Genomic DNA, 70774 nt, shown 5'->3' with positions numbered 1-70774 from the left:
GAATTGTCCACATGAAGTAAACTCGATCGGAGACAACAATCAGCTTTGGCCGCAATGTGAAATACGAGCATTTTAATGCGCTGATTTCATCCCTCTAAAAGACGGTTGTTGATGGCTCAGTGCGGCTTTACGATTGTCATAACCTGACAGCCGAAGAGACGATAAATCACGGCATGTTAACGGCGTGGCGCGGCGCGGTAGTGGCGCGGTAGCAGGAGGAAGCACATAACGCGCTGAGCGGCGCGGTGGGGTGGGGCGAGCGCAGAGGTTGTAGGGTCAAGCGCCTTAAAGGCCAGTCAAAGGTCGACGACGTCCGCTGACCAAAATGTCATGTCGCATCACCCTCTAGTATGGTTCAGATTTCCGGCCCTTCAAAAGTGAAAAGCATTTCTTATTAAAGATCTTAAAATCTCCATTTTTCACAACTATGGAAATTTAAAGTTTTTTTGTACTACCAACATTAGAGCATAATTCTAACCATGTCTTATTCTTTTTCTACTGATAGCCTTTGGTGTTAGCTTAAACAAATAATGACAAGGGGACGAGGAGAGATTGACAGAACTGATAAAGGGTAGAATGGATGGATTTTAAGGCGTTGGTAACCAAAATACTGATCGTTTTTCGATAAAACACTCGTTAAAGAAAGAATGAATCACACAGGACCTGTTGTTGGTTAATCATTTCTTCCTCTATAGCAAATACTATCTACTCGTACACCTGTGATTCTCGAAACGTAAGGCCAACGCTTTGGAGGACCTCCGCATACGAGAAGAATCGTAGGCTGCACACGAAGGGACGCAAAGTGACGAGTAAATGATGACGTGTACTAATAAACGATATGATGTATTTTCGAGAAAAAGCCAACTGAAAAGGATCTAAATAATATTCGAGAGCACCAAGTATGGAAAGCACAACAATAATTATTTCACAATGTATTATAGCCTTTCAAGAAGCGAAGCAAAGAGTAAATTATTAGACTACAGTGATAGTAAGTTTACTAACAGTCATACAGGAAATTAAGGACAATCCAATAAGTTGTATAAATACTAAAACTATTATCAGTTGAATATGATGATTCGGTAGTGCTATTAATATCACAGAATGCATACTTAAAATAATAAAATGTCATATTTCCACACTGCTGATTCTAACGGTTCTTTCTTACTCACGTGTAACAAGAAGATATTTTAGTATATGGTCAAAGTTTTTAAGTGTGTCACTCGTTTTATTTAAATATACTAAGAAGACATAATTCGTTACGTTATTCATATGTGTGATTTTGACCAAAAGTTATATGGATTACATTGTAATATTGTTATCTGGACACATATTTCTTTATGACTGGTGCCAATTTTACTGGTCTGATGAAGTGAGTACAGGCAATGGTCGATAGTAGGCTGATAATCAGATTATTCAAGAAAATCGACAAGTACAGAGTACTTTTTGGGTTTGAGCAATAAATCCTCCGATCTTAGAGAGATTGTCACCTGAACTTCAAAAAGTGTTTTACATTGGACACTCGAGGTGGACATCGTGTACAGGGTGTCCCACAATCACAGATAATGAGGCTCTAAATATACAAGGTTAGCCGTGAGCTCGTGAGGTGAGACAGAAGGGGGAGCTGCCGTTTATAGATGACAGTCAGATGACAAAACGGCCATTGTTGGCATATCGCCGTCTGGATCGGGCGGCCTCCCACCTGGGAGTCGAGAACGTGTTTCCCCCGCCTGGTTCTGGGTCGTGGCTGTTTCGGAAAAATTACTACGTCATTATAAATACCACTTGAGTGTTACACAATAAGCGTAATATCGATATATTCCAAAAGTGTTATATTGGAAATCACTGTAGGTATATTACGTTTACAAATATTTTACTAATTCAATTTAAATTTATCAGTAGGTAATGTACTAATAATTTAACTAGAGAACGTTATCTATTTATTCTCTGTTAAAACAACAAACCCGTAACACAAACCAGAAGAAGCAAAATCAGAAATCCAATTTTAACATGGAGGGGTCCTCCAAATAGAACAAATAACTCAAATTAAAAATGTCAATTTACGTTTTGTGGTTTTTTAAATTCGAGCAGTTAACATAAACATTGGATCTATATTTTATAATGTATTCAAGTTCATTTCAAATCATCTTTATTCAGGAAAAACACACAATATATTTGTCTATAGTTCCCATGCAACTCGTAGGTTGCGCGTGGAATTAATATAATTATTCTAGAGTTATTATATGAATTTATATACGACAGCAATTACGCTGTATACAACAGTTATAACATGGTATACAAATAATTACTATATGATATAAAATATATAACATGGTACCAACAGTTATAAACCAATAACAAATAACAAAGTAAAAGGTTTAACAACAAATATATAACATTGAATATCTTTATCAATAGTGCAACAAATAACAACAACAACAAACTTCCTCAAGTAGCCTACACAAAAATAAATATTATATAATCCATAATTATATCAATAATAAATAACAGTATAAAATATCAAACAACATTATTCTACCTCTTAGAAACGTATTACAACATTATTGTTTTGTATAGTTACAAATTGTCAAGTCTACGATACAATTGTTTTATATACTAAACAATGGTAGTTAATAAAACTACCTGTGACATTTAATTCTCTTCTTATTTTTTTAGTAAAGGTGATAATATTACTATTCATCTGAAGTACTGTTGTTGCTTTAATATTTCTTGCCAGCGCAGGTATCGGTGGATAAACACGTAAAGCGAACACAACTAGATGCACTAGACTCTGGTTAACCCTGCAATGAAATAAAGTGAAGTTACGGTAACAAGCTGGAGAGAAGGGGTCTAATAGATTGAGCGTGGACAGCGACAGACGTGGCGGGGAAACAAGCGGAGAATGTACTGAGCTCTGCGCCAATGATTAATCTATTAGAGCGGAGCTTGAGGGTGATAAATCACGTATGTAGCGGCGCAGTTCTCCGGGGAGCAATTAATAACTGGTGGTGAATGTCCGCTAATCGAAGTGAGGCCCATTAATCTGGGGTGTGCTCTGAATGTCCCCACAATGTCCTTTACACATGCACTGGAGTGGGTGTGTGTATCGTGCGTGTGTGACGCGCCACGTACACACACGTGAATATCCAGTGGTGATGGCAGTGTTGGTACTTAGTTACTAGGGCGTCTTGCCAAGTAGGATATAACTCAACATCTGGGAGCGTAAACAATTTTGAGGTCTCGTATTGTACGATTTATGTGTTTTGTTACTTCCTGTAAAATATGATTACTACAATTGAATTAGTTACTAAGGCGTCTTGCCAAGTAGGATTTAACTCAACATCTGAGAGCGTAAACAATTTTGAGGTCCCGTATTGTACGATTTGTTGTTTTGTTACTTCCAGTAAAATATGATTACTACAATTGAATTAGTTACTAGGGGCTCGTCTTGCAAGTAGGACATAACTCACATCTGGGAGCGTAAACAATTTGAGGCCTCGTATTGTACGATTTGTGTGTTTTGTTACTTCCTGTAAAATATGATTACCGTACTATAATTGAATTAGTTACTAAGGCGTCCAGCCAAGTAGGGACATAACTCTACATCTGGGAGCGTAAACAAATTTTGAGGCCTCGTATTGTTACGATTTGTGTGTTTTTGTTACTTCCTGTAAAATATGATTACCGTACTATAATTGAATTAGTTACTAAGGCGTCCAGCCAAGTAGGACATAACTCTACATCTGGGAGCGTAAACAATTTTGAGGCCTCGTATTGTACGATTTGTGTGTTTTGTTACTTCCTGTAAAATATGATTACCGTACTATAATTGAGATTAGTTACTAAGGGCGTCCAGCCAAGTAGGACATAACTCTACATCTGGGAGCGTAAAAAATTTTGAGGCCTCGTATTGTACTATTTGTGTGTTTTGTTACTTCCTGTAAAATATGATTACCGTACTATAATTGAATTAGTTACTAAGGCGTCCAGCCAAGTAGGACATAACTCTACATCTGGGAGCGTAAAACAATTTTGAGGCCTCGTATTGTACGATTTGTGTGTTTTGTTACTTCCTGTAAAATATGATTACCGTACTATAATTGAATTAGTTACTAAGGCGTCCAGCCAAGTAGGACATAACTCTACATCTGGGAGCGTAAACAATTTTGAGGCCTCGTATTGTACGATTTGTGTGTTTTGTTACTTCCTGTAAAATATGATTACCGTACTATAATTGAATTAGTTACTAAGGCGTCCAGCCAAGTAGGACATAACTCTACATCTGGGAGCGTAAACAATTTTGAGGCCTCGTATTGTACGATTTGTGTGTTTTGTTACTTCCTGTAAAATATGATTACCGTACTATAATTGAATTAGTTACTAAGGCGTCCAGCCAAGTAGGACATAACTCTACATCTGGGAGCGTAAACAATTTTGAGGCCTCGTATTGTACGATTTATGTGTTTTGTTACTTCCTTCAAAATATGATTAACTATGATTGAATTAGTTGCAAAGGCGTCCTTCCAAGTAGTCCTCAACATCTGAGAGCGTAAACAATTTTGAGGCCTCGTATTGTACGATTTATGTGTTTTGATTACTTCCTTCAAAATATGATTACTATGATTGAATTAGTTGCAAAGGCGTCCTTCCAAGTAGTCCTCAACATCTGAGAGCGTAAACAATTTTGAGGCCTCGTATTGTACGATTTATGTGTTTTGATACTTCCTTCAATAATATGATTACTATGATTGAATTAGTTACTAAGGCGTCCAGCCAAGTAGGACATAACTCTACATCTGGGAGCGTAAACAATTTTGAGGCCTCGTATTGTACGATTTGTGTGTTTTGTTACTTCCTGTAAAATATGATTACCGTACTATAATTGAATTAGTTACTAAGGCGTCCAGCCAAGTAGGGACATAACTCTACATCTGGAGCGTAAACAATTTTGAGGCCTGTATTGTACGATTTGTGTGTTTTGTTACTTCCTGTAAAATATGATTACCGTACTATAATTGAAATTAGTTTACTAAGGCGTCCAGCCAAGTAGGACATAACTCTACATCTGGGAGCGTAAACAATTTTGAGGCCTCGTATTGTACGATTTGTGTGTTTTGTTACTTCCTGTAAAATATGATTACCGTACTATAATTGAATTAGTTACTAAGGCGTCCAGCCAAGTAGGACATAACTCTACATCTGGGAGCGTAAACAATTTTGAGGCCTCGTATTGTACGATTTATGTGTTTTGTTACTTCCTTCAAAAATATGATTACTATGATTGAATTAGTTTGCAAAGGCGTCCTTCCAAGTAGTCCTCAACATCTGGGAGCGTAAACAATTTGAGGCCTCGTATTGTACGATTTATGTGTTTTGTTACTTCCTTCAAAATATGATTACTATGATTGAATTAGTTGCAAAGGCGTCCTGCCAAGTAGTCCTCAACATCTGGGAGCGTAAACAATTTTTGAGGCCTCGTATTGTACGATTTATGTGTTTTGTTACTTCCAGTAAAATATGATTACTACAATTGAATTAGTTACTAAGGCGTCTTGCCGAGTAGGATTTAACTCAACATCTGAGAGCATAAACAATTTTGAGGTCTCGTATTGTACGATTTATGTGTTTTGTTACTTCCTGTAAAATATGATTACTACAATTGAATTAGTTACTAAGGCGTCTTGCCAAGTAGGATTTAACTCAACATCTGAGAGCGTAAACAATTTTGAGGTCCTCGTATTGTACGATTTATGTGTTTTGTTACTTCCTGTAAAATATGATTACTACAATTGAATTAGTTACTAAGGCGTCCTGCCAAGTAGGATTTAACTCAACATCTGAGAGCATAAACAATTTTGAGGCCTCGTATTGTACGATTTATGTGTTTTGTTACTTCCTGTAAAATATGATTACCGTACTATAATTGAATTAGTTACTAAGGCGTCCAGCCAAGTAACATCTGGGAGCGTAAACAATTTTGAGGCCTCGTATTGTACGATTTATGTGTTTTGTTACTTCCTTCAAAATATGATTACTATGATTGAATTAGTTGCAAAGGCGTAAGTAGTCCTCAACATCTGAGAGCGTAAACAATTTTGAGGCCTCGTATTGTACGATTTATGTGTTTTGTTACTTCCTTAAAATATGATTACTATGATTGAATTAGTTGCAAAGGCGTCCTTCCAAGTAGTCCTCAACATCTGGGAGCGTAAACAATTTTGAGGCCTCGTATTGTACGATTTATGTGTTTTGTTACTTCCAGTAAAATATGATTACTATGATTGAATTAGTTACTAAGGCGTCTTGCCAAGTAGGATTTAACTCAACATCTGAGAGCGTAAACAATTTTGAGGTCTCGTATTGTACGATTTATGTGTTTTGTTACTTCCTGTAAAATATGATTACTATGATTGAATTAGTTACTAAGGCGTCCTTGCTCAAGTAGGATTTAACTCAACATCTGAGAGCATAAACAATTTTGAGGTCTCGTATTGTACGATTTATGTGTTTTGTTACTTCCTGTAAAATATGATTACTATGATTGAATTAGTTACTAAGGCGTCCTCTCAAGTAGGACATAACTCAACATCTGAGAGCGTAAACAATTTTGAGGTCTCGTATTGTACGATTTATGTGTTTTGTTACTTCCTGTAAAATATGATTACTACAATTGAATTAGTTACTAAGGCGTCTTGCCGAGTAGGATTTAACTCAACATCTGAGAGCATAAACAATTTTGAGGTCTCGTATTGTACGATTTATGTGTTTTGTTACTTCCAGTAAAATATGATTACTACAATTGAATTAGTTACTAAGGCGTCTTGCCAAGTAGGATTTAACTCAACATCTGAGAGCATAAACAATTTTGAGGTCCCGTATTGTACGATTTATGTGTTTTGTTACTTCCTGTAAAATATGATTACCGTACTATAATTGAATTAGTTACTAAGGCGTCTTGCCCAGTAGGATTTAACTCAACATCTGAGAGCATAAACAATTTTGAGGTCTTGTATTGTACGATTTATGTGTTTTGTTACTTCCAGTAAAATATGATTACTACAATTGAATTAGTTAACTAAGGCGTCTTGCCAAGTAGGATTTAACTCAACATCTGAGAGCATAAACAATTTTGAGGTCTCGTATTGTACGATTTATGTGTTTTGTTACTTCCTGTAAAATATGATTACTACTATAATTGAATTAGTTACTAAGGCGTCTTGCCCAGTAGCACATAACTCAAAATCTGAGAGCATAAACAATTTTGAGGTCTCATATTGTACGATTTATGTGTTTTGTTACTCTCTGTAAAATATGATTACTATAATTGAATAATAAATAAACATTGGTATAGGAGATTATTGACGGTAAATACATTCTTGTCAATCTCAATGTATCCATCTGTATTGGTCTTATTGCATTCAAAGCCTTGTATTATTTGCAATAATTAAATTATTAATAATTACTAAAATCATGGAGATCATTAATAACAAGTAGCATTTAAGTAACAAGAGACAAAGAAATGTAGGAGAGTAAGACTAACATAAATCTCTGCCTTCAGCTGTCAAGGAGGGTTAGAGGAGCTCTGTGTGGGCGGTCCGTATATCTTCAGGTTTTATTAACAACCAAATTAGTTTTATAAAATACAAATTCATCACATCAAATTTAATAATATTTCTAGACACTAGGTTTTTATTTTCCCATAAGTTTACAGGCATATCAGTAAAATATGTAAACTATGTATTAATATTGAAAATTTGGATGATTTTCAAAAAAACTACACAAGAGGCTTGTTTGTGATTGTCAAGAATCAAGAATAAATAACTCTGAAGTATTTGCGAGTCACTGTATTCGTATTATGATCCAGAAGTACTCTCCTTGACATTGACAAGGTATTACAATTAACATTGGACCTTATTTAATTAAGAGAGTCTCGAAATCAGTGTTAAATATATTCGGATTTTCAGTCTACCTGAAAATAGTGTTTACAATATTATTTATTCATCCAATGAGATATTATTTACTTTACAATAATGAATGGTCAATTAAGACCCATTTTTAATTATTCTATTTCCGTACACGTGTTTCATTATTAAACCATCATCAGTGTGTACACTGACCTCTACATTTTTTTGGCGAAATGACTTGCGATTGTGACGCGTACAGTTCAATTTTGACTTACACCGCGAGATAGTTTCTTTTGCGATCCTTTTCTAGAGAAACGAAAAAGAGAATCTAATTCAGTTAGTGTGGTAACTTTTCATTGAACTTTGGACGTTGTTTTATAATGGTACATGTAACGGGTTGCCTTCATATACTTGAAGGCAACCCTTTTTTAATCCGTAAACGTATATAATATTAAACTAAAATATTAAGGCTTTTTGGAAAATTACAAAAATAGAATTTAATGTTACAAAGTAGACTACTACTATTATAGTTTCCATTTATACAGTGAATGGTGCGTTTTGGAGAATTGAAGGAACTAATATTTTTCAAAATAAAAAAAATAATCCCTCCGATTTATACTTCACAAACTAACTGTACAAATTTGAAATCCTTATCATCAGACGTTTCCCATTGGGCCTGATTACTTCAAAAGACCCATAATGACTACTTCAAATGTCTGCAACTTCCGATGATGTGATCCAAAAGAGTTTTTCTTTCTTTTTTCTTTTTCTTCAGAAAGGGTATCTTAAAGGATTGTGGCTATTATATTCAACAATTTTTACCTAACCCAAAGTCGACTGAACCACCTTAAAAATCTCTGTTCCATGAATTTAATTATAGGAACGTAGGTTAAACTTAAATTGAAAGCAAAAATAAAAAACGAATAAGTCAATCGATGGTTTTAGCTCTTTGTGGAAGAGAAAATGATCCCATACTTTGCGTTTCTGGATACAAATATTGATGTTCTTTGGCAACTTCCAAGTATTCATGCAATGTAGGCTAAAACTAATTACAATTACATGCTGAAGTAGGCAATTTAGCAAAATAAATGTATTATACTAATTAGAACCGATATTCACGAAAGGGATAATTCGATCTCATTGTACGCGGCGTATAATTCACTAAGCGGTCCTTCCCAAAGGATTACGTCCGATTTACAGGGTCTGAGCGGATTACAAGTATATTTAGAGGTTCGTTCCAGAGATGGGCCGATAGGAGACTTGCCGTGGTGGCAGAACGGCCGCCGACACCGACACGACACGTCCATGAGGAATGTTTTAATCTGTTTGGGAACCTGTCCGGTGTTTTGACGATATCGGACAGCATCTGGGCCACTGTTGGCGATAGGCGGCAGGCGGCCGGTCGCGGCGGCCTCATTGATTGCGCCGCAGCACCGTCGACACGGGTTTACAGTCTGATCGATGGTCGACGATCGCCTACATCTTTACCAGAACTAGAGTGTTTGATTACGGTTAGCACCTTTTGGGACTCGAGTAGTGCTGCAGTGAACTGTACATTATTTCAACCGATCCACAATTCGGATTTAGGACTATTTCTGTACATTGATGGTTTTAAAATTTACCGATCGTAAGTTCGAAACAATTATTTAATTAAATTTAGAGTGTTGGTATGAGCTCATACAACAGTTATGGGAAGCTTATTTACGTACCAAATAGTAAAGGTAATTTCGTTATAACCCAAGGTTCGGTGCTAGGAATATTTTTATTTATTAGTAAATATTTAGACTGAAAGTTAATTGAAACAAATTAACACTGTAGGCCACTGTGTGTTATAGTAAGTAAACGTGCAGTATTATTAAACAGCTCTAAAATCTGACCAATGTAACCAGATATTCGGCACCGTAACAAATCCGGTTTGATTACAAGTTTGCAAAAATATTCATTATAAATGTTAACTTGTAATTAAGCGTACATATTTCTTTAGTTTTAACACTGTGCAGTGTTGCTTGTGAAACTTTAATACTAATACATCACTTATAATTCCAATTATAAATCTGAATTAAATGTATAATAAACTTGGAAAAGGTCAAGTGAACTATGTTTATCAGCAATTTTATGAACAATACAATCATTTGGTTTATGAATTAAATCGTATATAATGCAATTGTTAATCATAACTCAATCACAACCTGACATGCAGGTTTGTTTAAGTAGAGAAATTTAATTTTTGCTGTTACGTTTGTAAAACCGTAATCTATGTAATAATATCTTTGTACACCGGAGAAGATTCTACAAGTAAATTTGTAAAAAAGTAAAATGTAAAGTGCTTACATAATTCTATAGGATAACATTCATCCATTCTAGAACAACCATCCGATCACTTACCAACAAATGGGCAATTCCAAGTCTCGGTTCTTGTCCATAACAGCCTTACGTAAAGTAACTCGTGGATATTGGTGAACATATCTGTAAAACATAGCAAGTGAATTAAATCACACTTCGGCAAATCCTGAAAATTATTAAACTGTACGATTAGGACATGGATATTTTTACAGTGAGCCTATAGCTCTATTGAATTTGTTGTTTGACCTGTCGAATTTAATGTTACATATTTATAAACTACTACTTTGAATGTTTCTCTTTTTTTTAACAAATACCGATCCTATTTTAAGCCTTATTCTGCCCGACCTTGTGGGCTACTGGACTGTGCGAGGATATTATCAAACAGATAATGGGGAAAGTCGAGACAGTACAGGATCGACGGTACTGATAAAGATTGAACCGCCATAAACAGGATTTTAACAAGAGCTCTAACACAGATTCCAAGTCTGACGTCATAGAGCGCTCGCCATCGGCACTCCCACATTGGAACTACTGTATTAATAAACAAGTGGTGTGAATTATAAACATAAACACGAATTGAGTACATAGCCATAGTAAACAATTCTAGAGTCAAAAATGTACTTGAAATAGCAACTGCAGCGAAGAGAAACGGCCGAAATGGGTTTACAAAACCAAAACCATGTTTGATACGAAACAGCAGCCGTATAAGTAGTCCGGTATATTTGATATAATGCAGTAGACTCGGCCGGTCCCCAAACAATTTAAATAAAGTGTAAAGTAGCGGAACACTAAGTCAGGGGTAATCCTAGCGGCTGTCCGGCAACTGAATTTATAATCCAAACATTAGCATTTTAAATGGCGCTGAGTCCAGAGACCGGCGGCCTAGCCTAGTAGGCTGTCGAGATTGTACTGGGGACATTTACAACAGAAAAGTGTTTACTCACTCTACACTATAACACAATAATTTCGATCCAAACATAGCAATAAATGGAAGTACCTCAACACTCATATTTTCTATTGTTACATTACAGTAAAACTCGCCCATTACTGCAACAATTCCTTCTTTACCGCTTATAACTTCCATTTCCGAACCTATTTCCTCCCATCACTGCTCATACATTCTATTACTGTACAGATATTCCATTTTAGAAGCGGATATTTAATTAGCAATGATATTATCTTACAATACAGCATAGACATTCTTTTACGACACAGATCTGCCAAGCAAAGATCTCAGCACAGATCTTCTAATCACAGAAAGATCTTTCGTTTTTGAGCAGATCTTCTATTACCATATACCTTCCATCACAACACAGACGTTCCATTATTGAACAGATCTTCCATTTTCGGATATATGCTTAATTAATATAAAAATCTTCCGCACAACACATGATAAAGATCTTCCATTATAATACATATCCTGCTCGTGTTTGTAACATTGTCATTTCATCACAGCACAGATATTTTATTAACGCGATTGTGTATTTCTGAACAAACATCTTATTTTAGCACAGACATTCCATTGCCATGAATATCTTCCGTTACCACATAGATATTACAGCACAGAAGTTCCATTACGAGAAACACCTTACATTACAACAAAGGTCTTCTATTCCAGAACAGACTCTCAATCACTGCATCTTCGATTGCAACATAAGACTTTCATTATATCCTCGATCAATCATAGGAAGAAATTAACGATTTCATTATCCTACATGAATTACAGGCCACATGTTAAAATGCCATATAACTGTATTTGGTTTGTTTACAAATCAAATTAATTTATTCTGCGATTTTCTCGTTGCCACCATGGTTACCTTTAAGACCAGTGTAAAAATGTTCGCTAACGCTCAGCCAACTCCTATAGAGTGATATGCATTATCATCGAACTCTTTCTTGCTTATATGGAAATGGGGCTTCATGCAAAATGTCAAGTCTATAGATCAGATCGTTCTCGAGCGGTCAGCCAGCAACTACTTTGATATTTTTACCTTGATCTCTGGTATATTGAATAATAATCCTTTGAAGATTACATGTAACACGATAAGAAACAGCAGTCATACTCTTTAAACCCATTATTTAAAAAATCTACATTTTTTGTACATAAATGTAAAAACGTTAAATAATGCTATTGGCGTCGATCACAGAAAATAAAAGAAACTTGCACATCGTGTATGGTATATATTGTGTGGTAATGTAGACATATACTTTGAGCCCGTGTTGAAATTTGTATGCACCTAGCTTGTGCACAGAACGGCTGGACCGATTCGACTAAAGATTTTTTAAATATTCGTTGAAATCCGAAAAATGTTTTAATGGAGAGAAAAATTGAAAACGTTTCCCCGAATATTTCAGAATTTGGAATAATAGTTATAATATTAACGAAACATAATTGAAATTTAAGTGACAGTAAACACTGTAGGCACTTTAAGCCCGATTTCGTTAAAGAGGCAGAAACATTTTTTTGCATTAAAATTTTAGCATTACTAAACATTCAGTCCTTGATCAGTACTGTAATGCAGATTGCAAAGACGAAGTAACTATCTAATTTTTACCAAGATTGCGCCAGGGCCAAATTTAAAGCAACGAAAGCGTTGGAAATGGCAATTTAAAATCTGTTATAAGACCCATCTTAATTATCAAAACTGTTAGTGTACGCACAGAATGTATTCGAAACTGGCTGGTTCCCTTTGCATTTTGGTATGTTTACTCTTGCCTTATACTGGTATCAGAACACAAGTCACGGGGAAGATTCTATTTGACCGAAGTATTCTTTTTAAGCTTACATGTGCATATATTTTCTTCAATGGAGTAAATAATCAAAATAAATTATAGCACCAGAAATTTGGTGCATGAGACCTACATATGTATACATCGTCTTGCTCGGAGCAACAGCGTAAATGTAACTGTAGAACCGTAGTTAAATTAGACCGGAGTATAATGTAGACATTCGGAGTAGACACTTTTACACTGCAGTTGTTTTTCAGTCGTACGTAAGTGTGTATACCTTTTCTTCGTCGTTATATAAAAGGCAAACTCAAATATAGCACTTTAAATGTCTCATACCGGAAGTAGATTATAAGGGTAAAAGTATGTCATGAAAACCAGCGTGTGTATATATTTTATTGATCAGGGCAACAAGGCAAACTAAACCGTGTCACCAATAAATGAATGTGAATTTATACGATGGGAATAGACACTTTTATAATATTCGTTGATAAAAAGGTTGTATATGTGGAGCTTCTCCGTCCTACGTAGATGTTTCCTTCGTCTGGAGAAGTCAAGATCACCCGAAATAACTTAGACCGGATTAAATTACAAAGGCAAAGCAGACGATTTTTGACCCAAGTAGGTTTCCAGCCCCCTTTTATGTATATATCTTCTTTATCAAGACATTAAACCAAGCAAACACGACTATGGCGTCAGAAATGTAATTGATTCAAACCGAATATGTATACTCCTACACACGCTAATCCGTTAATAAGAAACAGTACCAATTTCATGTAACTTTTTAATGTTTCAACCACGAATACATAAAATTAATAAAAGTAGGATAAGTACCTACTTCTGTTTGAAAATTGTTATAGGACTCCACTATATTAAATCATAAAATAATTGACTACAAAGGGTACGCTCTTAGATTTTGAAAATTGCGTGCGAAACCGCGGGCAACTGTTAGTAAATTGGTTATTATAACTATTCCAAGTCGCAGCAGTCAGCTGAACTTACGTTAATACACAAAAGACTGTTTTCAGGCTCAAACAGCGTCAACAAATTGCCATCGCAAAAAAAAACAATTGATATAATATTTCGGCCTCGCAGTGATCAATCTTCAGTCTAAAACTGTTAGACGAACAGGTTTTGGTAATAGTTTATGACTAAAATTCTCTCCACAGTATGGCCAAAATATTTTAAAATTTGGATTATGATAGCAATCTTTCGACAACCTGAAACCCTTGATAATTTTCATCAGACCGGCCACCTAAAAATATGCTTATGCTTCAGTATTCCTCTTTATCAATAATTTTAAATGCATCCATATTCCAATTGAGCCTTACTTTAAGAAATAGAAAACTAATTTAATCATCTGTGTTACAATTGCACGTTTACAGAGCAGCCGGTTCAACACTGTAACGTTTCATTGGTGTAAAACGGAACTTTTGTTTGCAACTCTGAGGATTCGAAAATTCCTCATCCACTAGAGATAATTTCTTCGTTTTGAAAAGGTCAGATCGTTGTGAACCAGAACCAAGCCAAGTGTTGCGGAAGCGCTAAAGTCGTTAACGACGAAAAGGCCGCGACTCCGCGAAACTGGCTGTCGTTGAGGCTCGTTGAGGCGTGATAATTGCGAGATCGTTGGGGCGTCCCTGTGAGGATACCTTTGCTGGATTTACGCCGTGGGATTCATTCATTCATTCACACGCCAGTTTTCAACCGGGCGTCAATTTAGAGTTTAATTGCTAAGCGAACATCGCTTTCAAGAAAAGTCTCGGATGTAGCTGTAGGGGATGAAGAGTCCGGGTGGGGGGGGGGTTATAAACAAGCTGTTTGCGTCAATACGATGCACGCGGTTCAAAAAGAGACACTTTTTCAGTGTTTGAAGAGGCGAGGCGAGGCGAGGCGACAGGAGACGAGAGGCGGTTAGTTAGTGTTGTATAAAGCTGTGCCAAAGCAAGGGCAGGAGTGCTGAAGGCTTAATTAAGAAGCTCAAGAGCACACCCAGAGATGCTAATTAGCCAGTTACCGCAACCACGCACTCTAGGAACCAACAAATGTACCAGGCTCTGCCACTTCAGCCTCCCAGTTGACACGTTACATTCTTGGGCTCCTCCACTTGGTTTGAGGCGACAGCACGTTCACAACTTTATACACGTCATTTGTTCACTAGTTAGGGGAGAATATAATATATAATTTCATTATCATTTCTTGATAACAGGGCTCAACGCTTTCCATGTAACGCTTCAATATAGTATATTATTATTGTCTAGAGAGGATCAGGCTGGAAGTTAAGAATACTGACCAGTGATGTTCAATAGGACATCATCTCTCTGATCTCACAATGGTTTGAGAAAATGCTTCATTGCAAATCTGGAAGTCGATCCTGTTCCTTGTTTGGAACCTGATCCTGTCCTTCAAAATGCCTAGATGAGTAAGTTGTCTTGTAGTCTTAGAAAGAAGTACCAAACTTGTCCTCCATATGCCTGGGTACTTGAGGTGGAGTATTCATCACTCAAATATTGATAGTGTAATCAACTTACTCCGTTCCAAATGGTTGTTGTGCTCTTTGTAATAGTTAGTAACATGATGGTTGGCGTTAGGTCGGGCTAACCATTGATCAGCCAATTTCACAGTTATATAACTTTGTCCGAATATCGGCTCTTCTTTTTCTTCCAAACACAGGGTTATTGTGACAGGGTTGCCCGTCCATCACTGAGTTAGATGTTAGAAGAATTGGCCTTTCATACGAGCTTGTATATTCTTTATACCTGTATTCTGTTAGCTCTTCGTGGACGCTGATGATTTGTAAATGTTACATTGTAATTTTTGTATTAGCTATGAATAAATTGTAAACAGTTGTTTTAACAATGATAGTGCTAAATAATGATCAGTAAGTAAAGTGAATAGTTTATTTCCAACATTATGATTTAATCATTTTACTATACCGACATAAGCATTCAATGTTTTGCGAGTATTTCTAACGCGTTTCTTTACAAATTACCTATTAGTTTGGCAACTGCTGCAAACAAAAACAAGTGAGGGGTTTTCATAAGAAGTTATAGTGATTAAAAGATATGCAGTGATTTAAGCATTAAAATAAGGTTTTGAGTTCAAGAAACCCTAGGGGATAGTTGTGTGGAAAACTGCGTAAACAATCTCTCATTTTGAAGATTTTAGTTCGGAGTACTGCGCCAGAGATATTAGGCAATCTGCCTAATAGTATAGTTTATTTAGAAAGTTTTAGTTGGGAGTCTCGACACAAAGAGGTGTAGTCCGGTAATTAATATCTATAAATATGGTATATTAAATAATAATAAAAATTTAATAATGATGATAATAATAATAACAATAATAATAGTATTAAGTAATAATAATAATATTAAGTGAATAATTAACAATATAACTAATTTATTTATTGTATTCTACTGGCTGGCTTCGCATTATCGTATATACAGGTAAGCGGTCCCCTACTCTTTGCGCTGTATCTCAAAAAGGGTTGAACGTACATAAAATTACTTCAAACAAAAGTTGAAGATAATTTTCCGTTCTACAATTTCTCTAACCGCCTTCAAAGTCATTTAGCTTAAGGGAAACGAGATATTTGCAAAAAACTGATTTTCATGAACTTTGACCTTAAATATCTTAAGTCGCGTACACGTGATTATATGAGACTTTTGAGGTAAGTTTTATACCATCAAAATAAAGACGTATGCACATTTTTAGCTTATTATCTTTCATTCCGAGGTTGCATCCTTATTTTGCCTTATTTTACTGAGTTAGTGTTGGGGGAACTTGATTACCAAAATCTTTCACTCAGAAAGTATTAGTTTTGGAGTCCCGACGTCATACACATGTTGGAGAGTTTGCCTAATTAAATCGTTCTTTTGCACAATATATATAATTTTGAAGGATTGATTTCGGAAAACTGTCGAGATCATGAAAAACTTGCATACCAGAACTTCTCATTTGATGGTATTTGGTACGGAGAACCCGAGGCGAAGGAGTTGTTAAGGACCCTGCCTATAAAATCTACCATTTGGTGGTTTTTAGTTTAGGAGTTTTGATGCAGTGTAGATCCAGAGAAACTTGCGTACCAAAACTTCTCATTTTATGGTATTTAGTAGAAGACGATATTGTTCTCCATGTGTACTGACAAGAGTTTTCATGAAAAACAGTTTTTGTACTGATGGACGCTTGCTAAATAAAGACCTATTTATTTATTCTTTTATTCTATAAATATTTAATACATGAATTATATAACAGCTTTATTCATGCAATCTAATTTTAGAAAAATAGTGAGAGAACAGTGAACAAAGAACAAGCGTTCCTTACTACGGACTATAGTACTTTTAAATAGTCTTAACCTCATCGCACTGCACCGAATGTAACTCAGTAAAATAAGGCAAAATAATTTTGCAAATATCTCGTTTCCCTTACGCTAAATGACTTTGAAGGTAGTTAGAGAAATTGTAGAACGGGGAAAATTCTCTTCAACTTTTGTTTGAAGTAATTTTATGTACGTTCAACCCTTTTTGAGATACAGCGCAAAGAGTAGGGGAACGCTTACCTGTATATACGATAATGCGAGGTCTGCCAGTAGAATACAATAAATAAATGAGTTATAATGCTAATTATTCACTTAATATTATTATTATTACTTAATATTATTATTATTGTTATTATAATTATCATATTATAAATTTTTTATTATTATGATTTTCATGGCCTTTGACCTTAAATATCTTAAGTCGCTTATGAGACTTTTGAGGTAAGTTTTATACCATTAAAAATAAATACGTGTGCAAATTTTTAGCTTATTATCTTTCATTCCGAGGTTGCATCCTTATTTTACCGGACTAATGTGGCACTTTCCCAGGAATGTGTTTTAAATTAACAGGAAAACAGTTAGTAGTTATGCGTTATAACACCAGTTGCGTTGAATAGGCCTAAAGTTAAAGTAAGTAGGTACCTACAATCATAGAAATCAGCTGTATTAATGAACTTAGAACAATGCAGACTGGTCATAACGGTTGTCATTATTTGTTATCAAATATTATTGTTGATCCTTGAAATTCTTCTACTGTTATTAATCTATTATTATGATTAAGTTTCCATGAAAAGTACTGTTTGTGACTCGTACCAGAAGATATCCCGGTGTCTGATCTAACTTTTGAAGTAACACTGGTAAATGAAACATTATCGTGTTCCAGAAAAGACCACTTTTGATAGTTATGAAATGTACTATTCTACAAGTAACAGTAGGTACGCGCTATAAAAACTTTTATTTCAAGAATCCAACATATCAGTAGCCAAAGTTTAGTTGATTTGTTCCCAATCCTGAAATAATGTCCATGTCATTCTCAGTAAAACTAATGCAGAAGAACTGGTGGCCAAATTTGAGAATTGGGGTCTTTTTCGTTTAAGGGCCAGCACAAAAGACCCTAGCTTGCCTATTCAAAACTCAGATCACGCGATGCTTGCCCGCTGCGCAGCGCTTTGCGCTGCTTGCTGTTTTAGAAAAAACATTAACTCGAGCTTGCAAAGTCCAAGCCCAAATCAACTCATCACGCTTTATTGAACAAGAAAAACTAAGTAGGTTTCATTACAGGCAAAAGATAAGCGGCGCGCGTTTATCACTGATAAGATAAGACGAGTTTATACTAGAAGTAGTACCTGGACTACTGCTCTACGAACTAATAACACAAACACAAAAAACGATTAAATGCACTGTCAGTCAGGTATAGTATGTTTGTAAGGTGCTGGCCCTTAAACGAAAAAGACCCGAGAATTGTATTTACAATACAATACTGCACTATGCGTTATGTTGCTTGTATCAGATTTTATGTTCTCGGCAATATTAGGCCTAATCTATAGCACAGGATGGCACTTGATGGGTACACACCCCCGTAGTTGGAAAACGTAATCGTATCAGCCTTCTATTGGTACCATTACGTACAGAAGCCGGTTTTAAAATTAAAAAATCTTAAATAATTACTGTATAAGGTAGGAGTAGCTACACCACGTGTCACATGACAGGCTTCGCTGAGGTGCTTACAAAATTTTAAGTCTATGGACCATTTTATTAGACTATATATTACTTGTTAAAATGCCGTATGATTCTACTCAGTTTTTTTTAATTCATGTATTATGTATATCCTACAAATTTGTCATTACCGTCACGGTTATCCATAAGACGATGTAAAAGATTTACACTAACGCTGAGCCAAATCCCGTGAAGTGACATGCAACGTCGTCGAACTCAGCCTTGCTTATATAGAAATGAAGCGTGCAAAATGTAAACTCTTTAGTTCTTACTTCGCTAAGTTTCCAATAAGGTGGTGGGGCATAATGATAAAAGACGTGAACAGGTTCAACAGTTTACATTTCTATCACCCAACCACCGAAGCCTCCGTGGCGCAATCGGCTAGCGCGTTCGGCTGTTAACCGAAAGGTTGGTGGTTCGAGCCCACCCGGGGGCGGTTACTTTTTGCCGCTTGTGAGATAATTTTTTGCACTTTGTTAATATTAAAAAAAACGTTCTATGTTTTGATAATAGAGGAAAATGTCGTTTAATATTTTTTTTACAATTTGGTCATTGTTACATTAAACGAGTATTTGAAATAGAACAGAAGACTATTTAATTTATTAGTATTTAAAATAAAATCATGAGAGCACGTTTTATACAAAGCTTTCAGAATCGATGATGAAAAATACCTAAAATAAAAAGACAGGTAACCCATTTCAATTTTATTTCAATAGGGATAATGTTAAATAAATAATATGTCGAAAAACAAAAGCAGGGTTTTTAAATAATGAAAAATGGCCAATAGAAACAAGATAATGTTTTAATACCAGGAAATTTAACTTTTGAATCGAAAAAAAAAAACGAAAATAGTGAAAGTTAAAAGTTAAAAACTACCCTAAATTAGTAAGGTAATTTGTACTTGACGAACCGTAATTAAAGTAATAAGGTTTTCTATATCATTTAAACTATTAAAAGGATAAATTTTTAAATTTTATTTAATAAAAACTGTTATAATCATAACGACACGGCCAACATAATTAAAAACAATGATTGTGTAAATGCTATTTAGTGAAAAAAAACTAAAATGTGACATTATATGTGCCCTCTGCTACATAATTAACTAAAACACTGTTTTTGATACCATACAGTAAATGTAAAAGAAGAAACAAGAATTTTGAAAAAAAAAAAAAACTCCTAACTATTTATTCTTCCACTATATAATCTTTTTTGTTTACAATAGGTTTCTTTGTCGGTAATCTAACGCGGTGACTTATTTGTTATATTTCCTTTGCAACAAATGAATTCTTAGAAAGAACACTTATATTATTTACAAAATAATATTGCAATAAATGTTCTATAATCGTTTCAAAAAGAGTGGTGTTGAGCTTATTGGGCCAAGCAGTAGCAAAGCTTTTACGTTAGTATCCACAATAATAGAATTACATTGTACATTAAAAATTAATTATTGTTAGCTGTTTGAATTTTACGGATGGCTAGCATCATAGTCAGTCCACGAGGCTGAAAATCCTGAGTACAATATACTGTACAGAATTCAATATACCACCAAGAACTTGCCCACTTAACAGTGTTAGCCAAAAGGATTATCAGGGGCAGCGCGGCGCTCTTGACCGTAGATTTGCCCACTTAGGCTGCCTTATGTAAGGGCGGTATGTCCGGGATTTTCTTTATTTTTGTAAACTTTTATCTTTTATTGAATATTACTTCTTGAAAGTTTTCGAATTTAAAAATACTTAACAAATATTGTCCAAAAAGGTCCGTCTCATTAAACAAAATATATAATCAGAGTTGCCTGGTAATTCCAAGCGATTTGAGTTATCAAGTGTTGATGGTAATAATGCATTTTAGAAAAAAAACCTGTTCAGTCGGTATTATAAAAGTATTGTACAAGAATATAACACTACACTTTACAAGCTGGCTATTCGGTCAGTTTACTCAGTTTTCAGTCTTTGAGATATACATAGTTGCTGAAAAATGTTCTAATGGTGAATCCTACATACCAAACGAACCCTTGAATGATGTGGGGTCTTTGAGTTGGACAGGGTGGGATCTGCATGCAAGGGCCACGGCTCTCTGGACAGAGTACAGTAACATATGAAGCTGATATAATAATTATTGGAGTACAGAAAAGTTTTTGTATGGACGTACATTCGAGTAATGTCTTCATAATATTAATGGGTTCAAATTAAAATTGATAAAAATAATTATGTGTCTTGAAAAACATTTGAAAAACTAAAGTACACTTTGGTAGGTTCCTACCCACGTTTCATTTTTTTTTTTTTTAGTATTAATACATAGTTACATTTGTAAAATATGACTTTGAATTTTTATAGAATTGCCGATCGCCGCAAAAAATTCACAAAAAATTGCTTGTTTCCCTGAATCTATTTTTAGGTTATGTTCAAGCAATAAATTAACGATGATTTGTCAACCCCTGTGATGCTGGAAGCACGGGCCCTTCGTAGCTGCAGAAGGGTCGCCCCCTCGGCCCTAACCCTACCGCTCCAGCAGCGTGCAGAACATGGTCAACACCCCTGCAGATATAATATATGTGGGGCTATGAATAACAAAGCCGTCCCCGGAACCGGATCCCGTCTCGCTGCTCCGGCCGGATGTTCCGGTGCTGCTGTCACTGCCTCCGCCACTCACCAGAGCGCTGTCGTGTCGCCGCACTCCAGTTCCAGTTCCAGTAAGGCTCAGGTCCAAGGTCAGGCGCGTCTGGTCTGTTGATGTCTCTCGCCACTTGATCGCGCATCAGTTTGACTCGTTACAGTCCAGCGTTTATATTTATGGCGCCGCTCATCTCCACCTCTCAGGTGGATAACAATGTGTATGGGGATTTTGGCACTCTCTTTAACATCAAAAACTTTTGTTCTTGGATTTCACGCTTTAAAAACTCAGTAATCTCATTTATCAGACATTCCGATTTACAAAAGTCGACTAAGCAGCCACATTCTAGTTTTTGAAGTAGTTGACTGTACCGCTTCCTACAATTTGTACTTACAGTATATTATTCTTTTCATTGATTGATGTTATTTACTGAACTAATATTGTATATCTATTAATTTTTTATCTATAAACTTGTTCCACAGTGTTGTGTGGTTTTTGTTTAAAAAACATTATGTTCTAACAGCTTTTTCTTATAATATCACACTTTCACTTAATCAACGTAAAAGTTTTTAGAATTAATAAGCGAGATGTTGTACTGTATTAAAACATCGGGAGCTAAGTGAATATAGGAAGAATGGAAATTATTTTTCAATTACGATGTTGATGTCTATAAGTTACATACGGTATATGTTTAATAGACGAACTTTCATAACAAATCTGTATCACTGTAGAAGAGCTTATATTGATTTCAGGGATATCATATCGAAGTGCCTGTTTTACACAATGTATAAAATGCTTCCCTTGAGAGTCTATAAAATCCAAATATTACGCAGGTTCAAACAATGAAATCTATCATTGACAGTTGCAATGGAAATACTGTACGCAACCTATGAAACCACAAGGTTTATGTACTACACTTCAACGTAACTAGGTTGTTCTATTTTTGTTGTACCAGGCAGTTGCAGTGAGCCTGTGTAGCTTGGAATTGTAAGTCTGTGGTATTCGATAGGAAATTATAGCACCTCTTGGATTATAGTTCTGCTACGTGGACTAGGTGGGTCACTGGATACAACACTAACTACAGCAATTTACTAGTTTCCTGCCAGTATTTTAATATTCTCATTACATTCTTAACGGTAATGTGCACATATCCTTTTGATTTTGTACTATACAATACAAAGTGCTCACGTTGTAAGAAAATTCGTCTGCAGCGTTTACGGTGGACCTAGACATGAGCCCCAAAACATGGCTATGCAATAACGGAATTTATAATTTGTATAAGGCTGAGGGCTCCTAGCATCCGAGATATCCTCCAATTTCCCTAATCGCTTCTAAGTTGTGTGCCATAAAACTTGTATTGCAGCACACACAGAAAAGTAGCATAATACTCGAGAGGCTGGAAAAATTGCATTTCTGTCTGTCTGTCTGTCTGCATGAGACCTCAAAAAACGAACTGACCTACAGATTAGAAATGTGTATGAAGCTTCATTTCTAGAGGCAACAGTAAGTTGATGACGTCACATCACTCCATGGGATTTTGGTGAGCGTTAGCGAATACTTTTACATTGGTCTTATAGATAACCATGGTATTCCAACGAGAAAATAGGAATATGAATAAAGTTGTAAGCAACTGAGTACAATCATATCAGATTTTAATGTGTACTTTGTATTAATGGATTGAAGAGAAAACAAATAATGCGGACAATCAATATAGACATTTGATGATTGATGACAAGGTTTGATTTAAGCGCTGTGCAGTGTAGCATCCTCCATAGGTCAACATAACTTTTATTATTCTCTCCGATTTGAAACTTAACTTAATGAACAAAAACGCATCATGAGACAAGAAATGTCCAGAAACGTTTTATCTGTAAACATGATAGAATGGGTTCTATGATGGTGCATGTCCAACCATGGAATTTGGCTGAGCGTCAGTGAAGCCTGTCTATAACTTACAGTGATTTTTACATTAGGCTAACATATACCGCTTTTATTTGTCCAAAGGTAGGGGATGTCAAAATTTCTTTTCGGTAGACTAAGATTGTCTGTTTGTCTAAATGTCCGCAACACATTTCGAGAATAAAATGAGCAATAGACTTGACGTTTGGCTCGTAACCTCAGCAAAGACACATGGCAAGGCGTACTCCTATCCTATAGCGTTAAGAACTATTGTTTCTTGATAACTTTACGTCAGAACAAATATTAAATCATACGGAATACAATGTTTTAATGTATTTTTTGTTCTAAAGTTGATTATTGGCTGAGTGAAACATCATTCGACGAATTTAATTCCAGTCTTTAAGTCTGTCTGTCTGTCTGTCCGCAAGATATTTCGAAAACGAACCAACCTATATACTTAAAATACTGCATGAAACTATTTCTAAGTATGTAAAATTGAGTTCGATGATAGTGTGTGTCACTCCATACGGTTTGGCTGAGCGTTAGCGAATACTTTTGCATTGGTTTTACGGATAGCTGTAATGGGAATGAGAAAATCACAGATGAAATAGATTTGAAAACAAACTCATATGAGATTTCTCATGTGGCTTTTCATACTTGTAGCCTAAACAGCTCAAAATACTCATCTCTTTTGGTGATTGGTGTGTAAGTTGTATTATACTTAAACACTGCCATGAAAACCAACTTAATAAGCAGAAATGTGGTTTTAAGTGGCAAGATCTCTCGAGAAAGCCCGATTTTGTATGAATGTTGATTTATACATAAACAGGAGTGAATTTCCTTGAGATAAAATTAAAAATAGGAACGTTACTGAACCAACTTACTATTAAATGAAATGGTAGAATTTCAATTTTTGTGACGCTCTTAGAATACTAAAGATAGAAAGCGGTAAGGAGTTCTATATACTATGAAATTAATCATCAATTTGGATACTCCACCAACAATAATCAATATAAAAAAGAGGAATTATGTAATATTATTTCTTAAAATTACTTCGCGCAAAATCTGGATGTGTGAGTAAACGTATATTTTTGTAAATGTGGGATTTGCTACTTACGGTATCAGCGTAATGTCTGAGGAAAATCTGAAAACCGCTATAAAGAGTCAGGTCAAAAATATGTCTTTTTACTATGGCATGCTTATGCATGGGGAGTATTTAAAAACATAACCTTTTTAGACTAAATAAATACCTTTTCAGCCATAATCCTCTTAAAATAAAGTCAATAAGTTCAAGTTGTGAATAAAAATAAATAAGTAATAACAATAATCATGAAATAAAGTGTAAAATCAAAAGTAACATGCTCTCTCTACTAACAATCATTATTGATGAATAGTCAAACAAAGTTCTGCGTCTAGTACTGGCATCAGGTAGTTGTGGTAATCTCCGCCAGAGCGCTCTAATGAGAACGGTGTGCCTCGCGGGTCAATGGTCCCGCTCAGACACCCAGCGGGTTAGCGATGAGTTTGAAAATGTCCAATCATACTGAACCTCAACCGTGAACTACAGGTACATGTTGTCTTCTCCCTCAAGTCACATTCTGACTTGTTAAATGTGGCGTCCTCATTAAAAACATTATTCATAATGGCGGATAAAAGTACTATATTGTATTCTCGACTTGTATAACATTTTATACAAACGTGTCAGTAATGAGATGGAACAGTTTGACACCACATTTGAGTCATATTTGTGAACAGTAACGAGATTACTGTATTGTTGTAGACTATTATTTATTTACGACATTACTGATCGATTCAGTTATTTTCTCAATCAGGTCCAACATGGTTAAAATTTGATTTTAATATGGTATCACCGAAAGTATAATAAAATTGAGAAAATTTGACTAACCACCAAATAAATCAATGAATATTCATTGTACGCGGAAATAATTTTGTATTGATACTAACCAAACATGTTGTTAAACATGTAAATAAAGTTTACATCAAATATTAGCTATCGCACATAATTAAAATATGTTTTGATCAAATCAACCATTTGATCGAATCAATGTCCTCCATCGTAACAGGACGTTTAAGTATATTCTTAAATGAACGAGATTGCATTTACTATGAAATATTGACTACTAGAATACCTTAATTTTAAGACTAAAGTATAAACTTTAACGACATTTTAAACCTTTTATAGTTATAATTTGAACAAGGAGTTGAAGTCTATTTTTTGTTTAATAAATAATTGCAGGCATAACGGAATGGCGTTTTTTTTTTTTTTTTTTTTTACTTTTTGTTGGCTAAACTCGATACAGTAGAGATAAATGGAGATGTGAGAAACAAGTAATTGTCCTTAAAAAAACCTGCTTTCAACTTTCGTGGCCCATGGGACCCCAGATACTTTAATAATTTGTTCTCGTATTTAGCCTATGTTCTAAAAGCCGTACGCTGAATTTGAACCAGGGTTGAACCTATTTAGGGCATCTGGTCTGATGTATACAGACTTAAGTGATTTGCACTAGAGCGGTAAATATTTTTGTAACAAGTTTTTCTCTTCTCGCAGAAATAGTCTCGAATTTTGTTTTAAAATTTGTAGAACGTTGCCATTTTCAAACTATTACATTTTTCTTATTAACATTTTCTATGTTTAAAGATTTTTTGCAGAAAGTAACATTTTAATGAAATATAGGCTATAAATATACCGAATTACAACGCCAAATCAACTTTTCTGACGTTTAATTATGATTTTCTGTTAAAACGTAGACAGACAGACAGTCGTAGTCTATTCTAAACGAAGCGAAATAAACCATAGTGTTAGAGGAACGTTTTTGTTTATTTTCACCTTTAAAAGCAAATTCCAAAATATTTTGAAACGCCCCGTATCCGTCGAACTCCCGCTGGATCGAACGAGCACAATTCTAACCTTTTGTGCAGCATCCGTAGGTCTGGTGGTAATCAGTTTATGCCACCGTATGTGGTTGTTTCCATGAGAATATTTACTATCACCGTTAATCATTAATTAAGAGTCACGCATAATTAAGAATATTCTATGTGAATGTTGAATTTTGCTTAGAGCATGACTGAAAACTGACACTGTCACAGGATCAACTCCTGAAATCTGGAGTCCACGCCTGTCTAAATAGATTTATAAAGGTTGGCGATGGAGACATTCTAAACGACATCTTTGCACCAGAGACATAGAACGAAGAGCAGCCATCCAGTGTAATCTAGATGAAAGTGTTCTCATTAAGGTCTCATAAGTTGCACAACCGAGTTCACTACGATCTTTTAGACTCAATCCAAAAACACGGCGGAGCAATCGAGTTTTCTGCACATCATACAGCTATGGTCGGAAGGGTAACTTGAACATTTGCATTGATTCAATCATCCCCATGATAGTTACCTGTGATAAGAGTTTTCAACTATAGTTTTGAATGCAGATGTTTCGTCCACCCCAACCCCACGAAAAACTGTCTAACGCGTTACCATAGACATTGGAGTACCTCGAAAATTGAAATTTATCGAAAAATTCCTGACAGAAGACCATCTGAGGAATGCCAGAGCCAGGAAAGGAGTTCGGGCGGCTAGCCCGTGCCGCACCGGTGCTACTGTATTTTGACGTGCGGGGGCGCGAATCGGCTCCTGGGTCGCGGCGGCCGTTGGATACAATGGGCTCGATAAATAACAGGCTCACATCAGCCACAATTAGGGCTTGCCCACGCCTCAGCAGCGACAGCGACTACGTCTGAGCAGAGCAGCATCTAGCTGTGTGGCCGGTAGCCAGCCAGCCGGCTAGCCGCCCCGATTGTGGAAATTGTCACCTAGTTACCAAAATCTCTCCATGGTTCAAACCATTTGATATTTCCTTGCAGAAGCGGAGAGCCAGTCTTAATTATGAAGAACGTTACATAAACGTATACAACGTAGTATAACGACCCAACAGAAAATTACGAGACTACTAACTGAAATGGCCGTAAATCTTTTTCAAAAAAGTGAAGATTTCCCATCAATACCTCAAAATAAAAGCTTTTCATACTTAATTTATGTAGTGTCCATGAAACGAACACTGTTATAAGGCTGGTTGGTAGTAATGATCCACGCCATGGCTAACCTAACTTATGACAAAACCGACTAAATTTGCTGCCTTTTTGATGCCGAATCAATAGATTTCCTCTATGGACCAAAAAGAACCTAAGTACCAAGTTTCAAATCTCTATGATCTTTCTATAAAAAGCTATCGCACAGACGGACAGACAAACAACGAGTCAATTGTAAGAAGCACATGTCGAGTATGTATACAATAAAACATCACTATAATATCAAGCGATTTTTTTACGCGAGTACCATTTTTCTCTATTCTCTAAACCCTTGAACTATTGTTACCATGTAAATTATGTGTCGTATAATAATCAAATGTCCAAAACGTCTTCACCCAACGCAAACGTTTGAACGGTTGAAAAGTTCAAAAGTTCAGAATCTCTATCGAGACATCTAATAACACCACCTGAAACCGATGGATTTTAAAATTGCCCCCTCTTCACAAAATAGGAGATGAGGACAGTTGAAAATGTTTAAATGTGATCACCCTTTGTGTGAAGACGAGACAAAGCTAACGACAGCGTGTAACTCAATCAATGAAAACTCTACCAAAAAAGGCATAGTTTGAACAAAGGTGTAATTCCAACTTCAATTGGTCGCTATGTTGGACGGAGTAAGGTTTAAAACCTATAATTTTTACCATCGTTCTGCTGGTATAAAAACCTATAAAATGAGGTATCACTTAATGAGGTAATTTTTAATTATAAATAATCTTTACATACAAACCCCAATTTGGAGGGAGAGCTACAGCTAAAAGAAGTAAAGCTTTTTATTTTTGGACAGACGAAAATGAAGAGGTATATGTCAATGAAGGTTTAGACCTAAAAAGGATTTGAATATTTCTACACACGTTCTACACTAACGCGCATTAATTTTCCAGTGAATAGGAATATTGAATAAACAGAATACCTGACATTACAATAATCAACAAAATTATACTTCATATGTAAAGCAATCACATACTGTTAGCTGTTATACTCGTTTGGACAATTCGATAGCTGTTCTCAGGCTGCACTACCAGACAAACAAGACGTCCTCAGAGAGGGATGCCAACACATTGGGAGCGCCATAAGGAAGCTGATCAGTGCAGACCGGAAGTGATTGTGCCACGGGAGACGGACGGCTGCTGGGAGGAAGCGGAAGTGAGGATGTAAGGGCTGGGTGACCGCTGCCCCCTGCCCACTGTCCACCGGGATATGTATGTGTTGTTTACAAGGCCGGAGTCGTAGATGACCCTACCTCGCCCCATTAGGTTCCCGGCCCTTAAATAGATTTATTCGATTGCCCTTGTAAAAATTCCGACTTCTCTGAGGGAGGTCGGCGGATGAGGGCTTAATTGTCAAATATCATTGTTTTTATTTTTATCGCAAATTATTTTCATCACAACCTGTACTTGTGTTAGCCGCTACAAATTACAAATATTTCTATACTGATATTTTAATTTTTATTCTCAAATTGTATACACCAAAAATATGCAGTCCACTAAAAATTTAAATAACTGGTATTGTATAAGTAAATACAGTTTAATTATGAAAACTTTTCCGATCCTAACCCTAGTACAAATGTTACCATAGAGAGCTAAATATCCGGACTACAAAACGATTAACATGAATCAATGGATAAATATGAACACGCACACTTACTTGTGAAGCCTTAGAGTTTTAATAATGATTATTTTATTCCCAGTCTATACATCACTGGGTTGCAGGATTGAACAAAGTGAATATCCTTGGGGTTCAGATTTAATTTTAGTATAGTTCAGTTACCAAACTACCATCTTTGTAAGAGCACGAATTTTTTTAATCGATTGGGGAATTAACAAAAACATCGATTGTCAGCTGCGTTTGGTTTGGTGGAGGTCGAAATAGGAGGATATAATAGAAATAATTAAAGATTTTGAACGGTACCTGTCTCACACACAAATACATTTTAATGCTGATCGATTTATTAGTTCGGAAGGAATAATTCTCGCCACCTCGACTATCATACTTTCAAAGGTTTTCGACGGAATAAAATAGTACAACCCGCTTAATTCGGAAGAATGATTCAAGGAATGTAGAAAACACAGTTTTGCACAGTTCAGTGAACCTGCCAGTAGACGGTAATGAGTGCAATAATAATTCCCCAGGCTGTTATGTCGCTAGTCGCGTCGCCCGACAGTCACGGTTAATCGATGTCTCGGGCCATTCCCAGAGGCCAAAACGTCCGAAACTGGGAATCGGGTGGGTTTCGGGAAGCGCGGGGTGTTGTATATCTTAGCACCCTCACCCACCCCCAACATCGACACGGTTCGTCATGCTTGTCTCACAATATATCACAACATTCTGTGTTTCTGCTGTCACTGTGTGTGGACCGATGTCAAACTCTCCTCAGGGGGTGAACTGGTGGTGTCTTCGCGCGACCCCACTGACGGTAATATTGATGTGTTCATGGGAACATTTCACTGCCCGTGGAAAATGTCCAGCTTCTAATTTAGGAGCAAGTTCGGAAAACGTCAAAACTACCAACAACTAAGTAGAAGTAATTTTATTTGCCGTATCAATGTAGACAAAGTTAAAATCAGACAATAAAAAAATAAATAAAAAAGATATTCGTAACTTGTATTGATTGCATAGATGTATATCTTAAAATGTATAATATTTTTATTACATTTTATCAATATCATTACCCGTGAAATGACTTTGATTTAAAAACATATGGAAAAATAATCACTTAATGTAAATTTTTTAATAATGGAAAAAAATAAGAATTTAGGAAATATGACTTACGTTTTGTATACTCAAAATTTATTGGTCTCGAATGTTCCCTTCCCGCAAAATGGCAAAATGAAAAAAAAAAAAAAAAAAAAAAAAACTCTTCAATAAGGGTGTGTGTTGTTCGTTGTTATTTTATGACTTAATTGCTCTCTAATTAATATTTTAATTGCGCTACAAGCCTAATAAATAATGTAAAATAACACTAAAAAGCATTAGATTTACTACAAGCTCGATGGCTTTATAACCCTTATTCAAACTCGTGAAATTTGATATACAAAATTTCAGTTTGAAACTCGTAAACGCTCCGAAAAATTCAAACTGTATTATAAATGCTCAGCGTTACAAGTAATCTTTAAAGAAATAACATGATAACCATAATTAAGAATTCTTAATTAAAAATAAGAATATAACAATCAAAACCAAGTGTTTTGTTGATTCAAAATATATAATAAAAGTTTGCCTAGCATTATTATTTCAAAAGCTGAGGTTTAAATACAACTAATAACATTTTAATGTGTAAAGACGAAATGTAGACTTCAATATCTAGAGAAAGAATACAGATAAAGACCTGTAATTTAAAAAAATGATCAATCAAAAACAATACTGAATCACATATTGGGTCGTTATTTTAACAAATTAAGTCCATGGGTAATCCCCCAATGCATAATATTAGAATACGTAGGTGTCGTTGATGTAGAAATATTACAACATTTTTCTTTTATGTTTTTGATCAAAACTGATAAAAAGTTGTCATCGTTTTGTTAGTATTTAATTACGTGGGACGGTTAAACTGCACTAATTTCAGAGCTGCAGAAGCTGAATAAGTTTAGAGGTTTCTCCAGCTGACTAAAATATTTATATTAATCAGGATTATGGGTAGCAAAGTCTATTATTAATTGTTGGTATCTAGTCTACTGTCTTAAAATATTCCAATTAGAACACGTTCGGTAATTTTCTTCCTGGGTTGGCTTGCTGGTATTGGCGTAGGATAGCATTACTCCAGTTCATTGCCTACAGTGACATAGTTGTGTATTGACTCATATTATATGCCCATAGTTCCAATATCTGGGCAACAGGGATCCTCAGAGTATAGATAGTGGCGCGTCTGTTTGTAAAGTCCTCTAGTTCTTGGAAGAGCTGTTAAAAGTGTTTAACTTCTGTTTAAAGAAGGTACTAATATTAGTTCTAAAATTGTAAAATGATATTGTTAGTAAAAATCCAATATCTCCTATTTGTGTAGTATGATCATAACAATGAAGGTATCAAACGTTTCATCACTTAACAAGCTGAGTTTATGTTTCTTACAGTTTTGTCGTATCCTCTATGGGTTTCTAAACTTATCATCAACAATTTTAAAAGGGGCGTTATTTTGAAACTAGTGACGATATTTTATTCATCTTTTGCAAAATGTTCTGTCTTAAATAGACAAATACTCATGCACAATTACAATCCTTTAGTTTAAGAATCTTTTGAGTTATGAGATTTATGCAAAAATACAAATAAAATACAGACAGAAAACAGAGCATTCTAGGACACGTGTTTAACTGATTTCTGACAAATTCAAAATGTATGTTGATAACATAAATTATTACTTAGTACGGTACTTACGTTTTATAAACTCATTGCAACAATCCTGCACTGTATCTGAAACAATGAAAACACATTAAGTTTCACATGTTACATTAATTACGTTCGTACATTCGTAGTGTTTTGTGTAGTTTGCTCCTCCACCAACTCAGGGAACAGAATGGTGTTGATCTGTAGATCGAGCAAGGTGACAAGGTGACAAGGTGACAAGGTCAGGGTTACAAGGTCAAGGTGACAAGGTCAGCCAATAGTTTTATGGATATTCCGGACAATGTCAAAAAATTATTGGTTAAAGAAAGTTTTGACCGAATGGATTCAAATTATGTATGTAGATAAAGTTTGAAGTTTATGACTATAAAAATGGTATATTTTTAAAATCCAGCAATGTTTTAGGAGCTATAAACACAATGCAAGGTTTTATTTATGATGTAAAACATTGGTAATACATATTTTCAAGTTTTCTCAGACATACATATGGTTTGAGATAACCTTTTACCTGTAAAGCTGGAACTTTATCTGATACAATAACCAATACATCTAATCATAATGAAAAGTTAAGACAAATGTCGGTTAATAAATCTAGTTGTTAAATATTACGAGTATGAGTATCAAAGTTTGTTAACATCGTGTTAAATTAATTTATTATTATAACGTAGCTATATGGAAAGGGTCAGTTCAATGTGAATGTTAGCTCCAGTTCATCTTCCTCTTATTGAATCGTCTGGAGTCATGTTCGTCTAAAGTGATTAAAAACATTCGGCGGCAAAGAAGTTTAAAATGAACTCTATGTATAGTTTCAATATCAGAGACACATAGAATTCAAAATATAGTGTAATCTAAGTGAAAACTCTTAAGAGATTTCAGATGTTGAATAAGAGGAAGGCGAACTGGACATAAACTCAACATTAACACTGAATCAACCCTTCCCACCCTAGCTACGTTATGTGTAGAAAACTCGGTTGCTCCACCGTGCTTTGGGATCGTGTCTAAAATCGTAGTGCACTAAATTGCGCACCTGCTAAGACAACGAGACAACCGCTTTTATGGACTACATTTGATGTTGTAGTCTATGTGTCGACTGTGTGCTGGAGTCAAATTTGTAAAAAAGTAAGATATCAGACGTTGCACTTAAAAGAAAGTTTAAACGGATCTAAACTCAACATTCATTACATTTATTATTATTATTCTATTAAGTATTTTCGGAGTTACATTTTTATTAAATAGCAATAGTTGCACACATTTCTATGTGATTTCCTATTGAATACAATTATAGGCATATCTATTGTAAATATCATCATAAAGACTCCTTTAAATATTACTAAATGTTAATAAAAACACTACTTTTTCAAATTGTTTATATTTTGGACGAGGCCTTTCGAAACCAAAGGTTTCATCTTCAGGCAACTCCACAAATAAATAAATATTTACACATTGTTTGTTAAAATTAATATTAAAATAACATATGGTGTAAAAATGTAAATACAACAATTTTGGAAAAATTTCTGCCAGTATGAAAAATTAGATTTGACTAGAGTTTAATTTAATAAACTAAACAGTTTGGAAAAAAGTAGTGTTTTTATTAACATTTAGTAATATTTAAAGAATTTTCCAATTGCTCCAAGAGTCAACAATAAAGACTCCTTCACAAAAACCAATTCTTTGTATAAAATTAAGTTAGTATTTGTTAACAGATAAAGTCACTGTTTATTATTATAACTTGTTATTAGTAAACCTGTATGTGTCTAGGGATATAAATTACTAACCATTAACCAACTAGATAAGTGTTGAAGTGTTTGTGAAGAATGTCATGGTGTCACAATCGCACTGTAATGCCCTCTACACAGGTCAAGCAGAGAACGAGTACTCTAAGACGCAGGCCGTTTATTCTCTTAGCCACCTCCACAGCTTGACTTGTTACTGACACTGTTATACTACTTCAGAGGCTGATTGTCAGCGAAGCCTTCATTATAGGAACTGAACAATTTTATTTCTGTCTTTCACATGTACGTAAGTTAATGACCCAACATAATGTAAGGTTCTTTATAAGAAAAAATAGTTTATTATATTTTCTTATTTAAAGTTTACAAAGTATGTTTAGAAACTTAGAAAGGGATCTCTGGCATTTCGCTATTATAATAAAACCACCTAAACACAGCGTTTCGAACTAGCACCTGCTCTCTTCTTCAAGTGGGAAAATGTATAGAATACATGTTACATTACATGTGCTTAATTCACCAAAGTTAAGATATATTCAGTTCGGATGTATTGTATATTAAACAAACCACTAAGTTAAACAAAAACGCAAATGACCAACAGTATCATCATAATACCACAAGGGATATTGATCTGCACGTAAGAGCAGCAGGTACAGCTATTCGAGACAGTTGGATGAAATTTGGATTTGGAGTTATATCACCAGGAAATTTCATTCCCCACAATGTTCTTTGGGAGAGAAATGCCGAAATATTCCAAAATAGCATTTCATATGCAGTAGGCAAAAGGGAATTAAAAATGCTATGAAAATCAACAAAATCGACAGAATCCATTGGATTTGACACGATTTATTGATTAAGTTGAGTACTGTATGATAAATTGTTTTGAGAACTCCGAATTACCACTAGTGCAGAATAAGTGGCATTCGTATCAGCAAAATACTGGACCAAAGGGGTAGCCTCTACTTGTGCAATGAAAGCCCTAATTGGGAGCTAAGAATTTCCGGCACTGGTCGACCAAGAAGGAATACAGAAGTTAGAATTTGTTCTAATTACCATCACTATCTTCGCTTTTTAGGATAATGGTTTGCCTGTCTTTGCAGCTAACGGTAAACAAGAGGAGGAAAGGGCAACAGAGTTGTTTGCTTAAGGCAAACTTATTCCATTCCAATCCATTTATTTCAGCATCCTATCAGATTCATCCTGTAGGTCATATTAGTAGAAGATAACTAAATACCGAAGTCCTGTACTACATTGCACTCTGTATTGCTCAATTAGATGTTTGCACTGCACATCTGTTGTCTCTGCAATCCTCGTGACACGGCACGCTGCGGGCAACCATGACTGATAAGCCTCTGCGTCTAGGCCCGAGCCTTCGCATGCCATAAACCTGTCCACTTAGCACTTGATGTCCAGTATTTTGAGTAGTATATGACTCTTGGGCACTTAATTTTATTGCCCCCTCCTCCCTCCTTCACGTCCGAAACTGTTTTTGCTGTGCCGTAATTCCTGATTGTTGCATCGGGGTTCTGGCGATTCGTTGCGTTGTGCCAAGGGTGTGTCTGACCCTACTCACTTTCTATCTCCACCGTTATAACAGTCTTGTAACAATTAAAATAAATACAGTGAGACGGGTTGCATAATATAAAATATATTAACGTTTTATTGTGACATCGTGTTGAAAAACTTAGTTTAAATTCAGATCAGTTTAATTAAATTAAATTTATTTGCAATAATAATAAAATATGATTATTTGTACCATTTTAATTAGCAATTTTTTTATAAGCAGTTATTATTTTTGTAGAAATGTAGATTAAACTCGATTACAACAACCAATAACTAATTATAATATATATATATAAATTTAAGATAATTTTAACTTTTCCAAATTTCCATCTGTGCTATTAATGATTATATCAGCTGAGTTTTTGAATGTTTTAGTTGCGTATTTACATTTTTGGTTATTTTATTTGTTGTGTTTCTTTTTTTTTTTTTTTTCAAAAGCTTTTATTTCTGGTTCAATTTACTACAAGTAAATAATTATACACAGAAGTTTGAATCATAGAGAACAGAAGAACATAGAAATATTAACATTAGTGGGTTTTTGCTCCAATGGAGACACCCTATAAACATAATACAGTTAACAGAAAATAAACAATAAATTAGTACTTGACAAACAATGTATGTTTTCAAATTATAATAAAAATGTCTTGAACAAGACGTGCTTTCAGTCTTCTGTTGACAGTTCTTTGGGCCAATGTTAAAATGGACAGCACCTGTTGATTGGTCCAGAGTTTCTAGAAATGTAGCACTTAGTTTTCGGATGTAGTCACAGATGGTCGGAATTTCTAATTCATTATGAATCTGTCGGTTTCTAACAAACCATGGAGAATTTGTTGCTATTCTCAAAAAACTTGTTTTGGAATACTTGAAGTTTGTTCATTTTTGATTTATGGAGGCAAGGACCCCAAACTGGACAAGCATAAGTTAAGAGGGGTATGAATATTCCTTGGTAGATTAAAAGAGCGCATTTAAGTTTAAAGAGATGATCTTCTATTGATAATTTGGGTACATTTGTGCCAAATCTTGTGTTTGCTTGATTTAATTTTGAATTTATGTGCTGTTTATAAGTAAGTTTAGAGTCTAATAAGACACCCAAATATTTTAACAGTTCTGTCATTTTCATTCCATGGTATGATGTTATCTTGAATTTCTATATTCCTTAAGGGATTGAATTTTCTTAGCGAAAATATTTTCGCTTCACATTTTTAGAGGGTTAAGTGCGATTTTCCAATTAACGAACCAATCCAACAGTAGGTCTGTATCAGTCTGAAGCATGTCAACTGCTGTGTCAATGTCTTGATGTTGGGAAATCAAGGCAGTGTCATCAGCGAAAAGAGCAAGCGTAGAATGAGCTGGAATGGGTAGGTCATGCATGAAACATATTAAACAGGATAGGTCCTAAAATTGAGCCTTGTGGCACACCAGCCCGGATCTGTCGAACAGTGGAATGAGTAGAATTTATTTTTACTGAAAAAGTCCGGTTTTTCTAAAAATGATTCGATGATGTTTTGCAAGTAATTTGGAAGTCCAGTTTGAAATAGCTTATACAGAAGGCCTTTGTGCCATACTTTGTCAAAGGCCTGAGCAACATCTAGAAACAAAGCAGCAGAGTGTCTTTTATTTTCAAACCCTTGCACTATTGTTTGTGTTAACCTCGCAAGTTGCTGCGTAAGTAGAATGTTTTGCCCTAAAACCGAATTGGTGGGGAGGAATACATTGAGCATCTTCAATGAATCTGCATAGTCTCTTCTGTATTAGCTTTTCAAATACTTTTGCCAGAGTGGGTAGTAGGCTGATGGGTCTGTAACTAGAGGGATTTCTAACAGGCTTACCGGGCTTGTGGATAACAATAACTTCAGCATGTTCCAGGATTTAGGAAAAGTAACCAACGTGTAGGCATGCATTAAATAAAGTTTTTTAATAGCTGATGGGCTGTTGGCGGGAGTTCCTTTAATATTAAGTTTTGTTATCAAGTTCATACCCAGGAGCTTTCCTCAACGGTAGGTATTGGATAACATTTCTAATTTCAGATGTTGAGATATACTGAGTGGGAAGCTCAGCAGATAAAGATTGTGCTATTTAAAAACCTGTTGACTTCATCTTCAGTTTGCAAATTAACAGTAGGGTTAGGGGAAAAAGCATTTTCAAAATAATTCGCAAAAACCTCACATTTTTTCAGAGTCACTCTCTGGTACGTCTCCTGGCCTTGTTGAAGGGGGAGGGATCGTAGAAGTTTGCGTTCTGAGAATTCTTTTGGTTGCCAGCCACATTGAACTATCGCCTGGGTTTATTTCACTCAAATATTTCTGATAGTCATTAATTTTGAAAATATCTAATTCTGATTTTATTTTCCTGATGAGCCTGTTAAGCTGCATGCGATCTTCTGGATGCCTGTGTCTCTGCCACCGTCTCCTAAAAAACATGTTTTTCTTTAATTAAAATTAAGAATTCTTTGCGGAGGGCGCGATTAGGACAAAACATGGTTTGTGATTGTTTTGCGACTGCTTTTTTAAACCGAATTTTTAATCAGCTCAGTGAATTGTAGTACAACAGTTGTCAATATCTTCGAAAGACTGTAAACAATTCGGCAAGATAATATTAGTTTCTAATTCGTTATGAAATACAGCCCAGTCAACTTTACCATTTATTAGTTTCAATGGAGGAATTGGTAAAATCGGGTTTTTAATTGAAAAAGTTACAATTACTGGTAAGTGGTCAGACGTTAACTCGCATAAGGTTTGCTGTACTATCGGGTTCATTGAAATTATTAAACAAAACAATATCTAATATGTCATGTTGCTGGTTTCTCTGCCACGGATAAAATGTTGGTTCTAACAGGAGCAGATATATTAATAGTTGTACGCATCAAGTAGTCATTCAATTTATTACCCTTTGGGTTATTAGTGCGACATCCCCATAAAGTGTTTTTACTGTTTAGATCTCCATTAAAATAGTAGGACTATTATTATAGAGAATTCTATTAAAATCTTCATCAACAAAACGTTTGTTAGGAGGTAAGTATGCTGATACTAATGAAAAGTTGAGTCCATTTTGTAAAATTATTTTTATGGAAACAGCTTCTAAACTTTGTAACTGGGGAGTCAAGAAATTCGTGGTGTTTTTATGTTTCTTTTGATCAAAATTGCGACACCCCCAGAGGCATGAGGAGCCACTCGGTCCTGTCTGTAAATAGAATAGCCACTTATTTTAAATTTATCATTGGGCAGGAAGTGAGTTTCAGTGACACATGCAACATCTATATTATGTCTTACTAGGAAATCTGTAAAGAGATGTTTTTTGTCTTTCAAGCCATTGGCATTCCAATTGAGAACAAATTAAGTTTTTAAAGAGAGTTGGGGCCTGATTGTTAGTCACGGGCATTTTTAAAGAAAGAAGCAATAACCTGCTGAATAACCTTTTTCAACTGGGGTATGAGTATTTTTACTACATTGCTTATTATTTCGTCAAGACCTGAGATGTTACCTGCTTCCAGAGATTGTGGATCCTCTACGGAGTTTGCAGTTGAAGGAATGTACGACGGATGAGCCACCTCAGCATAGCTGGGGAGTTTCATATTCAACGGAGATCGAGGTGGAGATGATTTTGGTTGAGTTTTCCCAGGTTCGTTGAGTTTTCGGGTCGTGTCGTTGTAACTTGTGGACGAGATTCTTGGTCGTTCCCTATGGAGGATTTCTTGCGACCGGTCAATTTCTGCTTGATGCCCTGGTAGTATTTACACCTCCTGTAATTTGAAAGTATGTTTCCTCGCCGCAGTTAACACACACTGGTTTGGTTTCTTTACTGACCGGGCAGTCTGAATAGAGATGGGGATCCCGAGCACCGCACACAGCGAGGGTCCAGTTTGCAGAAGTTTTTTTTGTGTGACCAAAAGTCTTGGCATCTCAGACACTGTGGGATGTTTTTTGACTTCCTTTTAATTTCCACTTTAACTATGGCGTGAAACAATTGTTCAAGGTTCATAAATATCACGACCACTTTCTCCGAATTCTCCAGCTCTACAAAACAGAGTGGCATTGGACTTTTGTTTTTGTTGAACAATCTTGATACTTTAATGGTCGGGTAACCCATGTCACATAACTCTTGATTGTTATTTCTTCGTCAGTTAGAGAGTAGGGAACATTACGAATGATCACTTCAAGGTTTTTGTCCTGGGAAGGTTTAAACGTGAAAAAACTTTACTTGATTTGTTTCATAAAAGTTAGTTAGTTTCCTGTAGTCATTTATTTATGTTAGGTTTATCTTGATCGATTTAGCTTTGATTTCAGTTGTGAAACTTGATATTACATTACACTTAATATCTTTTATTATTTCTTGGTGGTTATTTACGTCACGCAAAAATATTGGTGGGATCTTAGATCGTGATTTATTTTTCTTTATATCATCAGGAGATCCTTGTTCCATTTCATGTCCTTGTTGTGAGGAAGGAAGACAGTAGCTATGATCTGCAACATTGGTATGGGTTGGTTCAAGTATCTTGAATCGGTTTTTTGAATGAATCTCACTCACATCGAGGTAGTACTTCTTAGGAGGTGGAGAAGCATTTGCAGTTTTAGTAATATGTCGCTTTTTTGGATTCACGAAGTCGTTGTTGTTATCGGGAAGAGGAACAGTTAGCATTTCATTCATGTCTAACGTCGAACTTTGTCCGAGCTGGAACAATTCATTAGCCTGGCTGGCTGTCATAGCGGTAAGGAGTAGGTTTAAAACATTTTAGGTTAAGCCTTTGTTTACAATATTTGAATTTGAACATCAAATTTCTTGTGTGAACGAATCTTGTGAATTAATCAAACAAATACAATCTAAACACGGTTTAAAAGTTAAAAACAATAATTAAAAACACTTAAATAAAACTTTTGAACAAACAATTCGAAGAAAATAGCGGACTAGAAAACACTAGGTAAAAACTGTTTTGTCAGTCAGCTGAAGACTCTTTGTGTTTCTTGTTTCTTGTTTTCTTCATTTATATTATGCTTCCTGAACATGTGGGTATTAAATCCCACGAAATATATAAAAGCCTTGTAATCTTTGTTTTTTTCATTTCAATAAGTGAAATAGTATATATACTATAGTATATATAGTATATATATATATATATATATATATATATATATATATATATATATATATATATATATTACACGTAGTCGAAGAAGTAATATCGTGTTGGTGACAGATTGAGAAATAAGAATTTATTTCATACCCACGTGTACAAAAGAGATACATATTATAACAGTAAATACACAAACCGCTATAATTTCACTCAATATTTTGGTTTGATTTTTTTAAGAATGAGCAAATGTACGTGTCCTGCATAAGGAATTGTGTAAAGCAGTTGGTACAATATACAGAAACCATCTGATGGTGAATGGGCGGTGGATCCATATTTGGGAAATACATGAATAATGTATACTACAAGATGAATTATAAGATAATAGACTAAAAATTAACGCTTTCGCCACAAGCTAGGCTTGGCAGAGACTACTTCACCCACCAGTCGGGAGCAAGCCATACTTCGAGTACTACTCTAGTCAACATTTCAATTTGCAGGTTATTTTTAGGAATTCGGATGAAATTCCTGGTCTACTTTATAATACTACACCAAACTTCGCAAAGTCTTACAGGCTAAACGAAACCATCACTCCGAAGTCGTTATTAATGCAGTTTTGAAGTATAATCTGGGGTCACTTAACTTACATATCTTATCTTATCCATCAGTGCCTCCTGCCAACATTGCTGAAGGTGCTGCCTCACACTGATGGCGATGAAAGAAAAGATCCATCGAGACAGTGGCTATAACCTAACAGAGGAAATTTCTGAGTTGGTAGCAATTTACATCAGAGTGCATACAAACCTATTGCCAACATTGCTGAAGGTGCTGCCTCACACTGATGGCGATGAAAGAAAAGATCCATCGAGACAGTGGCTATAACCTAACAGAGGAAATTTCTGAGTTGGTAGCAATTTACATCAGAGTGCATACAAACCTATTGCCAACATTGCTGAAGGTGCTGCCTCACACTGATGGCGATGAAAGAAAAGATCCATCGAGACAGTGGCTATAACCTAACAGAGGAAATTTCTGAGTTGGTAGCAATTTACATCAGAGTGCATACAAACCTATTGCCAACATTGCTGAAGGTGCTGCCTCACACTGATGGCGATGAAAGAAAAGATCCATCGAGACAGTGGCTATAACCTAACAGAGGAAATTTCTGAGTTGGTAGCAATTTACATCAGAGTGCATACAAACCTATTGCCAACATTGCTGAAGGTGCTGCCTCACACTGATGGCGATGAAAGAAAAGATCCATCGAGACAGTGGCTATAACCTAACAGAGGAAATTTCTGAGTTGGTAGCAATTTACATCAGAGTGCATACAAACCTATTGCCAACATTGCTGAAGGTGCTGCCTCACACTGATGGCGATGAAAGAAAAGATCCATCGAGACAGTGGCTATAACCTAACAGAGTAAATTTCTGAGTTGGTAGCAATTTACATCAGAGTGCATACAAACCTATTGCCAACATTGCTGAAGGTGCTGCCTCACACTGATGGCGATGAAAGAAAAGATCCATCGAGACAGTGGCTATAACCTAACAGAGTAAATTTCTGAGTTGGTAGCAATTTACATCAGAGTGCATACAAACCTATTGCCAACATTGCTGAAGGTGCTGCCTCACACTGATGGCGATGAAAGAAAAGATCCATCGAGACAGTGGCTGTAACCTAACAGAGTAAATTTCTGAGTTGGTAGCAATTTACATCAGAGTGCATACAAACCTATTGCCAACATTGCTGAAGGTGCTGCCACATACTGATGGCGATGAAAGAAAAGATCCATCGAGACAGTGGCTATAACCTAACAGAGTAAATTTCTGAGTTGGTAGCAATTTACATCAGAGTGCATACAAACCTATTGCCAACATTGCTGAAGGTGCTGCCTCACACTGATGGCGATGAAAGAAAAGATCCATCGAGACAGTGGCTGTAACCTAACAGAGTAAATTTCTGAGTTGGTAGCAATTTACATCAGAGTGCATACAAACCTATTGCCAACATTGCTGAAGGTGCTGCCTCACACTGATGGCGATGAAAGAAAAGATCCATCGAGACAGTGGCTATAACCTAACAGAGTAAATTTCTGAGTTGGTAGCAATTTACATCAGAGTGCATACAAACCTATTGCCAACATTGCTGAAGGTGCTGCCTCACACTGATGGCGATGAAAGAAAAGATCCATCGAGACAGTGGCTATAACCTAACAGAGTAAATTTCTGAGTTGGTAGCAATTTACATCAGAGTGCATACAAACCTATTGCCAACATTGCTGAAGGTGCTGCCTCACACTGATGGCGATGAAAGAAAAGATCCATCGAGACAGTGGCTATAACCTAACAGAGTAAATTTCTGAGTTGGTAGCAATTTACATCAGAGTGCATACAAACCTATTGCCAACATTGCTGAAGGTGCTGCCTCACACTGATGGCGATGAAAGAAAAGATCCATCGAGACAGTGGCTATAACCTAACAGAGTAAATTTCTGAGTTGGTAGCAATTTACATCAGAGTGCATACAAACCTATTGCCAACATTGCTGAAGGTGCTGCCTCACACTGATGGCGATGAAAGAAAAGATCCATCGAGACAGTGGCTATAACCTAACAGAGTAAATTTCTGAGTTGGTAGCAATTTACATCAGAGTGCATACAAACCTATTGCCAACATTGCTGAAGGTGCTGCCTCACACTGATGGCGATGAAAGAAAAGATCCATCGAGACAGTGGCTATAACCTAACAGAGTAAATTTCTGAGTTGGTAGCAATTTACATCAGAGTGCATACAAACCTATTGCCAACATTGCTGAAGGTGCTGCCTCACACTGATGGCGATGAAAGAAAAGATCCATCGAGACAGTGGCTATAACCTAACAGAGGAAATTTCTGAGTTGGTAGCAATTTACATCAGAGTGCATACAAACCTATTGCCAACATTGCTGAAGGTGCTGCCTCACACTGATGGCGATGAAAGAAAAGATCCATCGAGACAGTGGCTATAACCTAACAGAGTAAATTTCTGAGTTGGTAGCAATTTACATCAGAGTGCATACAAACCTATATAACAGTTGAAGTAATTTGGTGTGGGCTATCTAAAAAACCAAAATATTTTCCTAGGACTAACGAAATGTTGCACTGTCTATCACTATTTATCACTATATAGCACTGTTTGTACTGTATTAGCGTTTTCCGACACGGACAGTTGAAAATCAATTCCATTCAATCTAAGTTCTCTTATTAAAACCTAAAGGTATTGCTCAAAGAACGTTATATGCCTACGAAACTTATTTTTTTGTACGCGGTTATTTTACCCTAAAGTAGTTTTATACATTATTGTATATTGACATGTCATCGACTACTAACAGTCGATTTTACAGCGTTATCAGTAATAATATCCGAGTAAAACGTTTTATCGCTATAAAGAAAACGGATTACAACTGAGTAGGCAGGCTTGGAACTGCAAGCGTTCGTCTTTCCTGGTTTAGAAGCATCCACGTTATCTGTTTACTTCTTATCGTACAATAGTGTATTTCTTATCAGAGGGATAATGAATCGACCAAAACCGTTAAAACAATACATGAAACAGTAAAACTGTAATCATATTCAATTTTGACAGCAGTCCAACTTACGTAAACGTACTACTTTCTCTAGGAGTGGGATAACATGTCTAAGGGATTCCTGACGCTGCGCTGCAGAGTAGAGCTGCCGACAAAGCCAACAGTATCTCGGCAGTGCGCGCTCGTATCGCAATGCATCAGCGGTAGATTCGAGCCGCGCGCTGATAACGCTGATACAGCTATCAGTTATCAGTAGCCTACTTTCCCCCGACCACGGCCTTCCCAGACCACTCTCTAATTGTAGCTCAGCACAAGGACTTGCCTCTCTGGATAGCCTGGTGGCTGGATAAGACTCTGGAGGACTACGTTCATCGTTTACAGTCGAGCACCGCTCGCTGCATACCAAACATACCATAATGAAACATTCACTTGACGAATCTCAGTTTGAACTAAATTAAAGGATTCACTCGGTTGGTTGTTCAATGTTTGTGTTCCGTGTTAGTTGGTCCATATGCATTGTAGTCATACAGTACTCGTGAAAGACAAATAATCTTCTGCAAGAACAACACGGACTTTGAGCCATTCCTACACTCGTAACTAAATGACTTGCACGGCGCGAAAATTACCGAACCAACTCAGAATATGTAATTCAATAACGGTGATTATGCTGTCACCCGTTAAGAGATTGAAACTAATACTATATTTTGGTAGTAGATAACAAGGATTTCGGTTGACTAAGTTTGAGTTCTCGGAATGTAGGTTAGATGGTATCTCAGTGTATATTTCATCAGCAGTGGCATAGCTAACTTGGGTGGCACCCGGTGCGGAAGTTGGTGGTGTCACCCCATCGAAAGTAAAAATAAAAACATTTTATATGATAAAGGTCATGGATAATTTATTTTTATAATATTGAAGAAATTGGCAAAACAATAATAACTAAGGCAGATAAGGAATTATTATACAATTAAAATTTCAACTTTCTAGCTTTGACAGCTGCAAACACAGAAATAAATGAAAAATGTTGCAACTGAAACGTCAAAGATCGTGAGTATAGGACGGGGAATCCCCCACACAGCGTCAGACTCTTTTGCGGGAATCCCCGAATTATACATAGAGCTCATAGTGCTAGAGGAGGAATCCCCGAAAAAGAAATTTTTGTGCTGGCGAATTATTTATTAATTTTGTTTGTATGTTTTTCTTAAAGTTGAGAGACCGGGTGGGTGTCACCCCAAAAAAGGAGACACCCGGTGCGGCCCGTCCCCGCCGGCCCCCTTTGCTACGCCATTCATCATCAGTAGCGTCTATAGAGACATTTTATGAACAACATGACACCCGAGCTGCAATTCTTACGAGAGATCATTTACTAGTATATAATCCGTTTAGGACAACAAGAAACATTTCTCTGACGTAGTTGAATTTCAAACTGTTGTATCTATAAATTTGTCCCCTCTAATATTTTATGAAAAGCCATTTAAACTACGAGCTTTGCTTTTCCAAGAACATCCAAATACAACACTAAATATAGCTGTATGAACGATTTTAATTATAGATTAAGTTTCAATGCATATAAAATATCATTATACCCATAAAACTATTTTTATACGATTTATAAATCCCTTCATTTTCTTTCTTCTTTAAAATTAAGACGAAGAGTTACAAGACATAAGTCACTGATTAAATTTTAGGTTTTCCAAATTCCAGCCAATCAATTAAATTTCAACTATATTTAATTACAGTTTTTAGATCGTTTTAAAACTAACTATTACGAGAAGATTTAAATTTTTGAGATATGGGAATACTCAAGTAATACGATTTGATTTATTTTCGGATATACGCCGGTACACATAAGTAATCTAGTTTCACTTAATTATCATAGCTCAGGAATATAACCATAAACGATAACAAGCGTTTCATTTGGCCAACCTTAAAAGTTATTCTATACATTTAGTACATTATAGTAGTGAAATTCCAACGAGGAAACTGTTATCGGTCATCGAGGAAACTGTTATCAGTCATCGAGGAAACTGTTACATATAATTCCTACAGGTCAGGTGCTGAGGTTTGATATAAGAGTGAACTGTACAGTAAGGTTCAACAGTTTTCAAGGAATTCTCTCCATCAAACTATTTTAGTTCAGCCACATTCATAATGTTAATGCAGTATTCATGGTATACTAAATAGTAGCTAGGCTACATGCCACAAACTTCCCTCTTGTCATTTGGTGATCAAACAAGTAGACAGGGGTGCCCAACCTTTTTTACCCAAGGGCCACATCGTAAAGCCTTTGTGGCCAGGCGGGCCAACATCCCAGGGGATTTGGAACCCCAAACAAAACGTATTGCCCGGGGTTTGTTCCAGAAATCTTGTGCAAAATATGGGTTTTAAGGTTATTTGGCCCTTGTTCCCTGATTGTTGTAATTTCTTATTATTTATTAGTTGTTAGGTAAAGGTTTATAATATATTATGTTTTTAGGCTCTTTTAGTAGAAATAAATATAAACCCAGACTTTTGGATGTTTGATCTAATTCTGAGGGAACAATAAAAAAGTCACCAATAAATTGAATACATTGATTTTAATTAATCCTACTAGGATACTAGGACATACAAATTACGTGGCGAGTGGTGACCTTGAGTTGGGTAGGGGTTACGTCGCCGCACCACGCGCTGTGCCGTGCTTTACGCGCGCTCTATTCGCCAGCCGGCAGCCACCACCGTAGTCAGTGAAATCTGTCTGCAACTACTTTACTTCTTTCAACACTCATACTCCACCAAATGAATACGGCTTGTTCTACGTGAAATCGGCTGGACTGCTTGGTTCTCAAAATTTGTATTTATTTAATATTTCAAATCCTTGTAAACTAATTTGGTTGTTTTGGCAACAAGGCGGGCCACATAAAACTGACTCGCGGGCCGGATCCGGCCCGCGGGCCGTAGGTTGGGCAGCCCTGAAGTAGAAGACATCGAACCGCATATGTGTTTTCAGATTGGTCGTCATGAAGACATTGCAGGAATTTCACAGAACTGCTTGACATTCATCATTAAGAGCGCTTCAGTTAACGCGTCTGAAGATCCTCTTTTAACATCGGGTAGATTTTAACACTGTTAAAAATAAGAAATCGTCTGAAATCCATCCTAGATTTTCGTGTAACAAAGTTGAATTGTAACAGATGAATAGTTAAACATACGGATATCTGTTAATATTAACTGATTATAACTTATATTCAATACAGATTTTCCTATTAAGAAACTTTATATTTAAAGTAAAGGAAAGGAGTCTAAAACGTCGATTTAGAATGTAACAGCATATGTATAGTAGTAGAAAAGGATAAAGTTCTGCATTGCTAGCATACATCTTGTGACTAAACCATTGATGGAACTGTAACGATGGTTGTATTATGAGAGAATTAAAAACCACAGTTTCGAGATACAGTACTGTTGCGTTTATAAACAAAAGATACAGACGTTTATTTACATGATGAATCTCGTTTGACAGGATAAAATTTTTTGCTAACGAGTTTCGCTGGAACAATTAAATTGTTTTAATTTTTTTCTTGTGTAGAATTGTTTTACAAATGTTCGTTCAGTAATTATATATTTTTAAGAACAGGCTTATGGACTATGGCTTATGGGACTAAGAAAGTATCTAACCAAGATGGCCGAAAAGGTGGTTTACAACATCGGTGTACTGATGATAACTGTGCAGGTCAAAGGTGGGATTGCATTCCACACTATCTTTAGTCTGACCTCGGAGTTCATCCTTCTGTGCCCTACACATCCGGTTCTTCCAAATAAAGCGAGGAAAAGATTAATCAGATGCGTGTTCCCATATTAAAGGTCTACTTGGGAGATAAACCAAAAAACAATGAAAAATTGCTATCCTGTCAGCCCCACTGAAAATTTCGGGGTGAACAACGTAATCAAAGCTGTTCTAGAAAACATAATAATTTACAATTTTCTCTTCCAAAAGTAAATAAGGCATTATGGCTGGGATAAATAAAGTACGTTCTCTGAGAACACTGAGCACAATTCTCTCTTGAGTACTATACCGTAATTCAGCATCATACATTCCCGTGTGTTTAAATCGTTAATGATAACCAATTTGGGGAACGAATAAATCTTAACATTCTTCTCAGTGTTCAAGCCTTGGCAGTGGATAGAAACAGTTTTGACTACTTTTTATCATTCTATACGGGGAAAATATAAATGTTATCTAAAAGTCACCTAGATAAGATCTACCAATCGCTTATACTAAAATTTCACTAATTATACTTGTTGATAACGTTGATAACCGCATAGGAACTTTCTCCTAATCAACAGCCTTTGACGAACTAACCTATGGCGTTGAAACAAATTTAATAATGACAATTTTTTACGATGAAACTCTTGTTAGATTGAATAACTACATGTAGTACGTCGTGTACTATATGTTCCACTATAGTTTTCATGAAAGTTTTTATTAAATTGAAAATAAGATAAACATGCATAACATAAGACATAAGATTGCTAATAGGAGTGCAGTATACGCATAGTATACGCATTTATTTATAATTTAAATATTAAATTTAAAAATAGGAGTTTTGAAAGATTAAGTAAATTAATGGAGTAACATATACTACAATGACTACTAATAGAAAAATTAGTATTAGATCACAACCATAAGTTTGATTCCTGGGGAACATCGTTATAAGTAAATTGAATTTCTAATAATGAAGACATTAATAAGGTTTTAGTCAAAACGCAATTGAATTTCATGGAATATATTGTTAAATTGAAACTACTTAGAATTAATAATAAAATGTCATAGTTATTATCAAATTATTGCTTGAAGACTGTTTCAAGGTGGTGGTAGAGCGCCACCTTCCTTCTGCTTTATATTTCTATGGTCACGATGGTTTTCCGTGGTAGTGGATGGAATTACAAGGGAATTGCGGAGATTAGGAGTACCGTAACTTCATAAATCAGTGTTTGGTTAAGATCACTCTTCGTGTGAATTGAAAAGAACATATCATGTCATATGTTTGTTATCCTGACAACATGGTAAACTCTGGTGTGGTACATAGATTTGATTCGAACCAGAAACGCTTCTATACGCGCTAAACCTGAAATAATAGACAACAGAAATGTCGTTTAACTTTGAAATTAATGAAGATAAACAATATGTACGTTAAACATATCAACTTCCAATTCAATATTATCATTTGACTCCATAATATTACGCATAGGTATTTTCATTAACATTAGGTGGACTTAGTTTTTCTCCACTCTGGCCCAAAATAGTTTAAGTGTTACTGATATTGAAAGGATAACAGGATTTCGGACATTTGCCATCGTTATAGGTTACAAAAGGAATAACACAACGTCTCGAGGATTGGAATCTATCCTCTTCGTCAGGTGGGGGAGGTATTAATACTTACAATAATAAAGAAAAAAAGACGAAAAGAATGGATTCCAATCCCCAAACGTTGTTTTATACCTTTTGTAACCTATAACGATGGAAAATGTCCGAAAACCTGTTGCCTTTCAAAACTCCATCGTCAATAACAAACTTTAAACAAAGAATTACTGATATTGTTGGAATTAGTCACACAAATATTATAGAATATTACAAAGAAATTAGTTTATTTAATTGGTTTGCGTAAAAATTGTTTCACTCTCCGACTTCAGGGCACAAAAAACTCTTTACACTTAAAGTCAAACAATTCTTAAATGGATCGTGAGATAGGAGTATTTTCCAGTGATCATTATTTTCAGAAGTGTTTACAGTATTATGCTAAGAAGGATGTGCCTATGACGTAACTGTCATCCAATGGGAAACTGGGTGCAGAGACACAGGTAATTGATATAAATGCTGCATAAACAGCGTTTTGTTTTATACTTTCATAGTAATCTGGGCTCTGGAAACGCCCTTAAAGTTTCCTCTTCTAAATCTACCCCGTATCCCTCTAGATGATCTCCGATCTTGACACATAGGTTTACAATGGAGTTGCATGCACCATCTCGTGAGTAAACAGCCAACAGCCCCCGCTGAGACAGAAGCCGAGCAAACAGCCTGTAGTGGTGTGGGCAAACAGCGAACAGCGCTGTAGGGGAGGTGGGGTGTACGCGTCATTATGCGCCCACCAGCAAACACTCTGGCCTCCGCAAACATCTTGAAATCTGTTAGTTCTCGAGAGACCCCACTCCACCGGACCGCACGGCCGATTACTAAATATTAATACAAGACTGGAATTTTATAGAAGAAATATCGTCTGTCTGAGGCGAGTCACCTAGTGACTCAACGGGTTCGCGCGTGAGCGGTGCGGCGCGGCGGGGAAATCCTGCAGGACGAGATCCTGTTGGTTATCCTAGTTAGATACTCTTTTAGGCTCCCTTGGAATTGAAATCTATATGCAAGTACTAAGCACTAGAATGAATTTCCAGAACTCCTAAGATCCAGGATAGTTTGGTTTATATGAGTATCCGAATATTCACCCAACATCAGTCGTGTTAGAAATTCCGAAAATTTTGAAACATAACCGAATACGTGTGATAGATCAAATATGCTGAAATCTGAAACATCGTCATTAGCATACATCGCATAATACGTTGAAGTAGGTTTTAAACAAAATTATTCGTATGATACGTTTTCGTTTAAATATCTGAACCCTTTATCCTTGTCAATTTTTTTTTATTATACGTGAACTTTCTGGCTATCCCTGTATTTGGGCCCCATAAAACTAACTTGAGTGGCAACAAATGTCTACCAACCATGGAATTCTAATTTACAGTATTAAATTACAAAAACGTTTTCAGATGTTTATGAAATGTTTGTTTAATTGTACACTGTGTGATAGAGGGTGGAAAGCTGGTGGTAAAATGGTTTTCTATAGTAGTCTTATAAAATTTGCAGAGCATGGTTCAAACTTTCATTCAATAGCATTCTTATATCTTAAGATTTTGTGAATTTAACTACATTGATGTTTGCATTATAAATTAGAAGACCACTCAGATATCCAGTGGCAATCCAACTTTTAGTTCCCTTAGAGACTATTTCAGTCAATAAAACAAGAAATCATCCTCGAAAACCCTAGATGGCAATATTAATGTAAAGGTAATGAATTATTGATCCCGGGAGAAATTGACATCTTTAGTTGGTTTTGTGTAACTTTCAATTTACGATAATACATACTCTAAAGAAAACTGTAGATTATCCTAAACTTTGTTAAAAACTGTCACCTCTTTTCCACGTTTTCAGGGTATTTGTTTGATTGTGGTTTACTTAAAAAAAAAATCGCTTCCGGTAGTATCGCTGCACTTGTTTGTTATATCCCTTTCATTTTTAATTCTTCAATGGGGACAAATGGACACTACAGTATGGAGGCTAATTTTCACTAAATTTAAATAAGTTCACTTGAAAAAAGTCACAACATCGAGTTTATCTAAAACATAAGACAGTAGTTTCATCCAAATAACGAATAATTTTACACCTTATACCATAGAGCTCAAGCTCAATGAGGACTTCAGGATCACCATAGACTCATTATTCACAATAGCAAGCAACCTCATTGGACATTAAATGTTGAGGTACAGACTAGAAAGTATTTTACACCACTTAATAGATATCAACTTTAGGAGCGAACGTAACAACGGTCTGTTACATTAAGGCGGTGCAGTTGGTTATTAATTGGAAACATATTTAAAAAAGATAATATAGATAATTCCAAATAGAGTCTTAGGTATTCGAAGTAAATTTAGGAATACAAGATATTAATAGCTCAAAGAAAATTGTGAAAGATATTATTTTTTATGTATACGAATAAAATAATGTTAACTTACACGTAGATCTATACTTACGTGTTATATGTATAAATATTGTAAACAATTCACATCGTTATCTTAAAACGTTTTATTTGGGTCTCGTTACAAAATTGCTCGATTTTCCTACTTTGCATACCTGTAACTCCTCGAGGAGTGATGAAAAATGTCTTTTCCTACTTTTTATGACTTCAGGAAATTGATCATAAAAGTCTATAATTTTTGTGTAGTTTTAAGTTCATCTATAAATCCATCTGGTGGTGAATATCATCGTGTGAGAGAAACTGACGTGTGCAAATAAGATCAATAAGCGTAATGCATGAGTGAGTGGCTCTATCAAGCTACTGGTCAATGATATGTTTTACTACTGTAGTAATGCCCGGCCAAATGTTACACAAAAGGACCCACCCATATAAGAGATGTTATCAAATCTAAACCCTCCCATGTTACAGGCCCACCCAAGGAAGCCGGTTGAAGCACCATAAATAAACCATAAAAACACCTCTAAAGGTGTCGTCCCATTTACATAGCGATGATTTCCCACCCGCTACCACCCGGTCAACCGTTTGGTTCTTTTAACGAGCAAAATATCATTTCGAATGGTGACCACCAAGAAGGATTTATTTTTTCCTCTTATATCATAATTATATATATGACCCGTTTACTGGAAATTGAGATGGCAACAGGCCGAAAATGATAAGATGATTCATATAATGTTTTCGATTTCCGAACATTAGACCATATAAGAAACATGAATAATAAATATTTGGTCCTTGAAAATTGACAAATCTGTTGTCTTTTCTTGTTTGTTGCTACAAGTAGCATCTTTTCCAAAAACATTGAGAACAACTCTAACAGTTGTACTAAATATTTTATTTTGAAATGATGAAAGTTCTATTTAGAAAAAAGTCAGGTTAGAGATGATAGTTTTAGCGTGTATTTGGGTTTAGTTTTCAATTCATTATGATTTCCTCCCTTATTAGGAATACGTATACAAAAATCCATTAAAGTACAAAAACATTTTAATTGTTCAGTATTAAGTAATCCCATTTTATCGAGTGTTCCGACATTTCTTACCTTGTAAACACCATGTAAAGAGTAACATTACACATTAAAGGTAATATAATGAGCAAATAATATTACAGTATTACATGACATACAAATTTGAATAAAACAAACTACGAGTGAATAACAAACTTTGTTTTTCTTTTACCTTACTGTAAAAGTTGTCACTCTACATTCTGGAAACGAAAGAGTTGTAATATAAAGTAGAGGAATGAACTACACCATAAATTTGTATTTATTTATGAACATAATTTTGGAAAGCCTTGTTAATTTAGTGTAATTTTCTCCAGCATCTAGGTTCTCGGGATCAAATTCTCATCACATCAGTAGGTTCTTGGGTAAATGACTATCAGTTATAGTGCCAGTTAATTTGAATTTAACGTGGTACGATCATAGTACTTACTCATACCTCAGATAAGTGCGTTAATCAGTAAATACGCATTTTAAGACGGTGACGAATAGAATTTGCAAACATTTTTATCTAGCATTTTCACAAAATAAACAGAAAATGAAACCCCTCCTAGAAACACCCAACGACTATTTATTACACACACATTTTTGTATCCCGCTAGATTTCAAAATGCCGGTCATTGAAAATATTGAAAGCTATTAAGCATTGAGAGCAAAAGAGTAAATTTCGTCTAGATACTTTCAACTTGAAGTCTACTACCTGGCTCTTACATAATTTCTAGAAGTGTCTGATGATGGGTACAAGCTGACTCTAGGGTTCCAATATCTGAAAGCCCAGAATTCTGAATCAACTTGCCACTAGAAATGCAAGAGAGGATCTCCTCTGAAAGCACTTATCTTCAGATGATTATATGACCAATCTAAAATATAAGCCCTCACTCACCCCTAGGATATTCACTGGCCGGTGGCCCACTGGGTGACTCTTGAGATAAACAGCTTCAGGCTGCTTCGATCTGTAAACCTCTTGCCCTCAAAGTCCTGCCAGTCGTAGAAACTGACTACGGGGTTCACGAGCGATAGGAGTTCTCAATCTTTGGAATCAAATCGAGAGCCTTCTCTATCTGAAGGATACCCATCTGTGAAACTACCTGGGATACTAACTCCTCATTGGGTGTGTCCTGTAAAGGACCTCTAGACTTCATGACCAGATAGAGTATTATAACGAGACCACTATTCATGTTTACTATTATGGTTGTTCCTGCTGGATAGGCAGGTCTTTGAGAGGACCCGAATCAATTCATTCATCTGGGAGTCTCCAGAAGTTCTGGTTTTTTTGGAACCTCCTGGCATCTTGGTTGCCCAAGTCAGTATAAGCCCCTAGTCATTGGAATAGAATTTTTCCTTTTGAAGCTCACTCTTGTAGAGTCACTGGTCCTTTTGTCTCTAGAAATCAATGTCCTCTGGAAACCTCCAGCTTTTGTGTTACCTTTTCAGTAGAAACTACAAGCCTCTGAAAGACCCCGAACACTGGATGCCTTCTGCCACCAGAAGTACAAACATCGGAAATGTGTATTTTCGGATTGTCTAGGAACTTCCTTGTTTCTAAGACAGAAGGTATTATTTATTCCAGTAACTACCAACTTCTAGTACTATCTACCAAAAGAAAACTTAAATAGGAACTTACTGGATCGAATGTAATATGGGTCTACTAATATTTTAATGAATTTCGAAATCTCAAATGTTACAGTGATTTTCTCATTAGTAAAATCAATCTTTTAGTCAAAATTGCATTAACGATTGCACAAATATGCCTGGTTTACAACCGTGTATGAAAGATTCTATAAAGTATCGTCAACCTATTAGGCAAGTATATACACATTCGTGAAACACAATCACAACCACTTGTTAGGACTAAATAATCTGGTCTCTCTCGATTATCCTTTTATAAATGTCTAGACATTCAGTTTTGAATGTTTAAAAGTATATTTGTCATATCATTCATCGGTTACTGTATAATTTCTTTATTATTGCTACTATAAAGCTTAATATCCTAAGTTTCTAAATGAATTGATGAAGTTCCAAAATGAAGATCCTAATATCCGAAGATCTTAAGTTATGCAACAAATTTATATTTTTAAGGACATATTGTAAATTCAATTTTGTTCTGAAGTTTCATCTATAATTCTATTAATTAACTCAGATAATCAGCTTATTTCTAAAAGATTTTCATTGTAAAGCAGAATGAAAAAACATTCCTAAACGTGGAACTTAAATTCAATTTCCAAGAATTTAAGGTAATGAAACATCCATGATTTTTCTCATAAGGAAAAGTTTAAACCTCGTGCACTTATAAGACCTTACTTCTAAATGTAGAATTCAGGGAATGTCTCACTTTAAAGATGTTATTAATACGAATTAAAGTAATAGTTTTGTTTGTAAAGTATATACTTTTTAAACATTTAAACGATAAAGTACAATAAAGTTCGAGATTTTTTTCTGGGTAGCCAATACATTTTTCAAAAACCAGAAGGCGTACGGATGTGTATTAATTACATCATTAAAATGTGACATCTCCCTCAAAATAAGGGGTCGTGAAAGAGCAAGAGGTTTAAGATTGATCTTATAGAAATATAACCAAGATGGTCGCCAGCACAGTCAGCTAATAAGTGGTCTAGTAAAGTGCAACCTAAAATTCTTTTTCTTATTTAAGCCTCAGCGTCTTAGGTATGCCGGCTTCGATATTCACTGGTTTTTATTGTCAAAGTAAATGATTGGACCTCTGGGATTTCAACCCGTGATCTCTCGGTTAGAGAGCCGAGACTATATCCATTAATTAGTCTATGGAAGAAGACATAAACCTAGAATGACATAGTGTTAAATTTCATTCTTGGTATATATAAAGGGTAGATTTGATTGATTTTTTTATTGTAACCAAATTTTAATATTGATCGAATGTAATTATGACTAGTAAAATAATGTACTTTAATAAGTCTTTTATACATTTTATTTTTTTCCGCTCTGCTATTTCCTCAATGGAAGAACGTTTGAACATTGACACTAATTAATCTTTGAAGGAAGTGATGGGGAACAACGTTTGCTGCGAGTGAATTTCTGCTAACATGTTAATTTTAAACGGATGTGCTATTTAAAAAGAAGTTACAAAAGTACAATTCATTACTGATCACAATCCGGCACACTAACAAACTTTAGCAACAATCATACCTCATTTGGGTACAATTTTCTGGCCCACAAAGCCAGAAAGTAATCAGCAAATGCAGCTGTTTGTTGTGCGCTGGCCTCGGGACTTCTCTCTGTCCATTCTACTCACATATAACGCGGCGTGTGTGTTTGGCCCATTAGGGGCTAAGTCACTTAGGCCACTTCAAAGCGTGCAATTACCCTTTCCTCCCGTACAAATTGGCGGGTAGCTGCAGCCCGCGGGGGTGGACTCCCCGGACACGATATCGCCGGACATTACGTGGATTGTCGTGTTTGTCTAAGCTTTCGTTCTGACCGGATTAATCTCTTAGTGGAGGTCGACTGAAATAGTTTTCCGCTGACAATTGCGCACTTTCGTGATCAGAAATCACTGTCACGGCTCTGTACTGTTTGGTATTATTTGTGCACCGAATTTAGGCTGAAGATAAACTTATCAATAGAAAGAAAATTATTGAAAATCTTTATGCTATGAATGATTAAAACTGAATGTTTGTCAAAATGCCTTACTCGGATGTATATAAAAAATATGGGTATACCTAAAGACTGATTTATTTAAGTCTCATGGTTTACAAAAACATTGGTAAGTATACAACACTTTTAAATCAGTGGATCTATTAACTTTATAATAGTTGTGTCTTTAAATGCTTTAACATTTTAACACTTTTAAAGTTTAATTTTAAAATTTATCAAAATTTGTTGTTTTTATAAAGTAATGTTAAAGACTGAAAGTAACTGAAAACTGCTACACAATTATTGTCATCACAAATTATATTATTCAATGTATCTGCATACCGACATCTCTTAACAATAATCTGATCTAAATACAATGTGGAGTTTTGCTGTAAAATGTCATCTTTTTGGCGGTCTGTAAAACAACAGTTGTGCTATTAGCCCTTGAAGTTTGAAATCAGTAACAGTAAAATTAAAATACTGAATCAAACACCATTTAATGCTATGTATGCAAACATGTTATCTCACACTAGTAGGATCTTATTCCAGGGGATTTTGAATTAAAAAAAAGAAACGTAACAACATATTAAAACACATTTCTTGGAATAAATATTAATTAGTTCTTTTCATGTTCTTCAGCACTGTTATTTGAAAATAATTAACTGATAATATAAATCCCTATTCAATTATTTATAGTCAATTTACATAATTGACAAGAATTATGATGCAATCTGCACCAGGGTCATGGAGTTACTTTAGGCTTGTTTTATACATGTAGTAGAAAACTAGATTTGGAAGATTCGTTACAACTTTACTTTATCCTAATGATAATTTTTCAATAAATTTTACCAAAAATTATCCAAATATCCACAAAATAAACTGAAGCACAATCCGAAACTTACCTCAATAAACACTCGTACATAAATAGGATGAAGTAAATGCTCCTTGCAACGGGTTGAATAAATTATCCTATTTTTGATGTATATTGTTCATTATATAAATTTTATGGAAGAAACAGGAAGAGAGGAGCAATGTGGTTTTAGGAAAGGTAGGTCAACGGTGGATGCTATTTTTGTGAGAAAGTGTTAGAAAAGAGGTGGGAATACGGAAAAGATACAATGGTAGCTTTTATAGACCTACAGAAGGCATATGATAAGGTAATGAGAGAAAGGATATGGGAGAGTATGAGAAAGAGAGGATTGCGTGAGGGAATAGTAGTAAGAATAAAGAACCTGTACGGCATATGTAAAAACAGGGTGAGAATTGAAGAAAAATATACGGAAACTTTTAAAACAGAGAGAGAGGAGTAAGGCAGGGAAGCATATTGTCACCTTTCCTTTTCAATATTATAATGGATGAAATTATTCTAGAAGTACAAGGAAACAGAGGAGCAGAAGAACTTAAGACGATAGCATATGCAGATGACATAATGATATGGGAAAATAGGGAAGAAGAGTTAGAACGAGAGTTGAACAAATGGGCAAAAGTGGCGAAGAAATATGGTTTAGAGATGAACATACAAAAATGTAAAGTAATGAAAGTAGAGAGAAGGGAAGGAAATAACAAAGACGTGTTAGTTGAAGGAAAAAGACTTGAAAAGGTGAAGAATTTCTGTTATTTAGGAAGTATCATAACAGATAGGGGCACAATAAGAGAAGAGATAGTAAACAGAATATGGAAGAGTGGAAAGTTTTTCAATATGGTGAAGAAGATTGTGTGGAGTTGGAACATTGGGAAAGAATCAAAAGTATTGACGTATAAATCTTATTTCCAACCAATTTTATTATATGGAGCAGAGACGTGGACGTGGACTAAAAAATGATTTAAGCACATTGCAAGCTGCAGAAATGAGATTTTTAAGAGGGATAGAGAAGAGTACAAGAAGAGATAGAATAAGGAACGAAATAACCAGAGAAGGATTGAAGGTAGTTTCACTGCAAGAGACAATGGAAAGAAGAAGAATACAGTGGATGGGGCATGTGAAGAGGATGGGAGATAATAGAATGCCTAGAATAGCACTGGAGAAGGAGGAAAGAGGAAGAAGACCAAGAGGAAGACCGAGAGGAAGATGGGAGGATCAAGTGTGGAAAGACATAGAGAGAAGGGGACTACAGAAAATGCAGGTGGAGGAAGAGGAGACCTGGAATGACAGACAAAAGTGGAGGAGGCTGTGTACAACGACCCGTGATAACGGAAACGTCAGATGATGATGAGATGATGATGTCGATGATGATGATGATATAAATTATATTTATAAAAATTTACTTACTAAAGTTTTGTTTTGTAAAGGATATACTCGTAGTTAAAGTATACTTCAAGAGTAAGATTATTTCAGTGTATCACGCCTCTATATAGATAAGAGTATATCATATCTCACGTATACTGTAAGCATTTTTATTTATAATGGAGGATGTCATTTTATGCATAGAAAATATTCCTGATAGATTGTTATTTAATTTCAGTCACCAAGAAAGATTAAGCCGTGCAATTTCTTGGCGTGCTGATGGATTACAAACGGATTCTTCCTGAAGAAGTAATTTCTGTGATTTCAAAATATGGTAAAATAATAGCCTTGTTGTAGATCACCATTTGGTGATTTAGGAGATCTGGGGATCGAGCATTCGAGGCTGTACTGAGGACATTTATCTCGAGGATGGTTTCATGGATTTATGATATAACTGATCATGTGTTGGGAGTATTATGTTTTAGTCCGACTTGTAGCTGATTTCATATTTCTCTACAGGATAGTAATACCTGCATATGTACAATATTTCAGAAGGAAAAGAATAGACCGAAGTGCTCTTGGTAGTATTTTTGTAGGGAAGTAATACAAACAAAATAATAAAATCCTAAAAGTGAGGCTACTAGGAGAGATACAAGCTCATTCGCGTTAAAGCTTTTTTTAAATTGTTTTAAATTGCAAATTTTTAAATGCCATAATATACAGCATCGTATACTCTAAGCTACTTTAGGGGCTAAAAATTTAATTTTAAAGTATAAAATTTGACTATTTTTATCTGTAAGATGACCTTTTATAATATATTCGTCCGTACAATGTAAATTTGACCGCGGTGGTTTTAATCTTTACAGAAAGCAGTTGTATTACATCAGAGAACAAGTGTTCTCATATGGAAATATGATGTTATTCAATTTTACCGTGATAACTTAATTTTCAACAGTTTTGTCAGTGTCAAAAGAATGCCAAATTCACAGTACTAGTGAATTAGTGAAAGTATTAGCACAAATAGCTCGCCCCCCCCCCACCACCACAAATAAACGATTGGTAAAAACCGAGATCAGGGTCATCGTTACAATCCTGGTCTGAAGGATTACAGTACTATACTCAATCAATTTAGAATATAAAAACCACATTCCATACACAGATTAACTGATTATACTGTTTCTGTTTCATCTCCATGCATATACATATACATATAACCATAAGTGTATATTAGTTTTAATAATAATATAATGTTTACTATTGAAAATATTTTTAAATAACGATTATTGGGTTAAACTTGTGTCTTCGGAACTTTGAATTGTTTCTAAGAAGTTAGGCTGATTTATTATTTGTTGTCGACCCTCTATAATTTCGATCTGTTACGTGACAAGTACTCAATAAAAAGATACGTAGGTATTCCTTCTGTCAATTGCAGAATGAAGATGATGTCGTCTTCACTAATAGACGTAGGCATGATGTCAGTTCCCTGTAAATAGTTTAGATAACGATTCGAAAATTAAAAATACTTTGTAGTCTTCTTTAAACAACCATGCAGACTTTGTTTATATTTCTATATCAGTAGTTAATAGCATAGATCAAGATTGAGTTTTGGAGAAAAAATAGGGTTATTAAAACATTTCTTGTATTGAGAAGTTTTACAAATATTTTGTTAAAAAAGGCAAAACCCCTTAACTTGGATTAGGAAACGAGTGGGAATTTTAAAAATCGCTGTTTTAATAATGATTCAGCCAATATTGGATTTCCTTGAACATTTAGCCTCCACAACAAATGCAAACAATTTGGAATGAAAAGAGTATTACAGTAGTGAAAACTTCCACCCAAAATCATCCCCGTAGTCGGCGACGAGGGCCGGGGAGGCGAGAACAAGACGATATATCAAAACGCGGGACGCCAAGGTGACCACCCCATGAAATCGGACATGGCCAAAACAAGGTGGACTCAGCTAATGGTCCGCGGTTATTGATGGCCGGTCCCGGTACAGATTTCCCCCTAATGGATGTAAGTGCGGCTGTGAAAAATGGAAGAGTCCGGGGGTAATGAGCGCCGCAACGACGACATCTATCGGCAACCTTCACGCAACACTGCCCCGTTACAATGTGAAAAATTGTACTTTCATAGGTTTCTACTGATAACCTAAAGACCAATACTTGACCACTAGGAGACCTTTTTCGGCCAAGTCATGGATACCATGCAACGTGAAGAGGAACTGATAAAGACAGCACTGTGTCCATTGTGATGTCCACGAAACGTTATTATTTCACTTCTATGACGTAGCTTACTATCTGAATTAAAGAAGGCCTGTAGATAAAAAGATTTGGGCTTTAGTATGAACCAATTACTGTAGTGGCCATCAGTATGGTAATTATTGCCTTCAACTAATTTCAATGCCTTATCACTGGCCATCAAATACCACTCACTACATACATGAGTGATAAACATAATGAGGTCAAAATCAATTATTGACCTCTGCGGCTGGCACAAAATATGAAATAGTGATCTATTTAATGTAATATCACTATCATACTTCTGAACTTTTGTTCGTTCATTAGGTTTCCTATGTTGGAGTACTGGAAAATGATTTAATTTAACGTTACACCTACATAGAAGGCATCGAAGAATTGTTTCTAAATGTATTAAATCTGATTAGTTTCAGTTGTTTCCAATTGTCACACCTTATACAGGTTATTGTGAGTATCTGTCTAGTCCCTTCAATAAGTTGCTTTGGATGCATTTACTATCTACTCCACACGTGACCTTGAAACTTTTTATAATACATTCAATAATCTTCTACGGTAACCTTTGTCAACCCATAACAAGCTACTGTAAATATCTTTGCTAACTCTTCGATAAGTTATCTTATATCTCTTTGTAATACCTTTAATAATTTACAAAGTCTATGTCAATCATTTAACAAGTTACTGTAGATATCCTTGCTATCTCTTCGACACATTGCCGTGGTTATCATTATAATACTTTCAATCAAGTACTATGGAAGTTCTTGACGTCCCTTTAACCACTTACTGTCGATATCCTTGATATACATTTGACACTTTATCTAGGACCTCCGCTTAATACTATCAATAACGTACTATGAAGGTTCTTGATATCCCTTTAACCACTTACTGTGGATATCCTTGATATACATTTGACACGTTATCTAGGACCTCCTCTTAATATTATCAATAGCGTACTATTGAAGTTCTTGACGTCCCTTTTACCACTTACTGTGAACATCCTTAATATGTATTCGACACGTTATCTAGGACCTCCGCTTAATACTATCATTAACGTACTATGGAAGTTCTTGACATCCCTTTAACCACTTACTGTAGACATCCTTGATATACATTTGACACGTTATCTAGGACCTACTCTTAATACTATCAATAACGTACTATGGAAGTTCTTAATATCCTTAAGAAGTTACTGTAGATATCCTTGATATATCTTCGACATATTCTCTAGGACCTCCTCTTAATATTATCAATAACGTACTATGGAAGTTCTTAATATCCTTTAAGAAGTTACTGTAGATATCCTTGATATATCTTCGACATATTTTCTAGAACCTCCTCTTAATACTATCAATAAGGTACTATGGAAGTTAATTAATATTCTTTAAGCAGTTACTGTAGATATTCTTCATATATCTTCGACATATTATCTAGGACCTCCTCTTAATACCATCAATAACGTACTATGTGAAGTTCTTGACATCCCTTTAAGGGGAGCACTTCGCGCCTAGCTTCGTAAATGTTAACATAGGTACACTTATCTCAAGAACTACTTGAGGTATCTTCATAATTCTTTTTTTCATTTAAAGAGGGTCTTCTAGGGAACACGTGGAAACCAAAAAAAAAAATTTTTTTTGGCATATAACCCTAAAAGTTATATATTTTTTGTTTTAAACGCTTGTCAAAAACCTATATAAATATGTGTATATGTATGTAATATAAATATTGAACTCAGTGAAATGTGATGTTTTTTAGTGGTTCCACATATGTAAAACAGTTGCTACAAACATACAAAAAAAATTTCATATTCCTACCATTTGTAGTTTTTGAGAAACATGTACTTTTGTATTGAAAACCGCAACTTTCCGGGAAAAAACACAAAAAAAACGGAAAAAATACTGCTTATTAACCTTTTTCAGTACATTCCAGGTGCATAGGCTGGCTGATCTCCTTCCTGCTCCTCATATCATCCTCCCAGACTTCTTTATAGTAAGTTTTTTCTTCTGTCTAATTTTTTTCTCTATATCTTCTTGAGCTTTCTCTGCTTCCAAATTCGCCGCCGGTCAAGCTTTTCATTGCTGTAATAAAATGCTGCCCTGGTTGACACTCCTATTTCTTGAAATACTTTGCATTTGCCAATGTAGCCATCATTAAAAGCTGTAACAGCTTCATATATGCCAAATTTCAAAGTTTTAATCTCCACAAATGTTCTTTTTAGGTATGTAGGTCCAAATGACATTGTTGAGGGACTCATTGGGATTTTTTGAGTTTTTTTACCCTTAGTACATTTGCCCAGTAGAGTTGGATTGGCTAGATCTTGAAAAATAGGTATTTAATAAATGTCAATTAGGTTTTTTCAGGCAAGTGAAAATGGCTGCCATGATCATAGTTTTTTCATTGGATTTTTTACGGCTTTGCGGTACTTACACCAGGTTTCTTCATCATCTGGACATAGTCCATGTTGGAGGCCTTTCATTAGAAGAAGACATCACATGGAAAAACTCTGCCCAAATGGCTTTTTTTCATGTCTTCATCAACAGAGTTTGTGTTGCGTCTAATTGCCAATCCGTAGTATTTTATGGAGCTTGAATAATGGCAGAATCTGTTAGCTTGTTCTTGCCGCCAAGTCGTGAGCCGTCAGGGAGTGTTTTAGTCTTAGCTTTTTAGATTTTTTAATCTCGATCCCATCCGTTTTTCTGGACATGGCCTATGCATTCTATCTTTGTTATGGCAGTATCACCATAGGGCTTGGCTTCGCATACACTGGAGTACGCCTTCTGCTGTCTCCATCATCACCAAGGTATTCAAGGTAACGATCCTCATACAATGCCTGCGAGCGCTGAAAAAATTGCGACTGCTCCAGCAACTTCCATGGCTCTCCACTAGAACCTTCAAAGTTTGCGATACAGCCATCACCATGCGTGTTGTTTTTAGTCTATTAGTGCATCTGCAATATTTAGATAAAATCTCGATGTCTAGGACCTTACCGGTTGATAAAGAATGTCACTGATACCACTTTCCCCACCCATTTTTTTTTTTTTTTTTTGTTTTTGTTTAGTGAAAGGTGACCCCGCTTCTGCCATGAGCCATCAGCAGCTATAGCGAGTCTCTGCAACCATCATTATCCGATACAGCTTCTTGCACAGCACTTTGCATTGACTTCTTACACACTAACTCAGCAATTGAACCCAAGTAATGCTCATGTTCATGATTTCTCAAAGGCGGAGGTGTAAGATTCATAAAAGCGCAAATTTTTTCTCCGCAGCCACTCTACCTTTGCCTATGTTACGCATAGCATAAACCAAACGAAGATTTAGGTCATAAAATGTGTTAGGCCTATCAGTACTTTGCTTCATTCTGATTAGTGTTAGGCCTGACTAATTATCAGAGTTTGTCACAGTAATAGTGTTTTCAACAATCAGAACAGCTGACTATAATTTTTGATGCTAGCCTACAATGTGTTTTAACTTTGTAAACAAGTTGGCCATGGCAATTTTTACACACTGAAAACGTTACTAAGAGCCTCATTCAACAATCCTATATTAACTATACAGTTTTCAGACTCATCATTTTCATTCAATTGGTACTGTTTCAAAAAAGGACTGACCTTCTTAGAAGATGCACTTTGAGGTCTTGGCCTATCCACATTTGGAGTATTGGTACCCTCGATTGTTACTTGATCCTGAGAAACTAGGCCTAGGACTAGTTGGAGGGTTATGTTGATTTCCTTTGAAAACGCGTTTCTTGAAAGCAGGCTTTGAACGTGGCATTAATAAAATTCACTACACTTATAACAAAAAATACTCAGAACTCTCCACTAAACTCACAAAAAACCATAATCATTTACGTAATTTTCACTCTCTAAAACAGAAATGTCAGTAACCAAAACATGTCTGCTACCTAGGTTATAAGCAATGGTTATAAAAAACAGATGTTTTTGTTGGTTAGTGTAAGTTGTTGACATAACAAACTGTCCACTGCCAACCAAATCATGAACATGACTGCAACGAAGTAGTACTATAACAGCACCAATTCAAAGTGTGACTGCTACAGGCCCGAAACTGCCTGCAGGCCTATTAAAAAAAAAAATATTTCGGACACTTCTAGTCATCATAAAAAAAAATTTAAATACCACCATTGTTATCGGGAAATTTCCAAACTTTAATAAAAAAAAAAAAAAAAAAAAAATTTGTAATTTTTGAGATTTTTTTACGAAGTGCTCCCCTTTAACCACTTACTAGTGGACATTCTTGATATACATTTAAACACGTTATCTAGGACCTCCTCTTAATATTATCAAATAGCGTACTATGGATGTTCTTAATATCCTTTAAGCAGTTACTGTAGATATTCTTGATATATCTTCGACATATTATCTAGGACCTCCGCTTAATACTATCAATAACGTACTATGGAAGTTCTTGACATCCCTTTAACCACTTACTGTGGACATTCTTGAAATACATTTGACATGTTATCTAGGACCTCCTCTTAATACCATCAATAACGTACTATGGAAGTTCTTGACATCCCTTTAACCACTTACTGTGGACATTCTTGATATACATTTAACACGTTATCTAGGACCTCCTCTTAATATTATCAATAGCGTACTATGGATGTTCTTAATATCCTTTAAGCAGTTACTGTAGATATTCTTGATATATCTTCGACATATTATCTAGGACCTCCGCTTAATACTATCAATAACGTACTATGGAAGTTCTTGACATCCCTTTAACCACTTACTGTGGACATTCTTGAAATACATTTGACATGTTATCTAGGACCTCCTCTTAATACCATCAATAACGTACTATGGAAATTCTTGACATCCCTTTAACCACTTACTGTGGACATTCTTGATATACATTTGACACGTTATCTAGGACCTCCTCTTAATACTATCAATAGCGTACTATGGATGTTCTTAATATCCTTTAAGCAGTTACTGTAGATATTCTTGATATATCTTCGACATATTATCTAGGACCTCCGCTTAATACTATCAATAACGTACTATGGAAGTTCTTAATATCCTTAAGAAGTTACTGTAGATATCCTTGATATATCTTCGACATATTTTCTAGAACCTCCTCTCAATACTATCAATAAGGTACTATGGAAGTTATTAATATTCTTTAAGCAGTTACTGTAGATATTCTTGATATATCTTCGACATATTATCTAGGACCCCCTCTTAATACCATCAATAACGTACTATGGAAGTTCTTGACATCCCTTTAACCACTTACTGTGGACATTCTTGATATACATTTAACACGTTATCTAGGACCTCCTCTTAATATTATCAATAGCGTACTATGGAAGTTCTTAATATCCTTTAAGCAGTTACTGTAGAATTCTTTAATGTATCTTTGACACGTTATCTAGGACCTCCTCTTAATATTATCAATAGCGTACTATGGAAGTTCTTAATATCCTTAAGAAGTTACTGTAGATATCCTTGATATATCTTCGACATATTATTTAGGACCTCCTCTTAATATTATCAATAACGTACTATGGAAGTTCTTAATATCCTTTAAGAAGTTACTGTAGATATCCTTGATATATCTTCGACATATTATTTAGGACCTCCTCTTAATATTATCAATAACGTACTATGGAAGTTCTTAATATCCTTTAAGAAGTTACTGTAGATATCCTTGATATATCTTCGACATATTTTCTAGAACCTTCTCTTAATACTATCAATAACGTACTATGGAAGTTATTAATATCCTTTAAGCAGTTACTGTAGATATTCTTGATATATCTTCGACATATTATCTAGGACCTCCGCTTAATACTATCAATAACGTACTATGGAAGTTCTTAATATCCTTAAGAAGTTACTGTAGATATCCTTGATATATCTTCGACATATTTTCTAGAACCTCCTCTTAATACTATCAATAAGGTACTATGGAAGTTATTAATATTCTTTAAGCAGTTACTGTAGATATTCTTGATATATCTTCGACATATTATCTAGGACCTCCTCTTAATACCATCAATAACGTACTATGGAAGTTCTTGACATCCCTTTAACCACTTACTGTGGACATTCTTGATATACATTTAACACGCTATCTAGGACCTCCTCTTAATACCATCAATAACGTACTATGGAAGTTCTTGACATCCCTTTAACCACTTACTGTGGACATTCTTGATATACATTTAACACGCTATCTAGGACCTCCTCTTAATATTATCAATAGCGTACTATGGAAGTTCTTGACATCCCTTTAACCACTTACTGTGGACATTCTTGATATACATTTAACACGCTATCTAGGACCTCCTCTTAATACCATCAATAACGTACTATGGAAGTTCTTGACATCCCTTTAACCACTTACTGTGGACATTCTTGATATACATTTAACACGCTATCTAGGACCTCCTCTTAATATTATCAATAGCGTACTATGGAAGTTCTTAATATCCTTTAAGAAGTTACTGTAGATATCCTTGATATATCTTCGACATATTATTTAGGACCTCCTCTTAATATTATCAATAACGTACTATTGAAGTTCTTGACGTCCCTTTTACCACTTACTGTGAACATCCTTAATATATATTCGACACGTTATCTAGGACCTCCGCTTAATACTATCCTTAACGTACTATGGAAGTTCTTGACATCCCTTTAACCACTTACTGTAGACATCCTTGATATACATTTGACACGTTATCTAGGACCTACTCTTAATACTATCAATAACGTACTATGGAAGTTCTTAATATCCTTTAAGCAGTTATTGTAGATTTCCTTAATATATCTTTGACACGTTACCTACGACCTCCGCTTAATACTATCAATAACGTACTACGGAAGTTCTTGACATCCCTTTAACCACTTACTGTGGACATCCTTGATATACATTTGACACGTTATATAGGACCTCCTCTTAATATTATCAATAACGTACTATGGAAGTTCTTAATATCCTTTAAGAAGTTACTGTAGATATCCTTGATATATCTTCGACATATTTTCTAGAACCTCCTCTTAATACTATCAATAACGTACTATGGAAGTTATTAATATCCTTTAAGCAGTTACTGTAGATATTCTTGATATATCTTCGACATATTTTCTAGAACCTCCTCTTAATACTATCAATAACGTACTATGGAAGTTATTAATATCCTTTAAGAAGTTACTGTAGATATCCTTGATATATCTTCGACATATTTTCTAGAACCTCCTCTTAATACTATCAATAACGTACTATGGAAGTTATTAATATCCTTTAAGCAGTTACTGTAGATATTCTTGATATATCTTCGACATATTATCTAGGACCTCCGCTTAATACTATCAATAACGTACTATGGAAGTTCTTAATATCCTTAAGAAGTTACTGTAGATAGCCTTGATATATCTTCGACATGTTATCTTCAAAATCCATTCATAACTTAAAAAGGTACTATGGAAATATGTGTCGTTCTTTTAACAAGTTACTGTAGAAATCATAGTTAATTTTTCGACAAGTTATCTTGGATTCCCTTGTAATACCTTTATTAATTAAATATAGAAGTCTTTGTCAGTATTTTACCCAGTTACTGTAGATATTCTTAATACCTCTTAAGCACGTTATCTTGGATCTCCGTTTAATACACTTGATAACATACTATGGAAGTCTGACATTCCTTTAACAAGTTACTGTGGATATCATAACTATATCTTCTACAAGTTATCATTTATCTTCTTGTAATAACTTTAATGACTATAGAAGTATTTGTCATTAATATAGTAAGTTACAGTAGATATTTATCTTTGCCTTGAATTCTTTTGTCGTACATGAAATAATATATTATAGATGGCTTCAAATTAAATTTAAATTTTGCTCTAGATGTTTGTTTATCCTTCTAACTCGTTGCTGTAGATGTAATTTTTAGGCTATCAATAATTATTGCGGATATATTTGTTACACTTTCAATACATTATGGTAAATGTCTCTGTCTCTGTCAGCTTATCAACTCTCAGCTGTGGATGTCCTTGATACTTTTTCAACACATTATTATGGATGTGTGTTATATATATTCAGTGGTTATAATGGATGTTTTGCAATTTTTCATTACAAATAATAACTAACAATAACGGAGCAACAAGTTTTTTATTTAGTTTGACTTTTACTGTCCAGCACACTGAATAAAAGATTTTATCCGACTGTCAAAGTAGTAAGTAATGTAAGAGAATAGCACATTTCATTACTAGTCTCGAAAATAATCTACTACGGGATGAGATCGCATTTTCGCGCGAGGCGAAGCCCCACAAAAGAACTTTTGAGACGGATATTGAATGATACTTTTCACCGCGATGTAAAAAATACACTAAATATTTTAAAAGATTATATAACGTTTCGTAGTTTAGTAATTATTCTTCCATGAGGAAACTTACTACTATTTCATATTTCATATTGGTGTTAAGATCACTAGTGCTCCTGTTGATCAAACCGGAAATTTTAATTATTTATATGGGGGAAGAGATTTTTACATAGAGAAAGTAGGCAAAACTGTTGACATAGCTACGAAGAAATAATGACTTTGACAGATCCCAGCTGTATCTAGTGGAAAGTAAACATACATAGTGATGAAAACACCATTAATCTGACCAATGAAGTATCTAATTGATGTCAACCAATGAAGGCGTACCGTACTTAAAGAACCTTTGCTAATGGTTGAACAACGCAGACAGTATTTAAGGGGTGAAAATAATAATTAGCAGTAACAGTTAACTGCAGTAACCCCTATTAAACAACAATTGTATACAGCAATTATATGTACAGTATAACATTACCAGAATAGCTATAGTTGTCTACTAACTCTTTGAAAGTCAGGTGTTTCTAGTGCGCTTTCTCCAGTCTTTTCAAAAGCTGTATAACTATCTAATTCTTAAAGGGGTACAAATATAAATATATTTTTCAAAGGTTTAACTTCGATATACTAGTTTTCTTTTCAGTTTAACAGCTTGGGTCAATAAAGTGGCATATTACTTTTGTCTATGGGATGTATTCAAGATATTTCTCACAAAGGCTCTATAACAATCGTATTTGTCGTTTGAGCCCTGAACGATTTACACTTTGTATTCCGATCGTCGTACAACAAATCCAGTTACGTTTCTATACACAAGAATGTATTCAAGATACTTCTCACAAAGGCTCTATAACAATCGTGTTTGTCGTTTGAGCCCTGAACGATTTACACTTTGCATTCCGATCGTCGTACAACAAATCCAGTTACGTTTCTATACACAAGAATTTCGCAGAATACCCACACGGGCACATTCACGCGACACACCTAGTCCGTGAGTGATGGAAGGGGGAGGGGGGAGTACCGAGAACCACACACCTGGCCGGTAACCGACAGTCGTGAAAAATTGGCCCCAAATTTACGAGCTTTGGGACGGAACGTTTTAATTGATTTACAGGCGGAGCCGCGCCGGCCGTCTATCAGGCCTAATGACTCGGTTCTTGCCAATTCCTGTTTGCCTTCTTTACTTACCTACAAGTGATTTACTGGCTACAGGCTTTACGCAGCCAAGTAAGTCACTGAGACTGCCTTAAAACTTCTGCGGAACAGTGCGTAAAGTACATGAATAATGTTCATTCATAAAACTTTACTAGTCCGTAAACAATGTTGAAAAAGGAATAATGAAATAAAAACCTACATTTGTACCAGCATATTTCTGTATGCCAGTTTTAAATATGAGGCGATATCAATACATTTCACGTACAATGTTATACAAAATGAAAATGAAGCAATAATCATGCCTAAATATTTGTAATAAAAGTATCAAATTACGCTGCAAGTTACACAGAAATGTTTTATACTAACAATGCTTCTTTTCTAAATACATCCACTAAGATCTAGCAGCCAACCAGCATTTTCTAGTGCTGAGCTACGCATAATGAAGCCATGGTAGGAAGGATTTGATTTACTTTGAATGTTGGATTTGGCTTCAATTTCCCCT

General features: G+C 35.4%; 1 long non-coding RNA gene and 1 other non-coding gene across 2 annotated transcripts; one reads left to right on the top strand and one right to left on the bottom strand.

The window, feature by feature from the left end:
* Window positions 1-10283: 10283 nt before the first annotated feature.
* On the bottom strand, window positions 10284-43820 carry LOC124365087. Its single transcript, XR_006922700.1, has 3 exons — window positions 43370-43820; window positions 31983-32018; window positions 10284-10367 (listed from the first exon to the last, which is right to left on the bottom strand). It is a non-coding gene; the product is annotated as an uncharacterized LOC124365087 (long non-coding RNA).
* Trnan-guu lies at window positions 19368-19441 on the top strand. The gene has a single exon. It is a non-coding gene; the product is annotated as a tRNA-Asn (tRNA).
* Window positions 43821-70774: the final 26954 nt, after the last annotated feature.

This window comes from Homalodisca vitripennis, chromosome 6 (assembly GCF_021130785.1).
Source record: "Homalodisca vitripennis isolate AUS2020 chromosome 6, UT_GWSS_2.1, whole genome shotgun sequence".
NCBI lineage: Eukaryota > Metazoa > Arthropoda > Insecta > Hemiptera > Cicadellidae > Homalodisca > Homalodisca vitripennis.
Note: the sequence above shows the minus strand (reverse complement) of the source record. Positions and strands in the feature narration are given on the sequence as shown.